The sequence below is a fragment of the Mirounga leonina genome, unplaced genomic scaffold (assembly GCF_011800145.1).
Source record: "Mirounga leonina isolate KUSES-001 unplaced genomic scaffold, KU_Mleo_1.0 Mir_93, whole genome shotgun sequence".
Classification (NCBI taxonomy): domain Eukaryota; kingdom Metazoa; phylum Chordata; class Mammalia; order Carnivora; family Phocidae; genus Mirounga; species Mirounga leonina.
The window spans coordinates 20,223,477-20,287,739 of NW_023270854.1; the positions used below are offsets into that span (position 1 = coordinate 20,223,477).

A 64,263-nucleotide genomic window follows, 5' to 3' on the forward strand; every position below is an offset into this window, starting at 1 on the left:
TACAAAATAGCTTTATAATACAGAGTTGCTTTTGGATTTTCCACATTCATTTTAAGTTTACTTAACAAATTGCATACAGCGATTGGTCATTGATCTTATAATTTTTACTAGTTTGAGCTAACCTCAAAACTAAAATTTGGGAAATAATATCAAAATATTAAATTATCAAATATACTCCCCAAAAAATGTTTTGTAAACTGTCAAGTGATATCAAGATTATTTAACACAGAATCAAAATCAAAGCATTAATTAAATGAGTTTTTCTCTTAGATTTCACAACATAAAACATTCCTTTTAGCACTGTATCATCCCATTATTAAATTAATGTTATCTGCAAATACAACATATCTTAAATATTTATAAAAATTAAAAGCAACATATTTCTATATGGATAAGATAAACCATAACAATTTTGATATTCCTCTAGCCTACTTAAATGTAGATGCTAATTGTATCAAAATGTCTACTTAAGAGATTTTGGATAGAAACCAGGAAGAGTTTCTTAATAATCTAGAATTAGATGATAAAATGGTGAGGACGCTCAAGAAGATTAAGTGCACATAAGCTTCAATAACGGACATCATCCATCTTTGAATATTGGACATTTGCTGGCCTGAAAACCAAAACCAGACTGCAGGACACGTATGGGTCCTTCCAGTTCACATTCTGGTATTTTGGCATTAAATGAGGATAGGTCACAAAACCTATGCACATTTTCAAGTTTGTTTTTTAAAAAATATATAATACTTGAACCAATCACAGAATAATGTATGGCTTATAATTTCTTTGTCAGTTTAAGCAACAGGAATAAAAATACATCTTTGTTCTGTGATGACCATTTATTGGGTGGACCCTTTTTTTTTCCTCTTCACATTTTCGGCGACTGTTTCCCACTGGTATCATCAACCAGGTCTCTCAGGCGGGATAAATGGTGCAAAGCCCTTCATTAAAAAGTATAAAACACATTATAAACCAATATTAAGGACTGAACAGACAATGCAGACAGCAACAAATGGTGATTACATTGTTTATTAACTTCAAAATTAGTATATGAGAAATGAATTTATAGAATAAGTGTCAAATATTTAGAATTTTTCTTTATAAAACCTTGAGATCTGAATAACTGAGGGCTAAAATAATTCATTTAAATTTTATAAACATTTACTTTAAAAAATATATTTTTGACATGCATGGGATTTTTTTTTGAAAGTCTGCCACAAAGTTTAATAATAATAGATTTTGTGTCACACTTAACAAAACACTTTTTTATGTCATTATCACAATAGCTCTGTGAAATTATACCTTTTCTTTTGGAATACTGTTTATATCATTTAAGAAAAAAGTACATTCATTAAGATGTACATTGAGAATAGCTAAAATTTTAAAAATAGCACTGAAGGATCCGTTACAGTTGAGGAAAACTCATTTTTATTGAGGATAAGGGGAAACAAATGACAATTATGTTGTATTAAACAAACAACCTGATTTTTTCTCTAAAATAAAGCTAAGATTATAAGTCAGGTCTCAGTGAAGAAAATTTAATCACCCCTCAAACAAATCAATAAAAAAGAGGCCCTTAACTTTCCAGTCTTCCTCTAAAAATACTCTTCCTTTTTCCTTTCCCCTATTACTCATTCAGATCCTCAAAGACCACCCAGAAAATGTCAGTTAATCAACCATTTTTCAGATCTCTGATAAATAAGAGACCAACAAAAACAAATAATGTAACAATTATGATGCGCAGTAATCTGTTAGTAATTTCTAAATTGAGTTGAAAGGTGGTGACCACAATACCCTATTTTTACGGTCTCTAACACAGGTTTGGTAAATTTATATTAAATAAAATACATTTTCCACTTGACCCAGGATATGAAGATGGAAGAAACTAGTACTGTTAATTACTGCATTATATCTATTTCCCTGTACTCTACTTCTTGGACACTTACTCAAATGTAATAAGAATCTGGATTTTGCCACCCTTTTGGCAACTTCAATTAATTTTTGAGATTCTCATCTTCATTAACTAAATGACAATAAATCACCCAAAGTTACTATGCAATCAGAGGTAAAATTAGACTCTATCATTTCTACATCCTATAGTAATATCTCTTTACCTAAAAAATCACTTTCTTTCTAGAGACACACATTTATGAGAAAGAAGATAATCTATGAATATACTTTGGACCTAGATCTATCTTTTTCTTTTCAGGCTTATTATTTAGCAACCTACATTCAAAAGAGGGGCACCTGGCTGGTTGAGTCAGTGGAGCGTGAGACTCTTGATCTTGGGGTTGTGAGTTCAAGTCCCACACTGGGTATAGAGAGTGCTTAAAAATAAAATCTTAAAAAAAGGAAGGAAGGAAGGAAGCAGGGAAGGAGGGAAGGAGAGAAGAAAGGGAGGGAGGGGCAAGCAGCTAGCGTCTTATCTCGCTGTTTACAATTCTGAGGGACACAGATCCCTTGGATTTAGACAGCTGACTAAATTGGTTGCGGGAAAAAATCCTCATCTTTATTTTCACTAAATGCTACCTGTAAATTAGCATTTCCTTCCATTATGAGTGTAAGCAACAGACCAAAATCGGTGACCTCATATGCCACAGAAATTAGAGATATTTTTCTATCACACTGTAGTCATTGCAGGTATCTCAGAACAGTTTTGATATTCACTGCTACTTAAAAATTACAATAGTTATATATAATAGTTACAAAATTACATTAATTATTAACCCCATTGCTAAAACATATGCATTCTAAGTCTTTCTGCTTACAGTCCAAAAGTTCATATGACATAACTGGTGACCCAGACATTGATGCTTTCCAATATTCCCTTTCTCTGTTTGCTGATCAACATGTGAAAGGTAAATAAAAGACCACAGCATGGTTTAATGCTTTTATTCAAGTTATGTAAAAGGCCTTCATATAATATGTTTTCACAAAATGAATTTTAACTTACCTGTATTTTAAATGTCTTATTTAAATGCATTAATAAAGAAGCATGTATTACTAATTAGAAATTTATTCTAACATTTTCATAACTATAACTCAATATAACTGGCTTCCTTTCTAGTCCTATTTCATGTCTTTAAAAAACAATGTTAGGGGGCGCCTGGGTGGCTCAGTTGGTTGGGCGACTGCCTTCGGCTCAGGTCATGATCCTGGAGTCCCGGGATCGAGTCCCACATTGGGCTCCCTGCTCAGCGGGGAGTCTGCTTCTCCCTCTGGCCCTCCCCCTCTCATGTGCTCGCTCTCTCTCTCAAATAAATGAATGAAATCTTAAAAAAAAAACAAAAAAAACAAAAAAAACAATGTTAGGGAGAAAGGAGAATGATGGGAAGGAAAGGGAGGGGTATAGTATGATGGGAATGAAAAAAAAAGCTAAGCAGAAATGTGAAATCTTCAGTCCCCCTACACAATCAGCTAGCAGTTCCTTTCATTTAACTTTTATCTGCCCAGCTAAGAATAAGACAATCAATCTACTTAGAGAAGAGGCTATCAAAAGTGATTTGCTATTATGTGTAGGGACAAGTGCAGAATAAAATTATAGAAGGAAATTATTCCTGAGTTTCTTCTCCAAAAAGGTGAAAAAGCAAGCTAATGGGGAAAATATCAATTTAAGAGTTATGTTACATACAACACTGAATAGTCAATTCACCTTAAAAATTGAAATAAAAAAGCTCATGTCTTACTATGAAAAAGGATCTATCAGTGAGCATAAATAAATAGAAATCAACCCACAGGGCGCCTGGGTGGCTCAGTTGGTTAAGCAACTGCCCTCGGCTCAGGTCATGATTCTGGGGTCCCAGGATCGAGTCCCACAACGGGCTCCCTGCTCAGCGGGGAGTCTGCTTCCCCCTATGACCCTTCCCGTCTCATGCTCTCTGTCTCCCATTCTCTCTCTCAGATAAATAAATAAAATCTTAAAAAAAAAAAAAAAAGAAATCAACCCACAGAAACTCAGTAACAGACTGATTATATGAAGGCAATTTAACTATATTTTTAACTTACTGATATCTTGCATCTGGTTTCCTATTAGTACTGCTATATTGGCTGTTCTTAAATACTGTTTACCGGCCTATATTCAGCCTAGTATCCAGCAACAACTAAACAAACTGCCGACCACTCCCTAGGTTTTAGTAGAGTACATTAGAATAAAAGAAAAATCCTTGCTCTAGGATCATGTTTTGCAAATCTGAGAGGTAATTCTGTCTATTTCTAGTATAGAATGAAGACCAGAAAATTGAGCAAGAAAAGAGAACTGAGAAACAGTACAACTTTCTAGCTATCATTAAGTCTTCACAGCATGGCCTTTAGTACTGAGAACTATAAAATCTTACACATCCATTTCCAAATTGTATATAAAACAACAAATTCCAAAGCCAATACAAATTATTTTTGGATGACTGATGATTTTGCAATCATCTCCTACTGCTCACCTTTATAGCATATGAGCAACATACTATTGCTCATTCTTCACAGCCATCCTGGGCAGAGTAGCTGGTGGCTTACATGACATACAAGATTCTAGAAAAGGCCCCTGCTCAAAAAACTACAACTTTTTCATTTGCTAAGATGACAAATTTCTCTTATGGACGTTTTAGTTAATAAGTTTTTATTGAGTTCCTATTATGTAAATACATAAGACAAAGCTAAAGCATTATAGGGATACAAAACAATTACAATTTAGATTCCTACTAAAAGCAAAATCCCTCTGAAAAAAATAACATTTTAAGCTACTCAATCATTTATACTTCAGGTCTAATGAGTCTTCCCAGAGAGCAGTTATTTCTAATGGAAGAATATAAGAAAACTGAGTGTCCCAACAGAGTAAACAGAACCATACTAAGACCTTGGCATTTCCTAAGGCTAATGAAAGACATTTTAAAACTGGTTAGCAATCAAACTGTTAAAAACAAAAACTGTTATTTGAGGGGTGGGGAAAGACATAATAGGACTTTTCATCCCAGGAAAGGTCATTAAAGCACCCAAGGTACAATCCGCAACTTTTGAAGAAGCTGAGTCTGTTTATTTTGAATTATGAAAAGATGACTATAAACCTAACCAGAACAATTTGAATTTCAAATTGTCCTTAAAATAATCTACAGATTAAAAATAATGAAAACATGTACTTACACACTTTTAAAAGTTTAAACTTACTTCATAACAGTACAAATGCCTTACTGATAATACCTTTGAAATGTAAGTAAAAGCCAAATTAAGACTGCCCCAGATAATCCAACAGAACCAACAGCTAAAAGCCATCTAACAGAACATGAATCTTACTCTCTGAAAATGGCATTCTACATGTAGGCAAGATTATTGGTTGTCCAAGCTAGAAAAAAGTTACTACTATGAAAAAAAATTCTTTTAGCTAATAGTAAAAGCACCTATAATATCAATTTTTGTGGTCATTTAATTACTTACAGCCCAGTGTTCATCTTCACCAAGAAAAACATCTTCCAGGCTATGTACTTTAACTCAGAAAACACATTTAAGTCTGTGACACAAGTTCAATATAAATGCTTTTAAGAAGGGCGCCTGGGAAAAATGGACAGGGCAAGAAACAACAAATGTTGGAGAGGTTGTGGAGAAAGGGGAACCCTCTTACATTGTTGGTGGGAATGCAAGTTGGTACAGCCACTTTGGAAAACAGTGTGGAGGTTCCTCAAAAATTTAAAAATAGAGCTACCCTATAACCCAGCGATTGCACTCCTGGGTATTTACCCCAAAGACACAGATGTCGTGAAAAGAAGGGCCATATGCACCCCAATGTTCATAGCAGCAATGTCCGCAATAGCCAAACTGTGGAAAGAGCCGAGATGCCCTTCAACAGATGAATGGATAAAGAAGATGGGGTCATATATACAATGGAATATTACTCAGCCATCAGAAAAGATGAATACCCAACTTTTACATCAACATGGATGGGACTGGAGGAGATTATACTAAGCGAAATAAGTCAAGCAGAGAAAGTCAATTATCATATGGTTTCACTTATTTGTGGAACTTAAGGAATAGCATGGAGGACATTAGGAGAAGGAAGGGAAAAATGGGGGGGGGCGGAATTGGAGGGAGAGATGAACCATGAGAGACTTGGACTCTGAGAAACAAACAGGGTTTTAGAGGGGAGGAGGAGGGGGATTGGTTAGCCCAGTGATGGGTATTAAGGAGGGCACATACTGCATGGAGCACTGGGTGTTATACGAAAACAATGGATCGTGGATCACCACATCAAAAACCAATGATGTATTGTATGGTGACTAACATAACATAATAAAATTTAAAAAAAAAAAGAAGAGTGCCTGGGTGGCTCAGTCAGTTAAGCATCTGCCTTCGGCTGAGATCATGATCCCAGGGTCCTGGGATCAAGGCCCAAGTTGGGCTCCCTGCTCAGCAGGGAGTCTGCTTCTCCCTCTCCCTCTGACCCTCCCCCCGCTTGTGCTTTCTCATGGTTTCTCCTGCTCTCTCTCTCTCAGATAAATAAAATCTTTTTAAAAAATTTGTTTAAATAAATAAATAAATGCTTTTAAGAAACATGAAAAGCTTGAGGTCATCTACTTTAAATTTTAAAGCAGAATGAGGTCTTTATTCCTAGACAACCAATTGAGGCCCTGCACTAGCCTAAATGGATAATGTACCACTATCATTAATAAGAGGAGTGTTAGGAACACAGGCTATAGAATCAGACTATCTGGTTTGAATCCCACTGCTACCTCTCACTAGCTATGTGACCTTGGACAAGTTACCTTATTACTTGATCTTTATTACCTGATCTGAATTATGAAAATAATGACAGTACTTAACCTCATAGGGTTATAAAGATCACATGAATTACATTCAAAAGCACTAAGAACACGGACATTTGGTAAGTGTTCAATAAATGTTAGTTATTATCATTATTCACTGACTCCTACTGGATAGGAACATTATCCCCAAGTACTATGGCAGGCTATAAAGAAAGAGGCATTATTTGTACCCAGGACATTATAAGTAGAGGGGGAAAAATCATACATACATATATTTTTAAACCATGGAAACAAAAAAATATGTGTGTGTGTATACACACACATACACATACATATCATGGCAATTAGAGTCCTAAGTTTACATGTCTAGTGTTTCACTTTTCCACCACTTCCTTAGAAAACCAAATCCTCAGCAAATTCTGAAAGGACAAAAGGTAGACAATATTTGTTTAGCCCCACTTATAGCCAAGTGAAATGATGTCAGTAAAGTAAAAAATTTCAATCTTAGCATGTCCTAAAGTTCAGTATTCCATCTTCTGAGGGTACTTCATATTCACACAACAAAACCCATAAATAAAGACGATTCCCTCTGCCAATACCATGACCATAGGAAACATTTGTATTCATCTCCACATTTTTACTTAAGATAATGTAACTAAGGAAATAGCAGATTAACACCTTTATGGCATTTAGACCTATTTTTATATCCAGGACATTATGTCCACTTTAGGTTTCTGTGGAGATACGTCAAATAATGACACATTTATGATTATTATATTTATTCTAGAGGGAATACATAAAAACACATTTCATGAACAAGTTGTTCTTCCATGATATCCATACCAATACTATCTCAAATTGTTGCTATTAGTCGGAAATGAAAAGAGAATCTCTTTAAGCCACTCACATCCATTATACTTAGGTGTCTAAGGTTATCTCGTTAGGTCCTAAGAACATTTTAATAGAAAATAACACAAGTTTAAGAGAAAATTTCAGGATTAAACATTGTTCCATGAAGCTTAAATATACCAAGTATATCTATTCTTAGAACTACTTAATTCCTCCTATAATCTTCTGATTTCAAAGGAAAGGCTAAAATGGATTTGTATCCATAATATATTCAGAAATTAGTAGGGAATACTTACTTTTGAAGTGACCTAGTAATAGGAACCATACTTTCCTTCAACTGTAATTTAGAGAAATTATCTTCTGAAACCTATTAAAAACACCAAATATAACAAGTTATTGAAAATATTATGTAACTATAAACTTAAATACTATTTAATATGTGAATAATAAGAACAATAAAAAATATTGTCTGCATTTCCAAGGAAATAATTCTAGCAAATAATTTTCAGTGAAGCATTACATATTTTCTCTTTATTCTAGGGGTGCCTGGGTGGCTCAGTCAGTTAAGCATCCACCTTCGGCTCAGGCCATGATCCCAGGGTCCTGGGATCAAGCCCTATGTTGGGCTCCCTGCTCAGTGGGGAGCCTGCTTCTCCCTCTCCCACTGCCCTCCTCCCTGCTTGTGCTCTCTCTCTCTCTCTGTCAAATAAATAAATAAATAAAATCTTTTTAAAAATAAATATTTTCTCTTTATTCTAAAAATATAACTACTTAGATTCATCTTTCATGTACACTTTTTTTTTTTAAAGATTTTTTTATTTATTCATCTGAGACACAGAGATACAGAGAGAGAGAGCATGAGCAGGGGGAGAAGCAGAGGGAGGCGGAGAAGCAGACTCCCCGCGGAGCAGGGAGCCCAATGCAGGGCTCAATCCCAGGCCCCTGGGATCATGACCTGAGCTGAAGGCAGATGCCCAACCATCTGAGCCACCCAGGCACCCTTTCATGTACACTTCTAAATGTATGTCCAATAAAAATAAAACCTTGACTTGAAATTATAACTGTAAGAACAAGGTTATGTCTCAATGATGTCTAAAAAAGGATGGAATACACTCTATATGTTAATGTAATAATCATTAAAATGTATAGACAAGAATTAAGTAATACAGTTCCTAAGAGCTGATCCATTCATATGTAATTAAAACTGAATTTCATAAAGCTCTACTGAATAAGAATTAAAAAACCCAATGACAATAAAAATATTTAAGTATTTACTAGCTATTTTTTATCAGGTGTCAAGTACTATATAATAAGTACTTCACAGAGTTTATCTCAATTTATCTTCTCAACCTCATTTTACAGAAGAGGAAGCTGAAACTAAAGAGGTTAAGTGATTTGTACAAATATTGCACTTGCTAGTTAAGTGGCAGAATTAGAATTCAAAATTGGATTTAGGAGAACATAAACTCTCTATAAACACTATACTACTGTGAAGAAAATTCAATTCCTACAGAACAGTAGCCCAAAGCACTAAGAAATTTCCAAATTCCTAGGAAATACACAAAAACATAATGGTTTTAAAATAAAATTTTACATCAGCTATAAGAAGAGCCAAACTCATGGTAACCAAACAAAATTTCAGAAGACAAAGGTTATGTGGAGAAGTCTAAGGTTGAAAAGGTTTTCCAGGCCTCCCCAAATATAAATACAAAAAGTTGGATTATACCGATAATTTTATAGGGCATTAAAAAACAACTCCTCGGAGGGGTAGACGAACCATGAGAGACGATGGACTCTGAAAAACAAACAGGGTTCTAGAGGGGGAGGAGGGTGGGAGGATGGGTTAGCCTGGTGGTAGGTATTGAGGAGGGCACATTCTGCATGGAGCACTGGGTGTTATGCACAAACAATGAATCATGGAACACTACATCTAAAACTAATGATGTAATGTATGGGGATTAACATAAGAATAAAAAAAATTAAAAAAATTAAAAAAAACCAACTCCTATGGGCGCCTGGGTGGCTCATTCGTTAAGCGTCTGCCTTCAGCTCAGGTCACGATCCTGGGGTCCTGGGATCGAGTCCCACATCGGGCTCCCTGCTCGGCAGGAAGCCTGCCTCTCCCTCTCCCACTCCCCCTGCTTGCGTTCCTGCTCTAGCTATCTCTCTCTCTGTCAGATAAATAAAAAATAAATAAATAAATAAAAATCTTAAAAAAAAAAAAACAACTCCTACAATCCTTCCATATTACAGTTGTAATGCTGGTAGATCTAAATAAGATGTTGTATTTACAACCATAAACTAAATAGAGCAACCCATTCAGGGGTACACACAACTACAGAAATCTAATAGTATTATAATTAAGTTAATTTCTGAAAAAAATAACAATTAGCACAACTCTACAACATGTGTTATGTGGCATGCTTATTAACATATAACTATAGTGGTCAAGCTGAAAAAGATCTAGGAAGAAATCATATCTTCAGAGATCTCAATTCACATTCGTAGATCTCAATTCATAAATCAAGTCTGTGCTTACTTGCTTAATCTCTTCTTTCAGTTCTGCTGTTTTATTCTGATTAAAGCTTTCTTGTACTGCTTGAAGATTAAATAACATTTGTTTCAGTGCTTCAACAGGACCATGATGTTTCCCTCCAGAAAGGGTACAGCTCTGAGGTTAAAACAGATGAAACCAAGCAATTCAGGGAGGAAAAAGTTACATTTTTTATTATTTTCCCCCAATATAAAATTAGTGCAAAAATTCAAACCGTACAATCAATAATGTGTTTTGAAAAATCAAAATTGTAACTCAACACCTCCCTTTACCCAGTCCCCCGATAAAGTTACTTACAGACAACCATTATTAAAGTTAGGCAATATTCTTTCTAGTCTCTGCTCTTTTCAAATGAACAGTACACCTTCACATTTGCCAATACATTCATTTATACATTTAAAATCATAGATTTTTTAGAACTGACAAGCTCAGGTAGGCCAACATGCTCTCTTTGGGTATGTAAATGAAGCTGGTTATCAGCGGAACAGTGACTAGAATTTCAAATATGGCATTCTCTAAACACTTTTAAGTATGTTTTCACACAGAGAATGCTAGTTTTTCACTTATTCATTGGCCACACATTCCTTGCTACCTAAAAAACACGCATACCTCAATTATCACTGATCTTACTTGCATTCAAGGAGGGCAATAGCACTAGATAAGGTGGTCAGGATTCTTTTAAGAGAATCTATAAGGGATATTTTTAAACTTCTTTTTTAAAGTCTTCTTACCAAACTCTTATTTTTACATCTTCCATATTACATACATCTTCAATATTATGTTATACATATTTCACCAGAATTTTAAAAATAAAGAAAAATAAACAGGGCTTAAGGATCCAATTAGCCTTGGGGCACTTGGATGGCTCAGTTGGTTGAGCATCCAACTCTTGTTTTTGGCTCAGGTCATGATCTCTGCGTCATGGGATGGAGCCCTGCGTCAGGGAGTTAGCTTGGGATTCTCTTCCTTCCCTCTCCCTCTGCCCTTCCCTTCCTCCCTCCCCCTCTCTCTCTCAAATAAAAATAAATAAATCTTTAAAAAAAAAAAAAAAAAAAGGATCCAATTAGCCTTATACTCCTGACTCTTGACTCTTGTGGACAGCACCTGAAGCATTATCTCTATCCAGCTACTGACTTAGAAGAATTTCTGGCTGCCTGATGCCAACCATAAGGGTTACAAAAGCCTGCCTCTGGAGTGAATTTTTCATGCAAACTAGTGATCAGAGTTCCAAAAAGAAAACTACGAGAAACAGATTATATGAACTGTTTGTGCCATTCACTAATGAATATTTAATAAATGTTGGTATGTCTGATAGAATTTGTCCTGAGACTCATCATTAAAACCTGGTAGTGAGGGCACCTGGGTGGCTCAGTTGGTTAAGCGACTGCCTTCAGCTCAGGTCATGATCCTGGAGTCCGGGGATCGAATCCCGCATCAGGCTCCCTGCTCAGTGGGGAGTCTGCTTCTTCCTCTGACCCTACCCCCTCTTGTGCTCTCTCTCTCTCACTCTCTCTCTCAAATAAATTTAAAAAAATAAAAATAAAACCTGGTAGTGAATGTTTTGGAGTATATCTTTTTATATAGCTCTCTCAGAACTATAGTAATGTTTCACATATTAAAAAAACAAATAATTTAAACCAAATAGGATGTGGTTTAAACTCAATATATACAATAAAAGTGAACCACCTAACAGAATTACAATTGAACAATATGACCACAATGAAAGGTGTTGGGAAGAAATAATTAACCAAGGTAACTTTGGAAAGCAGTACTCTGACTGGATATTGTAAGGCTAAGATAAAAGAACTATACATAAATAATGTGATCTAGTTAGTAAATTTGTTTCTTACAAGCATATGGATTAACAATTGCCAAATGTGTATGCTAAGAATGCACGAATAGTTAAGGGATTACGGATAATAGACGCGATTCTCACCAGTGGAAAGTTGTTACAAATAAGGAACAGGAAAGGCTAAAACAAACCCTGAAGGACTGGACTGGAGTCAGAGGTATCAGTATGAACTCATGATTTTATACATACATATAAAATATACAGATATAGAAATATAGATGTGCATGTGTGGATTAGTAAACATACATATTTCGTAGATCTGCCTGCTGAGAAAGTCTAGAATGAATAACATCCCAGTAGCAATAAGCACAACTAGTGCCCAGATCTTCATTTCTAAATGCCATTTTCCAGTTAAAAAGACATGGCCCCACAGAGAAGTGCTCCAAAAAAGGATGAGGACATGTCGAAAGGACACAGGCCCAACCTGAAGGAACTCCTTATGGCCAAAACCGGAACAATTTGAGCAACAAAGTAACAACACTGTATTAAAAACTTAGAATATCTATTTAGGAGTCCCTATCGATATAAATAATTTAATTAATATATGGGGAGGAGAAGGAACAGTTCTTCATTCCACAAGATTTCAATTAAAAGAAAAGAAGATCCACCAATGGATGCTAAAATTAGTGAAATTTTGAGACTATCTGCACAGTGTCAAAGTATCTCCCCTTATTTATTAATTACAAGGGGAAACTGTAATTTTACTAAAGGGAGAGACAGTAGACACTGTAGTGTTCAAGGTTAACATCACAAGTATTAACATATTATAATTTCATATATTATTATATTAACACATTGTTATGGACTGAATGTTTGTGTCCCCCTAAAATTCTTATGTTGAAGCCTAATCCCAATGTGATGGTATCTGGAGAAAGGACTTTTGTGAGGTAATTAGGTCACAAGGGTGGAGCCCTCATGAATGGGATTAGTGCCCTCCTAAGAAGAGACACAAGAGAGCTTGCTTCTTCCCTGTTCTCTGGCATGGGAGCTCTTATAGAGAAGATGGCCATCTGCAAACTAGGAAGCAGGACCTCACTAGAACCTTGATCTTGGACTTCTCACCCTCCATAACTGTAAGAAATAAATGTTTGTTGTTTAAGCCACCAGGTCTATGGCATATTTATTACAGTAGCCCAACTAAGACACATATCAGTAAATCAATGATATCAATATATCGTGAACCCTCTGGTATGATGCACTGAGAAGGGCATAGCATGATTTCTGTCACATTCTTGCCAAAAGCATAACCTCATTCTAATCATGAGATAACTTCAGACAAACCCAAATTAAGGAACTACCTACAAAATAACCAACCGACCAGTACTCTTTAAAAAGTGTCAAGGTCATGACAGACAAGGATAGACTGAGGAATTGTCACAGACTGAAGTAGATTAAAGAGACATGACAACTAAACACAATGTTGGACCCTGGAACAGGACATCGGTAGAAAAACTAGTGAAATCAGAGTAAGGTCTGTAGTTTAGGTAACAGAATTGTACCTATCTTAATTCCTTGTTTGTGATCATTATAGTATGGTATGTGAGATGATAACATTAGGGAAGCTGAAAGAAGGGTGATAAGAACCTTCTTTACATCTAAAATTATTAAAAACAAAACAGGGGTGCCTGGGTGGCTCAGTCGTTAAGCATCTGCCTTCGGCTCAGGTCATGATCCCAGGGTCCTGGGATCGAGCCTCACATTGGGCTCCCTGCTCGGCGGGGAGTCTGCTTCTCCTTCTCCCACTCCCCCTGCTTGTGTTCCCTCTCTCATTGACTCTCTCTCTCTGCCAAATAAATAAATAAAAATCTTTAAAAAACAAAAACAAAAAAATAAAACAAAACAACCTGGTAGTGTAGTGAGATTGCGTGTGTACTGGCAGGGGAAAAGGGACCAGTTGGTTAGTATTTAACACTCATCCATCTCAAACTTAAAAGAACCTCTGCAAATTTATTCCTCTACCAGTGCTCTTTACCTAAGTAAATGCCACCACCCAATCTTTTAGCTGCTTGACTCAAACATCTTGGATTCATTCTCTGAATTGTATCTCCATCCTACTAGGTCTACCTTCAAAATACATGCCAAAGTCTACCCATTTCTGACTACCTCCAATGTACCCACCCTATGCCAATCCTATCCAGAAAGACTACAGAAGTTTCCTAACTGGGTTCCCTGCTCCTTCACCAGCTCCTTCTAAGTCTGTGCTCCACACAGCTGCCATTTTTTATTTTAAAATGTAGATCTGATCACTTCATTCCTCCACTCAAAACCCTCCAGTGACTTCTCATCTCACCTAAATAAAACAAAATCTTCATTCCATCACTTATAAGACCCTACATGATCTGGTTCCTGGTTACCTCTCCATCTTACCTCTTACCATCCTTTTCCTTGTTCATTCTGATCAAGCTACCCTAATGGACTCTAATATTCTTTGAATGTGCCAAATACAATTCTGCCTTGCGGTTTCTGCACTTAGTATCACCTCTACATGTAAAGTTATTTCCCCATGTATATTTGGCTTATTCACTCATTTTAGATTTTTGCTCAAATATCAGCTCATTAAAGGTCATTCTTAACTACCCTAGCTAAAACTATACCCTTATTTTTCTATCCCAACTAATTTTTCTTCACAACATTTACAGTATTCCCTTATATATCACATACAATATTTTTGTTTAATTTTCTCTCTAATTGGAATAAAAAATACAAGACAAGGATTTCTTCTCTCTTATTCACTACTAGGGATACAGTTCCTAAAAAAAGTGCTTACTATTGATATATTTGCCAAAAAAATATTTGATTTCGTCGTTAAGCATCTGCCTTCGGCTCAGGTCATGATCCCAGGGTCCTGGGACTGAGCCCCGCATCTGGCTCCCTGCTCTGCAGGAAGCCTGCTTCTCCCTCTCCCACTCCCCCTGCTTGTGTTCCCTCTCTCACTGTTTCTGTCAAATAAATAAAATCTTTAAAAAAAATTTTTTTTTTGATAATTAAGCTTCACTTACCCAATATCTGCTACAGTATCTTACACAAAGTTCTAAGGTCAAACATACTCTGACAGCTTCTACTTTCTCTAGTAAATTTCACAGGAGTTCATTTTATTAAATTTTCAGCTAATCTTTGAGTGTTTAACCTCTCAAATCTTCCATATTTCAGGACCCCAAAAGTATTTCTTTTTTTTTTTTTAATTTTTATTTATTTATTTATTCATGAGAGAGAGGGAGAGAGAGAGGCAGAGGGAGAAGCAGGCTCCCAAGGAGCAGGGAGCCCGATGTGGGGCTCGATCCCAGGACCCTGGGATCATGACCTGAGCTGAAGGCAGACGCTTAACCATCTGAGCCACCCAGGCGCCCCTGTATGATTTCAATATTTAACAGCAATGGCTATATTTCTATGTCAAATGATATATAATTTCTTATGTGCACATATACATATTTATACTTTATTTTAGGGTTACTTGCAAGATGCACATATGCTGATTTTGTAAAATTGGATAATAATTTTCCTATTTTCCTAAATTATAGAGATTTATCATTTTCTCTTAGAAACACAACTCTGAATAATCAACCATTGTATGGGAAAATATAACCTACTCTATAATGATATGCTTTATATACTGCCCCAAAAAACAAAACAAAAAAACCATGATAATTTAAGCTCTCTGTAGAGTTCAATCCCAGGTCCCTCTACTTTAGAATACTAAAACAAAATTATCAATAATTCTAGGAGCGATGGTTTAATGCACTTGTGTTGAAAAAGCAGGAATTTGGGTGCCTAGGTGGCTCAGATGGTTAAGCATCTGCCTTCGGCTGAGGTCATGATCTTCAGATCCTGGGATCAAGCCCCATGTCGGGCCCCCAGCTCAGCAGGGAGTCTGCTTCTCCCTCTCCCTCTGCCTCTGCCTTTCCCCCGCTTGTATTCTCTGTCTCTCTCTCTTCCTCAAATAAATAAATCTTTAAAAAAGAAAAAAGAAAAAAAGAAAAAGAGGGAATTCGAATGAGTTTTTGTTTTTTAACATCTTAGAAATTAAAATCTGTGTATTAGTCATAAATCCTCTTTTAGTAAGTTAAAAAATCCTCTTTTAGTAAGTTAAAAAGACTTAACTTCACCCACCTGATTATCATTATTTAAAAAATCTTCAAGGAACCCTTTAGCACACTTTGCCCTTGAAGTTTGTTGAGGACTATCATCAGAATTAACAGGAACAGGAGATTTGCTAAATAGGATTTAAGGATACAAAATAGTAATTAAGTTCCCAATTCATAAAACTTAGTGTATAACTGAATGGTTATCATTTAAACAAAAATAGTCACCAAGAAACAACCATTATAGATAGGATTCATATTGATTTTGCTTTGTAATTCCCTCATCCTCTCTCTAAACTGATACCAGAATCTAACCTTCCCTATCTCCTTGTTTCTCCTTTAAAGCTTTAAGGAAAAACTATGAAGAAAGTAAAAACATTAGTCTTTAACTAAATAAATAAGCCTTCAACTACAGGCTATACTCCAAAATCTTGTTTGTTTGAAATAAGCAGTACATTTTTCCAAACAGACATGGTTTGTCACCCAGTGATAGTTAAAACCCCCCACAAATACATGAGTTTCTACTGGAATGGCAGTTACATGCTCTTCCATGTCAAAGCAATAGGACCTGCCCTCCAGAACTGGCATCAACAAAGAGGACAGGGGCGCCTGGGTGGCTCAGTCGTGAAGCGTCTGCCTTTGGCTCAGGTCACGATTCCAGGGTCCTGGGATTGAGTCCCGCATTGGGGTCCCTGCTCCTTGGGAGCCTGCTTCTCCCTCTCCCACTCCCCCTGTTTGTGTTCCCCTCTCTCGCTGTGTCTTTCTCTGTCAAATAAATAAAATCTTAAAAAAAAAAAACAAAAACAAAAAACAAAGAGGACAGATTACAGTGGGGAAAAGATGAATTTTAAAATTAAAATTCCGGAGTTCCAATCCCAATCCCACTCACTATGTGATTATATGTAATTTATTTATCTAAATTTCAGTTTTACATTTGTAGTCCCACTTATCTTACAGAAGTACTGCATAAATTAACTCTATGTACCTGGAACATGTAATAGATGCTCAATAAATATTAGTTTATTTCTCGATGTTGCTTTTTTTTTTTTTTTTTAAAGATTTTATTTGACAGAAAGAGACACAGCGAGAGAAGGGAACACAAGCAGGGGGAGTGGAAGAGGGAGAAGGAGGCTTCCCGCGGAGCAGGGAGCCCAAAGCGGGGCTCAATCCCAGGACCCTGGGATCAGGACCTGAGCTGAAGGCAGATGCTTAATGACTGAGCCACTCAGGCGCCCCTATTTCTTGATGTTTCAGGGTATAGTAGAGCAAAGGGCAACCCAAGCAAGTCAGAATTTTCCCAAAACAAATTCTATTAGTCACAGAGAATAAATAAAATCATTCTCTCTCTTATTCATATGTCAATATAAAATATGTTTCTAGGGACGCCTGGGTGGCTCAGTCAGTTAAACGTCTGCCTTTGGCTCAGGTCATGATCCCAGGGTCCTGGGATGGAGTCTCACATAGGGCTCCTTGCTCAGCAGGGAGCCTGCTCTCTCTCTGCTTGCCGCTCCCCCTGCTTGTGTGTGCTCACTCTCTCTCTGACAAATAAATAAATAATCTTTTAAAAAAATAAAAAATAAAAATAAATAAAATGTTTCTAACTCAAGTGCTCAGATACCTAAGAATCTTTCTCTAACATTTAAATGTCACAATTCTAATTTTTCTTAGTAATTAACAATACTTCATTATTGACTCATTTGATTTGTAACTTACTATGAGCTTTTCTTGCTCCCAAGTAGTCTTTTTGCCCATTCTTTACCAAAAGAGTTTGCACATCCATCCTCTACCATCAAAAAGCATTTACCAGATTACTGAAGATAAGTGTGGGGTACATAGGGATTCATTATACTATTTTTCTACTTTTGTATTTCTTTGAAATTTTCCATTATAAAAATGTTAAATAAACAAACAAAAAAAGTAATTATCTGACTGTGATTGTGTTCTACCTTCTAGTACACTACCTTGAGTACTTCCTAGTCAATTTTTGTTTTGATGATAGATTGACAATAAGTTGTCAACATCACACTGAGGTCAGGTCTAATTCCTTCTCCTCACAGTCCATCATTCATTTTATGTACAAACATACCCATCATAATATGAATGCAATCTTCCAGAAGCCAACTTCTATACACAAGGTACTGGGCCAAACCAATGATTGTAATAATCATACAAGTGTAAATTATATTATCTAATCACATAATACACTACATGCATTCAAAAATTTTAGTCTTAAATACCTCTTATACTATCTGCTCACCCATTTTGGTTGCAAGTGAAAGCAAAGTATTATAGTTATGGTACTTCACAAAGACCAACTGACAAGAAAATAATTAGAAAATAAGTTTAAGAATTAAGTGAGCTAGTTATTAACCCAAGTTTTAAAAAATAAAGATACTATTGAACCAACAATTGAGAAATGAAGCTAAATATGGAAAAAAATATTCTGGATAATCATCACCACTATTAACAATTACAACAGAGCTCATCAAAAGTCAGAAATTGTTCTAAGTACTTTGTATATATTTTCTAATCAAACGAATTCTCACAGCAACCCCAAGTAGAAGAAGAACTTATATAAGGTCTTATACAAGGCAGAAGTAACTTGTACATAGTAGAATTTGTACAAAGCAGTAGTAATTTGTAAAAAGCAGAAGTATAACTTGTACAAGGTGTCAGCAAAGAAGTCACAGGGCTGGGATTCCTAACCAGAATTATATTCAGTGTCCATATTCAAAAAAATAAGATGTTCAACTGAGAAGTGATAAAAAAAAAAATGGATACAGGAATTAACAGACTCTGTCTATAACAGACTACAACAGAATGAAAGTTTAGACAACAGAAGATGATAAATTTTCAGAGCCTAAGGCAGGATATAGTGTTACCAAGAATGCATTTCTGATGAGTTCAGATGTAATAATATCCCTAAGGAAAAAAGCTTTCCTACCTAAGCTTAATTCTTACTCCACACTCACATTCATAGGTTTCTAGGTAAACACTATTTAAATTATTCTGAGAAGCTATGTCATAGGAAGGTTAAACACACAAATGAAAATAATCTTAGAAACTACAAAAATTTATACCACAGACCATACAAAAATTGCACCACTGTTTAAGGAAAATAACTAAGAGAAAGTAAAATGTAAATGAAAAGAAATGGATAACTGCATAGCTCCATATATGGAGAGAATATAGAAGGAGAAAAAACTTAAAGTAAAAAGAAAATAACAAGAATTTTATATCCTCAAACTGCAAAATAGTTGCTTTGGGCTATGATTCTTCATATTAAACATAAATCAGTATTTTACAGTGCAACACAAGAAACATGTAACAAAGGCGAAAGTTATAGAATGTGCCTAAGGTTATGAAACATTACACCATCTTGTAACAACTGAAAAATGCAATTTAAAGAAACAACACAAAGCAATGCTCTATACAACTAATGTCATTATTATTGTTAATTATCATTGAATTACTTAAAAAATAAATCAGCTGTTCACATGACATTTTTTATTTGGAAAACTAGGAAATTTTTCCATCGTAACTTACGTACAAAGTAACAGGAATATTTTCCCATGATCTTTCTGCTTCAAGTTTATCTAATGAACAAGGACTATCATCCTTCTTTGTAGACTTCGGTAACTCTTTAGTACAATGCTCTAGATTTCTCTTGGCCTTCAGGATAAGCAATTCAATTTTGTCACCTAATTTAAAAGATTAAATTAATTCAAGAGAAAAAATAAATAAAAAGCACAGCAAAATCAAAAAGGCAACAAATAAGAATTCAGATAATTTGGAATATACACATAACTGCAACAATAAACTTTTTTAATATGACATTTCAAAGAAGAAAAGGGGAGAAAAGACATTTCCTAGGCACAAAATGATACGTAAATGAAGACCATAAGTGTTCAAAAGATTTGGGGCGCCTGGGTGGCTCAGTCGGTTAAGCGACTGCCTTCGGCTCAGGTCATGATCCTGGAGTCCCTGGATCGAGTCCCGCATCGGGCTCCCTGCTCGGCAGGGAGTCTGCTTCTCCCTCTGACCCTCCTCCCTCTCATGCTCTCTGTCTCTCATTCTCTCTCTCTCAAATAAATACATCTTTAAAAAAAAAAAAAAATTCTCTAAAAACAAAACAATTACCACTGAATGGCTTTTTGGTTTGTCCTGGGAGAACTGGATTCTCACATTGACACTGGCTATGTTCAGAATCACATTTATATTCATTAACTAATCCTTTATCATCACTCAAGGAGTCTGAAATGTTTGAGGGTTCAAAAGAATATTCAAAACTATCCAATTTATTCATAAGTCGAGAAGTTCTTTGTGCCTGGTAACTATGTCTAGGGGAACAATGATCTTCTTTAAATATTTTAGAAATCCTTTGACTATTTGTATCAGGTAGCAAGTCTTGATGGTGGAGCCAGACTGGGTATGTGAAATCAGGTAGACTAGTTATTCCTGAAACATTAAGGTCAGATTTCTGGCTAGTGAGCCATCTTGGATAATTCTTTTCAAGTTTGTGTTCTGAACTGTCTTTGAAAGACAACTTCTTGGAAAATGATAAAGATGGTTCAGAAACCCACTTATTAGTCTTATTCATAAGTTTTGTTTTTTTTAGCCTACCACGTTGCTTTCCATTTATATTTGTGTATACAACAGGAGTAACTAAGTTATCTTTGCACATGGGAGTGGAAGGTTCTCGAAAATTTTGATTCTTTTCAGTATCCGAGGAACTCAGTCTTCGAATGCATTTCTTGTTTTTCTTGCTAATTTGGTGACTTGATCCAATGCAAGTTAAAGAAAATGATCCATCTGCTGGAAGTTTTAATAGATCATCAGTTGTTAGGCTAATGGAGTCTATGTCATTAACAGTCTTTCTTCTACAGGATGAAGAGGAGCATTTTTGGGGACCAAGATTTTCAAAAGCTGAAAAACAAAGCATAGTTCTATTTTCCTATTACATATAACAATACTTCATAATAGTCAACAGTAAACAGAATTAAGAATTTAAGAATCATTCTTGCTGCTTTCCTTTATCTTCACTAAAACTTTGATTGAAAGTATAAAAGGTATAGGTTGATGAAATACAATGTGCTTTTTCCTCCCATCTCTCCAATTTACTTTAACTAAGTTCTACACTTTTCTCTCAAACTCTTAAATTTTCCCTTTTCTTTAATTTACTGTTTCTTCAACTTTTTTCATCTAGACATACCTGATGCACTAATACACTCACATTAATATTGGTCACTCAACACTGGCTGCAATTTAGGAGAAAAATATGCTATTAAACTAGGTGGAAAAATAGTTTGCTTTCTGCCTACTAAACCTGCAACAGCATTAACACAAAGAGAACATCTGTTCTAATACTCTTCTGGAATACAATGCCCACATACTTCTAAGAGTTGAATGCAAATTTTTTCCATACTAGGGCCATTCCATAAGTACTTAGTAAAGTGTTACCTGGGTTATCAACAGATGCATTTTCCAAACTTGTCTTTGTGGAAGCCTTATCAAGGAAAAACTCTTAACATCTTATATTATTACCCCACAGAATACAGATCAGGAAGACTAATAGAGTCTTACTCTGTCAATTGGGATTAATCAAGTATAAATTCAGAAAGACAAGTTTGTTTAGTCATTAAGCTAGTTAATGAAACCTAGAACCACCAAGTCAATGCTGTTTCCATTATGCTATAATAAAATGGCTTAAGGGTTTAGGATCAACCACCTGCTGTTATTAGTTACATTCATCACCTTCCCTCCAAGGTCACAAGAAGCTTTTAGCTGAAAATTCCTGAGATCCAGAGAATTACAGAATCATTTAAGAAAAATATCAAGACCTCAATATTATAAAGTCATTTTTACCCCAAAGGAACAACAAAAAAAAGTGTCTAGTTTTTCAAGGCTACATCTCTCAAATGCTTTAAATCAGTAGACTAAATAAATAAATAAATAAATAAATAAAAATAAAAAATAAAAGCATACCATTCTTTGGTTTATAAATACAGTTGGAGAATTCTGGTATATTAGCGGAACATCTTTCAATGTTAATCTTTCCAGTGCTTGCACCAGGATACATTTGGCTTAAATCAAAATCATCAATATAGGCCTGTAGAGCCTGAGATGCAGAACTATACAGTTTATCCTTATACTGAAAAGAGCCATCAGAGTTAGAGGAATTACTACCACTCAGGCTGCAGCTTGCTAACAGAGAAGATACTGAAGATTGCCGAGAACAAACTCTGTGTTTTGTAATTGATTTTGCCATGGCTTCCTCAAAATGGTTTATTTCTATTCACTTCTCTTAAAAACTGTAATACAAAAACAACAGGTTACAGTTCCATTAAAAGGAATAACAGCCATACAGAGAGAAATTACTAAACATGTAAACTTTTTATAATCTTCTTTAAAGAATAAAATCCATTTCTATCATCCTTTTAAGGCAATGCACATTATAGATTTTCTATTACTGTAATTACCTTGAATTCCTTCATCATTGATTTAGAAACATTTATTGAGTACCTACTATGTTCCTGAAATTTTGTATACATAATTATCTGAGAGTAGTCCTTGGGGAAGAGTCCTCACTATTTTTAAGCCCTAAAAACTACTGAGGTACGGTCTTTCTTATGGGGACAGAGTCTATGACATCACAATACCTAACATTCTCCTATACAGAATATTTTTCATTTCATAAGCCTACTATCATGCATCACAGATAGTAGGTGCTCAATAAATTTAAAGGCATCAAATGAGGTATTAGAAACAAGAAGAAACAACAGAAAAGAATATCCACTTTCAATGTTGTAAATGCCAATATGTAACTTTAGCCAACCCTTTCCCCCAGGAAAACTCAAGAACAAAATAATTTACAATATTTAGTATAAAGAAATAAACTACCAAGTTTACTGAGCTAGCAAAATGCTCTTTTCCTAAAACAACACTGCTAATCATTTTCTCACCATTTATGGCAGGATCCTTACCATTTCCACTTATGTTAAACAGATTCACCCTCTCTTTTAAAAGAGACTTAGATAATTGACAACATACTCATCTTACTGATCTTCCATTACTAAAATTGAGAGAATTCCTGTCTACCTTAAGGTAGTAATAGGATCTACATTTGAAAAACTAAAAAATAACAAGACTTCAGTACATGATGTGACATTCTTTTAAAAAATTCAATCAGTGGAAATGGATCTTCCGTATTAAAAATGAAAAATTAATGTTAATGTCTAGGACTTAATACACCCTATAATGTTATAAAGTTAATACGTTTAACTTTGGGCTGTAATTTTGGGAATGTTTAAGTTGTAACAACTTTTAATGTAATCTTAATAACTATCAAATTTGACTTTAAAATACGGAAAGTTTCCCATTTCAAGACAGAGTAAAACATCTTCCTGCCTCAGCTTTAGAGCATGCGCTGCCTTGGCAAGAGAGCGGACAGCAGTCAGTGGAAGCAGCGGCGGAACACAGGATAACGGCTATTGAGCCCCTCTGATTTCCCTGAATGCTGTGATGTTTGTTGGTCAATCTCCGAAGAATGGCTAGACGACGTCAGCTTTGCTCTTTCTTTACCCCTTTCACTAATGAGGTCTAAACTTTCTCAAGTGAATAACTGCTTGACCAAACATTTTCTCCCTTATTCCAACACAGTACAGGTCACCAATCTTATTTTAAAAACAAAAACGAACCTCTAAAAGATAAAGCTGTTGGATCACAGTTCTCAGGAAGTGGGTAATAACATCTATTTTAATTCACAGGAGGCAGAAAGAAAATCCACAGTGAATTTTTACTGTGGAAAGCTTCCAAAAGTACACAAAAGTAGAACGAATGGTTTAATAAAACCCTATGCACCCATCATCCCTCTTCAAACCATTACCAACATACCCCAACTTTTATCCACCCACTTCTCTCCACTTCCTCCATAGGATTATTTGGAAACAAATCCAATGCATCTTACCATTTCTTCCGTAAACACTTCCGTTCCTATAGCCAAAAGGAAGTCCATCATTCCGAAGAATAAAATGTTAAACGATCGGCAAAAAATGTCAACTACCTTTGATTCAAAAACAGAATGTTCAGTGTTAAATAAACAATGGGCACAGCTTACAGGAAAGGAACAACTTCCTAGAAACAACAGCTCTGTGATTTATGTTTTGAAACCGAACATCGACTTGCTTATTCTACAACTGGAAGAGAATAATTAATGAAGCCGGAAAGCGAAGATCGCTGGGCCCCTGCGCGAGAGCATCCTTTCCCCACCCCACGCGTCGGGGTTCAACCCTTCCGCCCTTACCTGGGAAACACCCCCTTCGGGATTGCAGCAGCCCCGGCGGTAACAGACCCAGGCTTCAGTGAGGTACGTCCACCCAGAAACCATTTATTAGGCAGCAAGCGTGGGCTCCCCCGTGGGCGGACGGACTTCTTCCGAGGTGACGGCCCCTAAAGCCCGAGCCCCCTCCCGCCCCGCCCTCTGCAATCGACGCCTCGCGGCTCAAAAGGCCCTCCCGCCTCGTCCGGGACCCTCCCCCTCTCGGGAGCCTCCCGATAAGGATGTTCTCTTCCTACGGGAATGTCCGCTCGCGCCTTCCCTCAGGAGACATCTTGCTCTTCCCTCCACGCCACTCTTTGTCTAGCCTTTCCCTCGGGCTGTCAAAGGATGGGGCGCCGCTTGAAAATACACCACCTTTTCCTGCCGAACTCACCGACCAAGCCTCCAAAAGAGATAAAAACGCACACGTCCACAACCCTCCACCACAAGCCCGCGCCTGTTACCGGACGGAAGACGCGACAAAGCATCCCCGACCCGGACACGGCCCCGCCTCAGGCTCCGCTTGCTCGAAGCCTGCTCCGCCGTCACAGCGGAGCGCGACGCCCGCGCTCGCTTTCAAACTGATCCAACATGGCGCTGGCTTGCGGTGCGCATGCGTGGCGCTCGGCCCCCTGGGCAGCGGGGCGAGGGGCGGGGGCCGCCGGGAAAGGGGGTGCCGCGGGGCGTTTGGCAGCACTCCATGCTGGGAAATGTAGTTTCCCCCTCCTCATCTCTCTGGGGTGGAGGTTGGGAGGGTGTCTCGGGACTGCATCTGCGTCGCTGCCCCGCACGCCCTCCCCACCTCCGTCACCGCTCCTTGGGGCCCCTCGGCGCTGACGACAGGCTGAGCTTCCCTCTGCGGGCTCCCCGGGAGTGTGTGAGGGGGTGAGGTGGGGAAGGAGACTCGGGGGCGCTGACGGCTGCCGTTTTGACTTCGGCCTCTCGGCTTTCAGAGCACCCCCTCCCAGGATGAGACGCCACCTCCACCCGGGGTTGGAGCTCCCCAGACCACATCCTTCGCTCTCTTCTCAGTGCCTTCCACGTCCCATCCCTGCGCCCGGCCCTTCTGGTCTGGCTGCCGGCCCCTCACACTCCGTCCGAGCAGATGCGGGATTGGAGGAGGGAGTTTGGCCAGGGATGGGATTTAACAAATTCCTTGGGGACCTTGATTCCCAGGGAAGAATGGCAGCGACCCAGCACGGATCTGGGGACCCAGTCAGGCAGCCCAGAAAGAGGGAGATTATCCAAACCGATGTAAAGACCCACTAACAACATGTGTGACTCTGTCTACGAGGCTGGGACGGGATATGAGGTGCGAAGAATCCAGTTGCAACCAAGTGGTGTATCAAAAAAAGATGCCATCTCAATATTGGTTTATGTTTATTTTCCACTGACCCTCTGGGTGAAGATATCCTAGACCATTACTCTACCTGATATGTTCCAGGTCATCCGATGTTACATCACCAGGTAATGCGACTGTGGGCTTGCTCTTTGTTCTCTTTTCACCCTCCCTGGCCCACTAAACTAGCCTTTCCTTTTTTCTTAGCAAACGAAAAAGTCCACAAGCTATAAAATTCAGTTAAGTGGCTCAATTAAACACATGTGTTGTGGCAGTGAGTGCTAGTGATTTGAAAATGAGTAGAAGTCCCCGCAGGCATTTATACTCTAGTGCTATGTTCCAATAATTGGTGCCTTTTCTAGATCACTCTATCAAGTATGTTGCTGATTGGAAATAAAGAACTGAGTTGTATGTGCTGGGACAAGCACAGGTCAGGGACTAGCCAAGGACTGTTAATGGCATGAGCTAAAAAAGTTAGACATCTTTATTTGCATTCCACTGAATGTTTTTTTAACCTGTCCTTCTTTAAGATAATTTCTTAAAGGTTCTTTTCATAAACACAATTATTAACATTTCTCTTACTGCCTTTTTCTTTCATCCTGGGCATATATACCAAATGTTTCCTAATGAGGACATAAAGTAAAAACAAAGGACACAGAGAAAATGTAAAGGAAGTGATCAAATATATTGACTTAATTCATGGATCAAAATAATTCTACTTTGTTCCCTCACAGGTTAAGAGATATGGAGATCTCCACAAGGATTTGGAGAAGAGTCCCAATAATTATTAAAATTCTGGACTAGATCTATTAGGAAAGGTAAGGAAACCAAAAGTCTACTAGGAAAAAGGAGTTGTAATGGTTTTCTAAAGCTTTTCAAATATAGATGTCAACTAGGTGTTATGCCTTGCTGGAGAACTAAACAAGAGAAAGTGGATTTATGGGGCGCCTGGGTGGCTCAGTCGGTTAAGCGTCTGCCTTCGGCTCAGGTCATGATCCCAGGGTCCTGGGATCAGCCCCACATCGGGCTCCCTGCTTGGCGGGAAGCCTGCTTCTCCCTCTCCCACTCCCCTGCTGTGTGCCCTCTCTTACTGTGTCTCTCTCTGTCAAATAAATAAATAAAATCTTTAAAAAAAAAAAAAAAAGAAAGTGGATTTATGATCCAACCCAGAGCTTTAAGTGAGCTAATTAAGACATGGTTCTGGTAATTAAACTTTAAGAAGTTTTATTGAGGCAGCTCTTTGGAGAGTTTTTTAAAAGGTAGATTTAAATGTGTCATTTCAAGAAAAGAAACTAATGTTTCTGATCATCAAGAAGGGGTCCCACACTGTTTCAATCACTTTTGCATTTATTAACTCACTTAATCCTTATAATGACCCCATGAGATAGGTATTAACATCCCCAATCTATACATGTAAAAATTGAAGTTCAAAGGTTGAGCAATTTATTCAAAATAATATAGTATGTGGTGAGTGGCAAAGTTAGGATTTGAATCCAGCTGTGTGTTGTCATATTCTTTCCATCATACAGCCACCCTAACTGAAAACTAGATAATGAACCAAAGGACCAATGAGACTCCAGTTTCTTGAACCCATTCAGAACGGAAATAGTATCTTACTCAACTGTTTTTGCCATACCTACCACAGTACCTAATCACTAGTAAGGTTCCATAAATATGTTCATATTGAATTGATTTGAACTTGATCCTGTCTCAAGAGGAAACATCTAAACAAAGACACCAATGAAGAGGAATCTGTCATTCACATTTGGAAAGAATGTTACAAGCAGAGTATGAATAGCAAGTACAAAGATCCTGAGGTAGGAAGATGCTCGGTTGTATTTGAGGAACAGCCAGGTCAATATGATTGGAGCTGAGGTGGAAGAGAAGACAGGTAGGAGTTGCCTTTGGAGAGGAAGTCAAATGTCAGATCATTTAGTGCCATTGCCCTCACTTTAAAAAGACTAATTCCCAAGAACACATGATCAACAGATTATGATGCTTTACAAGAGAAAGGAAGCATGATTAAGCTATTGGAAATATTAATGATTTACTGAATAACTATTATGTCCCAGGCAACAGGCGAGAACATTTAAATGCATTATCTCATTTAATCCTCACATTAATTCTACAGAGTTAGTTATTATCCCAGAAAATGGAAAAATGGAAATATTAAATAATGTGGTTCACAACTAGTGGCAGAGACAGGATTTGACCCAGGTCTCTTTGAGTCCAAAGCCTGCTCTTTGTACCGTACACATTTTCTCATTTGAAAGATTATGAAGAAGGAAGAAGGAATTCATGCATTCACACACTTAGCAATTATTAAGTAAAAACTTAACAAAAAATAAGTAGCTATTGTTCATTACTATGTAACAGATACTGTAGAAATAGTATTAAAATGTAATACAGCATTTAAAAATTGTTTTGTATAGTTATATTCTTACCAGTTGTCTGTTTTTACAACTTTGCAGGTAGATGGACTATAAGGCACTTGCCCAAGAAACTGCTCAAGAAGTTTTAGAATACAGTCAAGACACATCAGGCTGGAAAGTGGTTAAGACTTCAGTAAGAAAACAAGTTAAATATGTTTCAAGAGTTTATTTTTTAATGAGAAGTGATTCAAAAAGACTTCTAAAAATATTTTTATAACCAAAAAATATATTTTTACTTTTTGTTTGTTTGTATTTATTTTTATTTTTTTTTCTGTATCTGACAGCTAATTTATTTCTGGATTTTTATTCCCCTTTGAGAAAAAGATAACTGTTTCCAGCAAGGCTTCTAAAAAATTCCATGGAAATCTGTGAATACAATTTCCTTTTGATAGTTGTTTTGAATTCAGTGGCATTGATGTATCTAGAATTCAGTGCTGCTTCATTAGCTATAACATTGCTTGTTAGTGATCAGGAAATAGAAATTAATTATAAAGTCACTGGGTTGAAATGTGATATTAATAAATTAGAGCAGTTATGTACCACCTAATCATTTTCAAACAAAGACAATCAGGAAAAAAAGTCTTTCAAGTGAATAATTCATTAAGATAGGAAATTTCTACCTCAAGAAATAATTACTATAAAAGCAGATTGGTATTTTCTTGATCACAGTAGTATTTTGTGGCCTTTCAAACATTTCACCTTTCCATTAAATGAACCACTAAAAAATAAAGTTTATTTCCCCAATTTACTTCTCTTGCTGATATATGTAATGTTTTCTGAAAGCTGCTTTTGAGGATACTTTTGAGGATCCTGTTATTTCAAATATAACTACACTGAGAAATTGTGCTAACATTTTTAATCTTATTCTTAAGAGTTGTTCATTCATTGCTCATGATATCACATTAATGCAAATAGATCATCATATGTTATCAAAATCACTTTTTTCCTTGTTTTGATCTTTTAACCTATAGGAGGGGTCAACATAAGCTGTTTATTGATCACAAGTTGTGCTTAAGACCCCCAAACTAGTAAAATTTTTACCCTTTACAGTTAGATCTGTGTATGGCTTACAGACTATTTTCACAATTCAGCAGTTTTATGATTTTGTCCTGCACTGAGCCAGGGACAGCTAGCTTGGAAGTTCTGTAACCAATCACTCCTCAGAGGGAACAGTCGTGGGCATACAGACATTCTTCCAGAACAGCAGCAAAGAGTATGATTTTATTTTAAGGTGGTCAGAATATATTATGTGCCAGATGTTATATTTCAGTCTCTTAAGCCAGTAAGACTTCAGCTCTTTGTTGAAGTTTTCAGTTTGGAAAATGCTTGTAAGTCACCAACCCTTATCTTGCATTGAATGCTTCTGTGAGGGGCAGCCTAGTACATCCAATATGATTGTTCTGAGTAGGGGCAGCCTAGTACATCTAGTATGATTATTCCTGAATAGGAGCAGTCTGGTACATCCAGTATACTTATTCTGAGTGGGCAGTCTTTCACATTAACTCTGATTACTCCATAGTAGTGGCAGCCTGATACATCCAATCAGAATGCTCTGAGTAGGGACATCCTAGTGTATACACTCTGACTGTTCTGCATAGAGGCAGCCTAGTACATCTAATCTGATTGCTCTGAGTAGGGGCAGCCAAGTACACCCCCTCTTCTCTAGGTAGGAGCAGCCTAGTACGTGCACTCTGATTGCTCTAAATAGGGGCAGCCCATACATCCACTCTGATTGCTCTGAGTAGGGGTATCCTAGTACATCCATTCTAATTATTCTAATAGGGGCAGCCTAGTGTATCTGCTCTGATGGCTCTGAGTAAAAGCATCCTTATACCTCCATTCTAATATCTTGAATAGGTGCAACATAAGATATCCACTCTACTTGCTCTGAGCCAGGGCAGTCTACTGCATATACACAGCCTTCCACACCCGAACCCCCCTGCCAGAGATGAGCGTGATCTTATGTTGTTCATCTAACTGTATCTCTCCCTATTTCTGGCTGGTCTTCTTGTGCTTTTGCATTAGTTCCACATAATTCTTCTAATTGTTCACTAACAAAGTATTTTTTTTCAAAAATTTCTCCACATTTTGTTCCAAATGAAATCCATTTTCTTTCTTTTTTTTTTTTTTTTAAGATTTTATTTCTTTGACAGAGAGAGACCCACAGCAAGAGAGGGAACACAAGCGGGGGAGTGGGAGAGGGAGAAGCAGGCTTCCGCAGAGCAGAGAGCCCGATGCGGGGCTCGATCCCAGGACCCTGAGATCATGACCTGAGCCGAAGGCAGACGCTTAACGACTGAGCCACCCAGGCGCCCATGAAATCCATTTTCTCAGCCACAGCTGAGATGCTGCCAGCTCATTTCGTCTTGCCTTTGCCCCTGAGCAGAACCTATGCACTATTACTGGAGCTGAGTGACACCTCCATCCATGAGGAGGAAGGGGATGTGAGGGTGGCATTGGGGAGAAATGGTACCATGACTTCAGCTTGCCCCTCTTGTAGGGGGGAGGGGAAATAAGCCCCAGTATTTACTGCATTGGACAGAGTTCACCCTATCAGTAAACTCTGGGTGGGGATAATGAAACCCCAGTCTTCTCAGCAGTGCCTGCTGGGCATAGAGTATGCAGCATGAGCTGGGGGGTGCAAGAATGAGAGATGTCAGTATCCCACCCCTCCTAGGATGAAACCATAGCGCAGACTGGGAATTAGTGGGGAGAGGGAGGTCCTCTTTGGCTTTCAGGGGTGAGGAGGTGTTGCCTAGAAGCTGATTGTGGCTCAATCGGTACAGATAAGGGTTGGTGACTTACAGACTCTTTTCTTACCTAGATTTAGTAGGTTTTTTTGAATGAATGTGTCTCCATTTCCTGAATGTCCTTAGGTCATTTTCTAGGGAATTTAAATTGTTGTTTCTTAAAGTAATTTCATCAGTTATTTCACTATGGAGGAGGGTTTACTAAAATCCTCACACAGCTACTCTGGAAGTCCCACCCCCAACTCTAATATCACATAGGATATGACAAAAATATGATCACTAAAAGCCTGTGACTATTTTATCATCTTACAGATGCTTCCCCAAGTTTGCCATTCTAGTGTGCCAAAATAGACATTCCCCCCCTCATCCTTCTAGTTACTCTTTTGGCATTCATTCACAAAAATCATAAAAGGCTATAAAGTGATTTGGAAACATTAAAATTAGTGTGTTGATACAAATCCACACATATTAAAGGGTTTCCATTGCAGCCTGAAAGCTTCATGAAATGTATGGTCTGTAAAAAGTGTAACAATGTATTCCAATCTATCAGTTATTCCATATACCAGCTAAAGTTTGTCAGAAACTGTAAAAGACAAGAGAAAATAGTTAAAATATTTTTAATTTGACCTGAGATCACTTCACGTATAATGAGAACAAAGCTTTATTATAGATCATAGTAAAATATCTAGTGAACTGTTCATCTTAACGATCAATAGATATAAGAATATAGTTCTTAGATTCAAGTATGACAAAATTGATCTCTCTGAAGAGCCTCTGAAGAGTGATAGGCTCAAGTACTCAAGACACATAAATGTTTTGTGTTTTCAGAGAGGCTTGATGTTTACATATTTTTAAAAGCCACTAACTCTAATAGACCTCCAGTTAGTGAATTAAGATAAGGTAATTTCTGACTAGTAGCCTACCCTCTGCCCAAGACACCACTTTAACTATGTTTTATAATCTTCCAAAAAGCAAAATAAATAATTTCTGCCTTGTAGTCATATAATACCTGTAACTTATACTTTTCTCACCTTTACAAATGACTGGAAAATAAACAAATCAGCCACTGAGTAGACAGCCTAAACCAGGGGTAGAGAGTAAGTAAATATTTTAGGCTTTGTAGCTGCTGTGGTCTCTGTTACAACTACTTAGCTCTGTCATTATAGCATAGAAACACAGTACATAAATAGACAATAAATGTTCATGCTATTACAGCACAAGGGCACTAACATTAGTAGACAGACAATACATTGATGAATAAGTATGGCTGTGTTTCAGTAAAACTAATTACAAAAACAGGAAGTAGGCTAGATTGACCTATAGACCATAGGTTGCCAAACCCTGTCCTAAATAGTAGATAGGGAAAAATCACAAATCCTCAAATATTGATAAACTTATATGTATATTAGGGACCTTTGCCTAAATCACATGAGATAGTCAACACTTTCTTATAAAATAGGCTTTGTGTCAGATTACCGCAGGCGAGGCTAAGCTATGATGTTAGTTCGGTGTATTAAATGCGTTTTCAATTTAAGATACTCTTGACTTATGATGGTTTATCTCAGTGTAACCTCATCATAAATCAAGGAAGATCTGTATATATTAGTTAGAAATACAAAAAGGTTTTATCCACGGGGCGCCTGGGTGGCTCAGACGGTTAAGCGTCTGCCTTCGGCTCAGGTCATGATCCCAGAGTCCTGGGATTGAGTCCCGCATCCGGCTCCCTGCTGAGGGAGCCTGCTTCTCCCTCTCCCTCTGCCTGCCACTCCCCCTGCTTGTACTCTCTCTTTCTCTCTGTCAAAATAAATAAAATCTTTAAAAAAAAAAGTTTTATCCTCAAAGTTTATAGTATAATTAAAGAGAGAGAACAGATTAATAAAAAAAATCCATGGTAGCATATACAAATCCCTTCATAGTTTTGTACTTAAATTTTAACTGTATTGGGGCGCGTGGGTGGCTCAGTCGGTTAAGCATCTGCCTTCGGCTCAGGTCATGATCCCAGGGTCCTGGGATCAAGCCCCGCATCGGGCTCCCTGCTCGGTGGAGAGCCTGCTTCTCCCTCTCCCTCTGTCTGCCGCTCTGCCTACTTACGCTATCTCTGTTAAACTAAAAAAAAAAAAAAAAAATCTTAAAAAAAAAAAATTTTAACTGTATTATATCTGACTTCTTTTTCACAGGACCTGATAATTATCCCAGGTTGTTTTCTCACTATCTTATTCAGAGCTTAATAATGAACTCTTAAAAACTTTGTAGATCTGAAGGAAGGAAACATTACATAGTAAGGAAATTTGAGGGTATCTCATAAAGAAAATTAAGGACTAACTGAGCTTTTAAAGAGAAATTAACGTACAAAGAAATAGTCTAATGAATTCCTTATTTATTTGCCAAATCATAAAAACAAAGTTTTAGAGGAAGAACCATTCATAAATATGACAATTATTTAGACTAATAATAGTATTTGGTTTTTATCTCACTTCTCCCAGGACTTTTAACTTTTTAGAGTTTTTTTTTTTTTTTTTTTAATTTTGATTTTACTTAAAACTATCCCCTCAGTTTGGAAAGAATCATTAACAGGGAGAAGAGTACAGCCAATATTATTCAGACTTCGTTTTTATTCAACAACCTTCTCCTAAATAGTGAGTTTTAATCCAGTTTACTCATCTTGTCTTAATTCCATTGATGGATAACCACATCTAATTTAAGTGATGGACAAACACAAAGGTTAGTTACTTGCCCAAATCCTGACATGTTAAAAATAAATGAAATTCAGGGGCGCCTGGGTGGCTCAGTTGGTTGAGCGACTGCCTTCAGCTCAGGTCATGATCCTGGAGTCTGGGGATCGAGTCCCACATCGGGCTCCCTGCTCAGCAGGGAGTCTGCTTCTCCCTCTGACCCTCCTCCCTCTCATGCTCTCTGTCTCTCATTCTCTCTCTCAATAAATAAATAAAATCTTAAAAAAAAAATTTTAAAAATAAAATAAAATAAAAAAATAAATGAAATTCAAAAGTCACTGTCTATGAATAAGGTTCAATTATAACACAGACATGCTCATTCATTATATATTGTCTATGGCTACTTTACTGCTACCCTAGCGAAGTTGAATAGTTGCAACATAGATCATGTGGCCTGCAAAGCCTGAATTATTTACCATCTGGCCTGAAAAATTTGCTGACCACTGCTTTAGAAACATTACATCCTTAAATTAAGAATTGGGGCTACGGGGCGCCTGGGTGGCTCAGTCGTTAAGCGTCTGCCTTCGGGTCAGGTCATGATCCCAGGGTCCTGGGATCGAGCCCCGCATCAGGCTCCCTGTTCAGCAGGAAGCCTGCTTCTCCTTCTCCCACTCCCCCTGCTTATGTTCCCTCTCTCACTGTGTCTCTCTCTCCGTCAAATAAAATCTTTAAAAAAAAAAAAAAAAAGATAATGTGTAACCACACAAACTTCTCATCAATTACATTTGGCTTAGGATAAATATGGCAGGTAAATATTTATGAAAAAGATTTTAGAAAAATCCTAAAAGAAAGTAGCCCCCTCTAAAAAGACAACTATAGAACAGTATAAACAAGATTTGTAGAAAAATACATTTTGAAATAACTTAGTTATTGCAGTGCTTATTTAAATAAACCTGGCTACTTCCAATTGAAATTAGTGTTTTGAATTGCTGATATTACTTTCAAATGTTCTTTCCTGTTATTTGCTAAATTAACCTACTTTATACTATAATAGCATCATATTTTGAGCTTAGACGAAACTTGTTAAATTTTGATTTTTTTCTGTTTTGTTAACTGCAGATATCGTGTTGAAGGAATAATTCCAGAATCAATAACTAAACTGTCTGATTTCCTCTACAAACCTGAAAACAGAGTTGCATGGGATAAATCATTGAAAGTGTATAATATGGTACACAAGATTGATTTGGTAATTTGCTGTATGATATTGGACTTTTACTGTATCAATATATTTTTAGTTTTATTAGTGATTTAAGTATATTAAACCTGTGTGATGTAGACAGTATGATATAGACACTTCATATTTTATAGGCTAGAATTGAAATCTTCATAAAAATCTTAAAACTTCCCTCTTAATTAGTCAAAAGTTTAATTCCGATTAGCTTGATTCTATTGTAAAGACTTAGCACATTCTGAATCTAGCTAGCTCTTGCAGGTGTGTGTCTTTTGTCTTGAGGGGTTTGAACTTTATGTATTCACCTCCTCCATTAGGTGGAGAAAAAGATTAGGCATGCCTTGTTGCTAGGAAGTCAGTAGATTTATCTTAGTTATAATACATTAAATAACAGGAATAATGCAAACACATACTGTAGGGACTTAAGAGCAAACAGCATGTAACTTTTTTTAAGAGTAAGGATACAGTATGGAATAACGTTATATAGATGGTTGTAGTTTTAGACTTGCTTTCAAATATATTATCTCAATTAAATAGATGAAGGGGGAGAATAAAAACAAAGAGAAAAGAAAAATACAAGTAATTAGAGTAGAAAGTTTAAGAAGTCGTAGAGGTGAGAGAAAAGACCGAATTTAAGAGAGAATTAGGGCAGCGCACTATAGACCTCTTATTTATTAAGACTGCTATACTTTGGGGCACCTGGGTGACTCAGTTGGTTAAGCAACTGCCTTCAGCTCAGGTCATGATCCTGGAGTCCCAGGATCGAGTCCCACATCAGGCTCCCTGCTCAACGGGGAGTCTGCTTCTCCTTCTGAACCTCCCTCCTCTCATGTGCTCTCTCTCTTATTCTCTGTCTCTCAAATAAATAAATAAAATCTTTAAAAAAAAAAAAAAGACTGCTATACTTTGTGGTATGTACATTATACCTCAATAAGATGTTCTTTTTTTTTTTTTTAAGATTTTATTTATTTATTTGAGCCAGAGAAAGAGAGCACGAGTGGTGGGGAGGAGCAGAGGGAGAGGGAGAAGCAGAGTCCCCACTGAGCAAGGAGCCCAACATGGGGCTCGATCCCAGGAACCCAAGATCATGATCTGAGCCAAAGGCAGATGCTTAACCAACTGAGCCACCCAGGTGCCCCTCAATAAGCTGTTTTGAAAAATTGAGTCATAAAGCAAACTTTTATGATTTTCACAAACAATTGCTTTTGTAAAATTCCAGGTCTTTGGTCCTTAGTGTCTCCAAGCTACATTCCACACATCAAAACAAATGTCCCACGTATCTGCCATCACCTTATCATTTGCTTAGAATTCTGTAGGTTACCTTTGCCTCCATTTATTAAATTGAATTTAAGGCTTAGGAGTGAGGAGAGGTTGTAGAAAAGCCCAGGAAAGTAAATGTTTCATTTTGTAGAAAGGTCCTGAAGTTCCTATCCACAAAAAACACCTTTCCATTACCCTCTTGGGATTTAAACATTCAGTTTGAGAAACATAGTCCATCAGAAATAAAAATTCAAACATTGGACTGTTTCTTTCATGACTGATTATACAGTTCCATTCATACTTCATATATTTCTGCTATTACTGCAAGTCAGCTGTAATAATGGAAAGAATACTATATTTGGCATCAAAAAAACCTAGCAACAGATTCAGAGCAATTATGTGATTTGCCCAGGGACGCCACAGCCAATATGTGGTAGAACCATCACTTAACACTTGATTTCCTAATTCCAAATTCTATGCCCTTTCCAATATACTACATATCTCTGAGTAGCATTACATGTAAGAATTATTTTACCTTCCTATGAATGTTTATAGTATGCATCTCCAGGGATGTGTTTTAACTGATTCATTCACCCCCATTAATGAGGGAGGGATTCCTGCTTTAGGGTTATAGGGGGTGATCAAACACATGACATCCGACACTAGACAAATGAGATCAACAGCAGTTCGTTAATCCTTAGTCACAGCCTGGGAGAGGAGGACTATTCCAACTTTGTTAAATTGGCATTTGTTAAATGGAGCACAGAGTGCCAGATGGTGAGCCACATTTCAACAAAAGACCACAAGAGAAATTGAAATAGAGAAGTTTATTACTCACAAGTCCTGGAAAAAGTACACGGCACACCTCCAGGAGCCACATGGGGAGGTCAAGACAGGGTGCAGGCAGAGGCAGGACCTGAGGCACCAGGGTGCTAAATCACTGTATTTTTCAGAGTATATTACCTAGCCAGTGTGAACAGGTAGAAATAGTACTGTCCTGGGAATCAGGAACATGGGTTCTAGTTCTGTACTTATCTCTAGTTTCGCATGTGATTTAATCTCTTAGGCTTCAATGTCTTCATCTAAAAATTCAAAGAGTAGGGGCACCTGGGTGGCTCAGTCATTAAGCGTCTGCCTTCGGGTCAGGTCATGATCCCAGGGTCCTGGGATCGAACCCCGCATCGGGCTCCCTGCTTGGCGGGAAGCCTGCTTCTCCCTCTCCCACTCCCCCTGCTTGTGTTCCCTCTCTTGCTGTGTCTCTCTCTGTCAAATGAATAAATAAAATCTTTGAAAAAAATAATAAAAAAATAAAATAAAAATTCAAAGAATAGATGACAACAAGATTCCATTCTGAATTTTCTGCACTTACATTAATTCCTTACCAGATATATGATTTGCAAATTACTTTCTCCCATTCTATACATTGCCTTTTCATTTTATTTATGGTTTCCTTTGCTGTGAAGAGCTTTTTAGTTTGATGTAGTCCCACTTGTTTAATTTTGCTTTTGTTACCTTGCACTTATAGATCTAATGTTCCTTTAACACTGAAAATGCAAGATGATAACTTCTTTTAACTTCGAAGCCCTGCTTTTTCCAAATAGTAGCTAACCTTATGCAGTGAAATTCTTTGGGAAGTGATACAAAGAATAGATATCAAATAACTTTTGCAATCTTTATGGTTTGATTTGTTCCAGGACACATTCATATGTCATACCATTACACAAAGTTTTGCCATGGGCTCAATTTCCCCCTGAGACTTTATCGACTTAGTGTACCTCAAGCACTACGAAGGGAATATGGATATTATCAGTTGTAAGTTGAAACATTTTGCCCACATTTTGGAATTAATATGAGACATTAATGAATGTGTTTTCCTTTAACCCACAGTTTGGAAGATACTGTGTTTTCAATTCATTTTTATTTTTTCATTTACTTAGTGAGACCAATAAACATATGTATCATATAGACAAAGAATCCTGACCTTTTACCCAACACTGGAGGTGCCATTTACATCAGTCAATAATGATGGCATCTCTTGCTTGCCTTTTTGCAGTTTATACCATGTACCCCTGGGTATGGACAGATACTTGCAGGCAAAAACCTCACAGCATGTATTTTAAAACTACTAAGACACAAAGTTAATCTTTGGATATATAATGTTATATTTGAATTGTGTAGAATGGGCATATCCAGTAACTGATAAAATTCTGGAAGAAATTTTCATTAGATTAGTCTTTATATAAATGTGCTTATATTTCTTTTAGAAATTGGAGGTTTTGATATATCCTTAGCCCTCCTGAAAATGTATCACTATGTAAAATGCAAATGTGTAATTATTTCCTAACTTGCTTTATTCACTTAAAACATACCAGTTCATACCACAAAGATCTTTGGACTCAGATAAATGCAGTAACTCCTGGTGAAGGGACTTTGGTAGGACAGTGGCCTAGAGCCCTATTTTTCTCCAGATTTCAATTTAATCTCACCATTCCTATCTGAATAGCCTTCTCTATCGTAAACTTCTTGGGGATAGGACAGTTAAGTGCTGTTAATTATTATTTTCCAACAAGGTTTCAGTTGCTCTGCTCTGTCTAGGACTCAAGTTTCAGAGTCCAGATTGCGTCATCATTCTGCTAACTGCACTCACTTAAACACAGTTCTATTGCAGCAGGCCCCTAAGGCCTGAGATCCAGCGCTTCTCTGTAGGTGTCTCTTATAGTTTCATACAGTTGTCACTGAGTTGTCTCCTTAAATGAGAGTACATAAAATTTTATTCACCGCTACAGCACAAAATACTGCATGTCTGAATTATAGATCTGTTATTTTCTGTATTTTGAAGCAGACCACTTCAATCTCATTTTTAGTGGTCAGAGGGAAGGTAAAAAGAATTATGGAAGTTAAAATCAACAAATAGTAGTAGTACTCAATCACCCAGTGATCAATACTAAATCTGCTCTAAGCAGTTTTCTTTAAATGAATTTTTGATGAATACTGAGTTTTCTTCTTAATGTTCCATTTGTTGTTGTTTAACTTACTATGCAGCTTGCTTTGAGCTAAATATTTTGTGTGCATTATTTCACCAATGAGGAAACTAAAGTTCACAGAAATTAAGTTACATAGCTAATAAGCACCTGAACCAGAATTAAAACTCAAGTCTTCTGAGTTTCCAAAATCTGTGCTATCATACCATATGCCTCACAAAAGACCCATACTTGTTTGTGGAATATAACAACAACAAAATATTTTAAAGAAAGGCAAGGATAATCTCCATATTTTACCAGAGAAAAAATATGTTAAAATCACCTCTGGCAGTACCGCTATGCCAACACAATGGGCTCTGTTGCACAGAAAAAAATATATATTTTAAAAAATATTTTTAGAGTCTATATAATTATCATGAACAATCATAATCAAATCACCTCCCTTTTACATTCACATACAATGTAGTTATGCTGCATAATTCCTAAAACAAACGCTACTGATTTTTAATTATGCTTTGAATTAGGTACAGGGAATTGGCAGAAAAGAGCATTTTTTTTTAAAGATGTATTTATTTATATTACAGAGAGAGGGCAGGGGGAGGGGAGAGAAAAATCCCAAGCTGACTCCATGCTGGACATGGAGCCCGACCCAGGGCTCGATCCCAGGACCCTGAGATCACGACCTGAGCTGGATGCTTAACCAACTAGGCCACCAGGTGCTCCGGCAGAAAAGAGCATTTAAACTCTCTTTATTGGTAGACAAAATAACCATGTCAAATATTTTATTTAGAAAATGATGAACATGGGGGCGCCTGGGTGGCTCAGTCGTTAAGCATCTGCCTTCGGCTCAGGTCATGATCTCGGGGTCCTGGGATCGAGCCCCACATTGGGCTCCCTGCTCCATGGGAAGTCTGCTTCTTGCTCTCCCACTCCCCCTGCTTGTGTTCCCTCTCTCACTGCCTCTCTCTGTCAAATAAATAAATAAAATCTTTTAAATCAATCAATCAATCAATAAAAATAGAAAATGATGAACATGTTGTACATAAATGTTGAATCACATATATTGTACACCCGAAACTAATATTCCACTGTATGTTAACTAACTGGAATTCAAATAAAAACTTAAAAAATAAGTAGATTAAAAAGGATCTAATCTTTAAAAAATAATAAATAAAAAAATAATGATCACCCAAAAAAAAAAAATCTATAAACCCACTACCCTCATGGAATAGTCTTTTCCTTTGTGATTTCTTCTTTTGCTTCAACTCTCAGAAAGTAATTAAATGATATTTTTAATACTTTTTCTTGTATGTAAAAGGTAACAGCATCTTTAGCGATAATGGCATGAGAAAATTTGAGAGGACGGTAGTGCTCATACTGGTATTTTCTCAGTTTTGGTCTGTGTACACATGCATGTGTACAAACATGTATATATACATGTATAAAACTAATATCAGTGCTGATGATAACTAAATTAAATTAAATGCTATATCATACATTTTTAAAAATATGCTACTTGAAACATAATTTTTCATCTTTGTGTGGAATAGGCTTCATTTTATTTTTTTTAAAATCCCTTAGCTAACAGTGTGGATTTTCCAGCATATCCTGCATCTTCAAATTATATCCGTGGTTATAACCATGCTTATGGCTGTATATGTTCTCCTCTGCAAGAGTAAGTGTTACTTGCATGTATTTATTCTATTTTAACAAGTTTTTTAGTTCAATTTGTCATTTCTACTAAAGGTTTCCTAACTCACTGGCAGGAGTGTGTGCTACCATATTCTGTTAGGGGAAAAAAAATTGCCCCTAAATGCAATTAATTTTTGTAAGTATTTTCATCATCAGAATGGATCATTCCCTATAAAGTATGGTTTGAGGTCTCTGTGGCTAGTCATACATACACATTCCCCTCTATCCCCTCATCTCCAGTGAATCTTAACCTGATGATTTATATTTCTGTTTGAGTTACTTCTGTGAATTATTAAGGACTTTTTGTAAATTAAAAATACATTTCCCTAGAATTATAATACGCTCACATTTATCAGCAATGAATGCTTTACCTTAAATGAATTCTTTCCAGTGGACTACCTACAAATACCTGCAGAATGAGACCTACAATAGGTAAATTTGGAAAGAGCTAGGAGAAATCAGAGGAGTCACTGCCTATAGGTAACCAGCCTAGGAATAAATGGTAACATAAAATACACGTATTTTGTAAATGTATGTACATTAATTCAATGTATATCATTTCACAAATTCCTTAAGTTTTAGCTTTTGCTAAATGATTTCATACAAGTAAAAGATATTGGTACATAAAAACATGTAAAATTTTGGGCGCCTGGGTGGCTCAGTTGGTTGGGCTACTGCCTTTGGCTCAGGTCATGATCCCGGAGTCCCTGGATCGAGTCCCGCGTTGGGCTCCCTGCTCGGCAGGGAGTCTGCTTCTCCCTCTGGCCCTCCCCCCTCTCATGTGCTCTCTCTCATTCTCTCTCTCACAAATAAATAAATAAAATCTTAAAAAAAAAAAAAACATGTAAAATTTTATATTGGCCAGATATAAACCTCTCAATCAGAGGAGAAAAAAAAAAAAACATGAAGAAAGTCAAAATAAAATTACATTTTAGACTGTATTCCTTAATATTTTCTCTACTGAATTAGAGAACTGAAATTCACAGTTACGCATATTAATGGACAGGATCATTGGTGCAGATGGTGACAATGGTGGTCTTTCCAGCCACCTGTCAATTTTGAATCTATGGTCAAACTTTATTCTCCACAGCAGGAGAAATCAAAACAAGGGAAGGATTACTGCTTCAGATCAGTTGGATAAATCAACGGTTGGCAGGGACTGTAGTTGGGAAGCTACACATTCTGATGTGTGTTTCACAGGCTAAGTCTCCTTCTTGCATCTTGTCAATTTTCCCTTTCCACTGCAAAAAACATGGGACAAAAGCTCTGATCTAGACATCCCATCTAGGGTGGGAGCTCTGCCTAGCATCCTGTTAGAGGAAAAGATACAGTCTCATCCATAGTCTCAGAGAAAGGTACTCACAAAAAAGTGACTCTTTTGTATCTCTCTTTCCACGCAGCACAACATTTTGGGCAGGCAACATTTGTAAACAAGTCATGTAGTAAACTTATAAAACTTACTATCAGTAGTAAAGGTACTGTTTAGTAAATACTGGAAAGGTTTTCTGAAGCATGTAAAGCCCTAACAAACTCAAATAGAGATTTAAAACCTTTTCAACAGCTGGTGAATGTTCTCAATCTAGCTGCCTGAGGCACTGTGAAAATAGTCTAAACTCCATAGACAAGAGTATAAGAAAATGGACACAGGGTTTGTTGGAGGAGTGGTCTTCATACCCCCCAAAAGAATTTTGTAAAACTGTACTTTGCCTTGCACAGTTTTAAATTGATATTAAATTTTTTCATAAGATTAAGAGGGTGCAAATTTCAGCACTCTAAATATTGACACTTAAAAAACGTGTTATATCATTCTTGTAAACATACCCAATAAACTCTGAATACCATAATAACTGGAAACCTACCATAACTATCAATTTCAAAATACATACAACCTCTAACAGTCAGAAATTTACATCATTGATTTTCTCCTTGCTCCCACATTCTTACTTTTTTCCCCTCATATAATTTAGTCCTAATAGAATATATTTTATGGTTTGAATTCTTTTATTCTTTTATTAATCACCCTGTCATTCTTCTTTGAAAAAATACATGCTTAATTTTAAAAATCCATTTTATTTCCTGTGACCTTAAGTATCTAAATGTTACAAAATATATGTGTGTACAGATTAAATTATTATTACATGATCAAAGTAAAAAATATATTTATGTTATATAACTACTAAATATAAAAGAAAACTTATTGAAAACACACCTTTTATTATTAGCAAAAATTAGATAGCACTTATTTTGTGCCAGGAACTTTATAAACAACTTACATATATCGGTTCATTTGATCCTCCCAATAACCTCGTGAAGTAGGTAGTACTACTATCTCCATTTTGCAGAAAGAAAATGGAAGTCCAGAGAGATGAAGTAATTTTCTCGAGGTTAAACATAGGTAATAGCAAAGCTCAGCTTCAAACCAGTGCAAACTGGTTCCAGAGTCCATGCTTCTAACAATTACAACTCATTTAACTGTGTATTGGTAATACTAATAAATTGAGATAGCACTTACTATTGTCTACTCCTACTTGGCATTTTTATGAATGTAAGCACTGAGAAAATGTTTGCATAAATAAATGGGTTAAAATGAAAAGAGTGTAATTCCAGGACTTTCATTAAATGCCTTGAATTCTTTTGTGTTATATACCACAAATTACATAGTGACCTATAATCAAAAACTATTTTTAATGACCTATCAGCTGACAACTAAATTTTATTGAAAGCAAAGAATTGACGACATGACTTGGTAAGGATTTATTACCCAATCACTAGTCATTCACTTTCTGTCATTCACTTTTTTATATGCCAAAGTAAAGTACCATAGTATTCAGGGAAGATGACAGTACCTTTGTTCTGTAAAGCAACAGAAGAAGGATGATATGAACAGGCTAGTGGAAAAGGAGAAGCCTACATTTCCATCAGAGATGGACTCAGATCAGTCTAGGGAAAAGGTACATATGGAAGTTAGAGATTTGTAAATTTATTCATTTAAATGTTATTCATTCTCTCATACCCTTTGGAAAGTCTTCACATTTTCCAGTTTGAAGATTACTGGATTAGAATATAAAATACTACAGTCCTCCTAATGTCATTTGGAAAGAATATTTCAAAATGTTAAATGCACAAAACCTTTGACCTAGAAATTCCATGTATTTGTAGAAAGTGCAAATGGGGGCGCCTGGGTGGCTCAGTTGGTTAAGCGACTGCCTTCAGCTCAGGTCATGATCCTGGAGTCCCGGGATCGAGTCCCACATCGGGTTCCCTGCTTAGCAGGGAGTCTGCTTCTCCCTCTGACCCTCCCCCCTCTCATGCTCTCTCTATCTCATTCTCTCTCTCAAATAAATAAATAAAATCTTAAAAAAAAAAAAGTGCAAATGGATACATTACAAAGATGTTTTATTGCAGCTTTATTTATAGTAGCAAAAAGTGAAGGAAAAACCCAACTGATAATCAATAAAGGATTGATTACATAGAGAATGAAATACTATAATTATATTATAATACAGTTATGAAAAACAAGTGGATATGTATGTATTAGCAGAAAGAAGTGCATGATATCCTACTAAGAGGGAAAATAAAGCTAGTTGCAGAAAAAAATTATCTTATTTTTGAAAAAAAAATGTGTGGGGTAGGTATACATATATGTATGCTATCTTTGTATATACATAGACAATAGTCTGAAAAGATACAGACAAAAGTATAAATAGTGATTAGTTCTGGGGAACGGGATAATTATGAAAATTCTGTATTGTTTAAATTTTTATAAGCATACATTACTTTTGTAATTTTTTTAAAAAGTTAACAAAATGACAAAAAGGAAAAGCTGACTGAAGACTGTAACGTATAGTCTGACTACTTAATATTTTTATGTAAAATGTTTATGAGTGCAAATCACTCTGCCCTTTTTTTGTATCCTTCCTTCCCCCCTTCCTTCAGTAACTGTCCTATCATCAGCACTTTGGAGGGAATCCATGGTGAATGAGACAATAATCCTGCTTTCTATCAGTTATAAATTCAATAGATAAATCTAAAAATCTTTATATTTTTTAACTCTTCCTTTGTTTACAGGAACCCAGCACATTCCAAACTAGTGATGTTTATCCAGACAGAAATGAGAGGAAAATTGTCCCCATCAGTAATTGAAGAACCATGCCTTCCAACTTAGTAAGCTTCGTCCTCAGTGCCAAGGATGGAATAAAGACACTCAGAGCTCCAGTAGGATGTGGGTACCATTCATAGCAGCCACTCATCATTCCTAAAGAAGTGAGCCGTAGAAAAGCATGTGTGGCAGTTACTGCAGTTTACTTCCAAGTCAGTATGCATAAACACTGTTAAACTATTCTAGACCGTATCCTTGTACAAATTACTGAAGGCATTCTGTGGAAATAAGAACTCCTAGTTGTACAAGAGAACAGCATTAAATATAGTTTTTAATCATATAAGAATGATGTTAATAACAAGTGTTCTTAATGCACTTTTATCTGTTGCTTTTTTTCCCCTGGAAAATACTCTGCAAAAGGATCAGTAAGAAAACATACACAGTCAGAGGTCAGCACTAATTAAAAATTAAAATATATTTTAAATTGTTTTTTCTTTGCTTACTGCTTAAATTGATCATTTACAAATAAAAAGATCATTTTATGATCTTCTCATAAAAATTGAGAAGAATTCCAATAGAATGTATGAAGAATGGTATCTAAAATTTAAAATTGAATGAATCATGAATCAGTTTCTGGTTCTGGCCAAGCTGTAGTAACCCATTCCTCCCAAATCCTTCCTCTTAAAACTAAAAGACTCTGCATAGAAGCATATGAAGATTCAAGCATATGTAAAAAGAAGGCGGCAAACTGCCTAGTGACCTTAGGACTTGAGGAATGACATAGCAGTCATTGTCGGGGTCTCCTTGTTGCCTTCCATATATTCCAAACAGGAACCTGGAACCACCACCTGGCAGGAACAACAACAAAAGCTTCTTCCTCATAGCTCTAGAAGTAGCTATGAACAAAAGGGTGGCCTAATGGAACAAAATCTACAGCAGCCAAACATCAACCTAAAAACTGTGCCCACTCACTCTTTGGTTTCAGTGGGGCAAAGTAGAGAGATGATCTTACACTCCACCTTGCTTCCATCCCACAGAAGCAGGTGGTGGTGCTCTGACAGAGTTGAGCAGAAGTAGCACTATGACTGCCCTTCCAGGTGGTATAGGCTGACTAACCTGGGGGCTGATTTTCCATCTTCCACCCAGCAAAAGCAGGTAGTGGTCCTCTGATATCCCTCCTGGGGTAGTGTCAGTTGGGGTCCTGTGTCCCCCACTTAGCAACAACAAGACTTAGCCAGCTAGTGCAAAGAAGTGTGGGTCACTATTCACTGCCCTGCCCCGAACCCCAGTGTCACCAAGGCCCAGCAGGATGCTGCACCTCCATGCCCACCCAATGCATTCCAGTGGTTTCCCCTCTGTAGTGTGTTGAACGATGACCTCCAAAAGATATGTCCTTGTCAAATCCCTGGAACCTTAAATGTGACCTTCTTTGGAAAAATGATCTTTTCAGGTATAATTAAGGACCTCAGAATGAGATCATCCTGGATTATTTGAGTGGGTCCTAAATCAAACCTAATCATTAAGTGTTCTTATGAGAGATGTACAAAAGGGAGACACAGTGGAGGAGGCAGAAGAGAGTCAAAGATTGGAGCTTTGCGGCCACAAGCCAATGAACACTTAGAGCCACCAGAAGCTGGAAGAGGCAAGGAAGATTCTCCCCAAAGCCTTCAGAGTAGGCTGCTGACACTTTGATTTTAGACTTCTGGTCCCAGACTATGAGAGAATAAATTTCTGGGTTTTTTAAGCCACCAAATTTATGGTAATTTGTTACAGTAGCCAATGACTTTAGTCAAAATTAAAAATGTATACTCTAGGAAGGACCCTGTGAAGAAAATAAAAAGATAGGCCACAGCCTGGAACAAAATATTTGCAAGATATTTCTGTCAAGGACTTGTATCTAGAATATGTAAAGAACTTTGAAAACTCAAACTCAACAGTATTAAAAAATCCTATTAGAGGGGCACCTGGGTGGCTTAGTCGGTTAAGTGCTTGACTCTTGATTTCAGCTTAGGTCATGATCTCAGGATCATGAGTTCGAGCCCCCCATTGGGCTCCATGCTCAGCAGGGAGTTGGCTTGAGATTCTCTCTTTCCCCCTCTCTGGCCTCCTCTATCTCTAAAATAAATACATCTTTTAAAAAAAATCCTATTAGAAAATGGACAAAAGACATTTCAGTGAAGAGTATATGTAGACGGCAAGTTCACAAAATGACATTCAACATCACTGGCCACTAGGTAAATGCAAATAATAACCACATTGAGTTATCAGTACACACTTGTCAGAATGGATAAAATTTAAAAAAACATAGGGATTATGTCAAGTGTTATTAGTGAGGATGTAGAGAAACTGGATCACTAATACATTGCAGGTGGAAATGTAAAATGGTACAGCTACGCTGAAAAAGACTATGGCAGTGTCTTACAAAATGAAACATTGCATTTACTATGCAACCCAACAATTGTACACTTTATCCCAAGAAATGCAAATGTTCATATAAACACCTGTACACGGGGCGCCTGGGTGGCTCAGTCGTTAAGCGTCTGCCTTCTGCTCAGGTCATGATTCCAGGTCCTGGGATCGAGCCCCGCATCGGGCTCCCTGCTCCGCAGGAGGTCTGCTTCTCCGTCTCCCACTCCCCCTGCTTGTGTTCCCTCTCTCGCTGTGTCTCTCTCTCTGTCAAATAAATAAAATCTTAAAAAACAAAAAAACAAAAAAACCTGTACACAAGGGCACCTGGTGGCTCAGTCGGTTAAGTGTCTGATTCTTGACTTCGGATCAGGTCATGGTCTCGGGGCTCTGAGATTGAGCCCCGTGTTGGGCTCCGTGTTGGGCATGGAACCTGCTTGAGATTCTCTCTCCCTCTCCCTCTGCCCCTCCCCCATCAGCTCTCGCTCTCTCTCAAAACAACAACAACAAAAAACCTGTACACAAAGATTCACAGCAGTTTTATTATAAATAGCCCCAAACAGGCAAAAACTCACATATCCTTTAACGGGTAAACAAACTGTACTAATCCATACATGAAATACTACTAAGCAATACAAAGGAACAATCTATTGATACAATTTAGATGGTCTCAAGGGAATATTGCTGAGTGAAAAATGCCAATCTCAAAAGGTTAAATAGTATATTATTCCATTTATGGCATTCTTGAACTGACAAAATGATGGATATGGACAACAGAACTAGAGGTTTGCTGGGATCAAGGAGGTGGGGCCAAATAGGGAGGTGATTGTGGTTTTGGAAGGGTAGCAGGAGGGATCCTTGTGATAAACCTGTGTGACTGTGATGATGGTCATATGAATCTACATATGATAAAACTCAGAATTGAACACACACACACATGCACATACACATAAATGCGTGCATGTAAAACTGGAGATATCTGATTAAAATCAGTGGATTGTTCCAATGTGGATTTCCTGATTGTGATATTATACTACATTTATGCAAGATACTACCATTGGGGGAAACTGGGTGAAGGAAATATGGCATCTCTCTGCATTAATTTTTTTACAACTACATGCAAAAACACAATTATCTCAAAAAAAGATAGAAAAAAATTTAAAAACCTATCCAACCCTCCCAAATTGAATGAATCATAAAATTATAAACTATAAGGCTATCTCAGAGTCAATATCATGTGTTTTTAAAAATTTTATTTTTAACCTATCACAGATCTCATTTTTTTACCAATATAGTTGATGTGTTTACATTAGAAGTACTTGTTTAACAGTCTTTACAAGCAATTCCTCCACTCAAGAGTTTCTAATCTGGTTGTATGGAATGATTGTTAAGGAGATACCTAACCCCATCAAAAAGTCTGCTTTTGTTTATAAATATTATATACCAAATCTCAAATATATAGAGAGGTACACACCTTTTTGGGAGTTGTCGCTTGAACAGCTTCTGATGTTTCACAGAAAATTATGTCAAAATTCAAGTGTAAGAAGATGCAGAAGTACCATTCTCATGAAGAATGATTAAATTTTTCATAGCAAAGTAACCAGCTCCTCTAATAATCACCTTCTAGATGCAGAAGTTCCTCTACTAGCCTCCTTTGTGTGAGAAAGGATGCACGGAAACCTGGTCGGGAGGGGGACGGGAGGGCATAGTGGGAAAGATGCTGGGAAGTATGGAGAAAACCACTGTGATGTTGAAGAGCAGCTTGACTAAAGGAAGTCTCTGACTTCTGTCCCCAACTCCTTGGATGCTGGTCTCCCTAAAACTCTGCAAATTCTGAGTATTTTTCCTTTTCTAACAAAATTTTCAAAAGACATAATGAAAGATGCAATTATACTATGATTTAGAATGTACCTTATTTTGTGAATATGCCACTTCTACTATTTTCCAATTTAGACTGTACTTTCAGAAGAATGTGAGCCTTTTAGCCACAAACACACAAATCACAAAATTACACATTTTAATACAGTACATTTTTCCAAGAAAGACAAATGATTTTTGAAACTGTTTTCCCCATTACACAAATAGGAAAATGATATATTTAATGAACTTGTATCCTATTTAAGGTAAAATGTAAATAATACCAAAGAAATAATACTAAGTACTGTATCTTTGATTCCTTTTCCTTGTCCTGTCATTATCCCTACATATTATGGTGTTTTACCATTTTGATTACCCCTAAATAGCTAGGAATTTTAGAAGGTACCATCTATAATAACAAAAATTCCATATAAAAGTTTGGTGATAACACTGTCATCCAAATAATATGAAAAATAAAAATAGTTTAGCAATTCTGCACTAATAAGTGTTGGTGAGGATGTGGAGAAAAGGGAAACCTTGTGCACTGTTAGTGGGAATGCCCACTGCTATCGGCACTATGGAAAACAGTATGGAGCATCCTCAAAAAATTAAAAATAAAATTATCATAAAATCCAGCAACTCCACTTCTAGGTATTTTTCCCAAAGAAAATGAAAACACTAACTTGAAAAGACATATGCACCCCTATATTTGATTGCAGCATTATTTATAATAGCCAAGACATGGAAGCAACCTAAATGTCCTTCGAGAGACAAATGGATAAAGAAGATGTGGTATGTATATACACAATGGAATATTACTCAGCCAAAAAAAAAGGCGGGGGCATGAAATCCTGACTTTTGTAACAACATGGATGGACCTAGAGGGTATTATGCTAAGTGAAATAAGTCAGACAAAGACAAATGCCATATGATTTCACTTACATGTGGAATCTAAGAAAAAAAAAATGAATGAACAAACAAAACAGAAATAGACGCATAGATACAGAGAACAAATTGATGCTTGCCAGAGCAGGGGGCGTGGAGGAATGGACAAAATACGTGAAGGGAATTAAGAGGTATAATCTCCCAATTATAAAATAAGACATAGAGATGTAATGTACAGCATAGGGAATATAGTCAATAATATTGTAACAACTTTGGTGACAGGTAGTAACTAGACTTATTGTGGTGAGTATTTCATAATGTATATAAATGTCAAGCCACTGTTACCCATCTGAAACTAACACAATATTATATGTCAATTATTCTTCAATAAAAAAATAAGTTTTTGACCAGTTTCTATTATCACCATCATAAAATGAACCGGGATATAAGGATAAATCTGAGGTTTTATCCAAAAATATTACAATTTTGTTTCAAGAATTTAGACGTCAACACTTTAAAGTTTGACAGAGTGCAGGGACAAATAATTTCTCAGTGTTGTCAGCTACTGGACTAAACCTGCAGAAACTATACATATTTGATATTATAAAACACACAAGTTCAAGTGGAGTCTATAATAATCATTTTAATAAGTTGTTTTAAGTTTTATCCTCCATTTAAAGGTTGTTTTGGGATTTAATGGGTCAGAAGAAAGTATGTTTTCACCACCACTTTTTTTCCCTAACACTTTCTTTGTATACTTTGTGATGAAGAGGATTCATCAAGTATATTGTAATAAATTATTATGACTACCAATTACCACAATAATAATATATAATAGACAATCACAAAACCTCAGGGGCATATAACTGCTACCTTTATTTATCTGTTAAGTCTGTGGGTAATTTAGGCCGGGATCAGCTGGGCTCCCTCACAGGCCCAGCAATTGACTTTGAGTCATGTGAAAAAGGATGGACAACTGGAAAGCTGGGCTGTGCTTCGCCTCATCCTCCAGCCGCCTAGCCCAGGCATGTTCTAATGATGAAGGCAAAGGGAGGAAGTGGAAACATTGTGTTTTTTCAAGTCTAACATCCCATTGGCAAAGCAAGTCACATGGCCAAACTTGTAATCAATAAGCAAAGAAATCAAATCTGACCTTTTAGTGAAACTGTAGAGTCAGATGGTAACAGAGTATGAATACAAGAGGTGGAGAAGTGAGACCATTAATGCAACTGTTCTAGGACAGTTCACTCACTCTCTGGCCATAATCACATCCCTTCCACATGCAAAATACATTCACTCATCCCAGGACCCCCAAAGTTCTCATACAATCACAGCATCAGCCCTCAAGTCTAGGATTTCGTGATATACGTCAGGTCCAGATGCAGCTCCTCTTGATCCAGAGATCTATGAAATAAAATGACAAGATGACAATGCCCCTCTGCCTACACACACACACACACACACTATATAATAATTAAAAGAGAATAGAATAACCACAATAAATAGTTCGCTGGAAGGGGGGAAGAAATGGAAGCATATAGTCGCTGGTTCCTAACAATTCTGATCACCTACTGGGCCTACCTCTCTGGCAACGGGGAAATGGTTCCTGATTGGAGCCCAATCTCTAATTGTATTCTGGGAGTTGCTCCCTGACTCACTGCTCCCCATAGCTTTTTGTTATACTATCTGAGATGTCATGTCCTTCTTTTCCCATCCTTGTTAGCAGCTGAGTGACTTTCTCAAGCTGCTTCCTGCCAAAGACAGTCAAGGCCCAAGAGACATTTTTATAGCAGGATCATCTTTTAGTTTAGCCCAAGCAGTTGCTGTTTTTGCTAGTACCACTTTCTTTAAAATTTTTGAGCTTCCTTGTCTGGTTCTGGTCCATCACACACCCAAAAGCCGTACCTATAATTGGTAGCAATATATGCTTCTTTAGATTGTCTTACTGCTACTTTTGGATCTGGATTCTCTGGGACCACCCCCTTGGCTTTTGTCCACCTGAGAAGATCTACTCAGTACCCACCTTAACTCAGAGGTCTTATCAAAATATCTGATGGTTACAATCTTGATTTGATGTTTGATGTGTGCCCATGTCTTACTTTGAGACTTTGCTAGTGGAGCTGGCTAGAAATAAGACAACAGTTTCCTCCCTTTCTTCTTCCTTCTTAGTTCAACTCTTTCTTGTAGGAGTACTTTAGCCTACACAGCTAAAAACCACCAGGTGGCACTTTCTTCGTTTTGCCTGGAGACGTCCTTGCCCAAAGCCAAAAGTTCATTAGGTTTATTTCCTGTTTTCTAAGATAGCACAAACAGCTGTTTTATCAAATGCGTCATAACAGCTTCTTTTTTAAAAAAAAAAATTTATTGTTATGTTAATCACCATACATTACATCATTAGTTTTTGATGTAGTGTTCCATGATTCATTGTGCATAACACCCAGTGCTCCATGCAGAATGTGCCCTCTTTAATACCCATCACCAGGCTAACCCATCCTCCCACCCCCCTCCCCCACAACAGCTTCTTAATAAAGCAGTTTCCTCACCATTACTCCAGCTTCAGTGAACAGTTTTCTCACCTTGCTACCGTCCAAAAGCCAACAGCATATACTTCAGGTTTTTGTTGTACAGCTCCCCACCTTCAGTACCAACTTGGGTAGCTGTAATCTATTACTCAAATAATGCCACAACGCAAATAACCACATTTTTTAAAAAAGATTTTATTTATTTGACAGAGAGAGACAGCGAGAGCAGGAACACAAGCAGGGGGAGTGGGAGAGGGAGAAGCAGGCTTCCCACGGAGCAAGGAGCCCGATGCAGGGCTCGATCCCAGGACCCCAGGATCATGAACTGAGCTGAAGGCAGACGCTTAACGACTCAGCCACCCAGGCACCCTTAACCACACCCAGGCGCCTCTAACCACACATTTTTTTGTTGACTCAAAAAGAATGTATGTTCGGGCGCCTGGGTGGCTCAGTCGTTAAGCGTCTGCCTTCAGCTCAGGTCATGATCCTGGGGTCCTGGGATGGAGTGCCGCATCGGGCTCCTTGCTCCGTGGGAAGCCTGCTTCTCCCTCTTCCACTCCCCCGGCTTGTGTTCCTGCTCTTGCTGTCTCTATCAAATAAATAAAATCTTTTTAAAAAAAGAATATATGTTCATCATAAAGTTATTGAATAATTGCACCCTTTCAATATCCACAGTAATTCAATCTTTTAAAATATTTATTATTGAAGTACAGTTGACATATGAGGTTATATAAGTTTCAGGTGTGCAATATAGTGATTCAACAATTCTATACATTACTCAGTGCCCACCATAAGTGTAGTCACCATCTATCACCTTAAATTATTACAATATTATTGACTATATTCCCTATGCTGTACTTCTCTGTGACTTATTTTGTAACTGGAAGTTTGTATCTCTTAATCCCCTTCACCTATTTCATTCATTCCCCAACTCCCTCCCCTTTGGCAACCACCAGTTTGTTCTCTATAATCTATGAGTCTGTTTTCTTCGTTTTATTTTTCAGTTTCCACTATAAATGAAATCATATGGTACTAGTCTTTCTCTGCCTGACTTATTTCACTTAGCATAATACCCTTTAGGTCTGTCCATGTTTTCACAAATGGCAAGATGTAGTGCTTTTTTTATGGCTAAGTAATAATCCAGTGTGTATACTGTATACATACACCCCCCCCCCACATCTTCTAATTATCAATCTCTTTCCCTATTCAATAATTTGAAAATTGTTTTCTATGTAAAAGTAGCAGTTTTCACACTCATCATTTACTGCAACATTTTACTTTGCAATAACAATTACAAATTTATACTCTGATGGAATTGCAAGAGAAAGCTCATGAGATTTTTTTGGTTATATCTGGAAAGCTTACTTTATATTTAAACTGAATACTTAGATGCTAATAATAAATTTAAATATGACTTATTTTTGTGACTAGAATCATTAACAATGATTAGATATGATGGCAACCTATATAATCATATGGTAATTTCATGCATAATTTCAGTAAAGCCACAAATGATGCTAAAGTAGTTGATTATTCAACTGCCCAAAAACCAAATAACTGAATTTGGCTGAATACCAAGACTAAAGCTAAACTTTGGTATCCCTAAGTTAAATAATACAGATACTGGAAGTGTATGGCTCCCCATTCTTTTTACTGCTAGAGTGTTATATCAAAAAAGCTGATGACACTTAATTAGAATACTATAATCTGGCTAAATCTAAATATTCTATCAACTTCTCAGGTTTTTCTACTTCAATATATCTGTATCCCCATAAGTTTGGTTCAGATAAATCAACTGCAGGATGAATTTTATCACAGTTCAGGTTTGTAATATGATATAAAAAATTGCCACTATGATACAAACATATTGTAGTAACCACTTTTTAAAAATTCAATAGTAATTTATATAATATATAATTATTTTATAATATATATTATATACACATAATTATTACATGTATATTTATACATTTACATGTATAATTACATGTACATAAAATATACATATAATTATACATGTAATTTATATAATTATATATAAAATTATAATTTATATTATATATAAAATTATATATAAAATTATATATAAAATTATATATAAAATTATAATTATATATTATAATTAAAATTATAATTTATATATAATTTTTACATATGTATATATAATTATATAATTATATATTCAAATATATATATAAATTACTATTCTGTACATATATATTATATACATATATATGCACATGAACACACAGACACACACACACATAACTGACATTCTGTATATTGGCTCACTCACCTTCATTCTACCTTGCTCCTAATTAAAGAGGATGGAAAGCTAAAAAAAAACAGGCATCCCAGGAGCTGACTGCACCTAGTCTTTGGTCGCAAATTAGGTTACACCCATTGGATGAAGTCTTGTGAGAGCTGAGTGAGGCAGAGGCCATTTTTCCTATTTTGTTGTTGTGGTTGTGGTTGTTGTTGTGGTTGTGGTTGTTGTTTCTGCTGGCCAGCAAGGACAACTGACAAGTGAGGGCTTTTCTTCTGTGTTCCAATGTCCACCTGCCAGATTCTTCTGTGCCAAAAGGTGGGTATGTCAGTGACAGAGGCAGCAGCATCTTCTTGATTTCTTGTTCCCGATCACTGGGACACAATTGTAGGTGACTATTCTCCAGCCTTCCAGATGTCAAGCAGTGGCAGTGGTGACAGCCTATTTATTTCAGCTCCTTGAATTCATAGTTTCACCAATGGCTTCAAACGAGACAGCTTACCTGGTGGGCTGGTTCTGTCTAGTTCTCAGATGTGATTCTAGAGGCCAAGCCCAGAACCCCCTCCTTTAGCAATGCAATAATTTTGTAAGCATCTAACTTACTATATTAAATCTTCTTGCCTAAAATATCTACAGAAGTTCCATCTCCCTGACCAAAACATTTGAAAGAAGTTTACAGTTATCCCAAAGTATTGTAGCATATTTTAAAAATATTTTTTCAATATCTTAAATTTTTAATACACCTAATATATAATAAATACAATTTAGGAAAGAAAGCATACCCAAATATCACCAAATTATGAGAGCTTCACCTTTACATATCAAAGGCAGAACTCTTTGTAAGACATTGTTGTTAATGTCAATCAACTTCATAGGAGAACAAGGTTATATATGGAGATTATATCTATTTGTTCCAAAAAAAAAAAAAAGACAGTACAGGTAACGTTGTGAGATAACAAATGAGAGTAAATTCCACACAACTCAATCATTTATTTACAAGTGGAAATAGTATGCAAAAGAGAGAAATGTGGTAAATAAGAAAACAAAATAAATCTAAGTTTATAGACAAAGGACAAAAACTTGGACCCATGCAAGGCAGGTAACTGGGATGAGATGGCCCAGGAACCTCACAGGACTATCCTCTCAGTAAAATAGTGAATTAGAACAAAATAATCCAACCATAAAATAAAAGACAAATGAATGGGTTTAGGGGAAAAGGTAGAAGTATCCCCTGCCTACAAATCATGCCCACAGTCTGTCCAGATCTAGGGTTAAATTGTACAGATGAGAAAGTAAAATGGTCCAAAATTATGGTTTCCCAAAGGGCTGGCAGAAACAAGTGTATATATTTTTTGGAGGGGCACATCGGTATCCAGACCTTATAGGAGTCCCACAAATAAAGTCCAACAAGTATGAGCCCACAATCAAAAATCATAGAATACCTGAGAAAAAAGACCAGCATGAATAAATTGTCAGAAGAAATAATAAATAAGACAAAGAATTAAGAGTCCTCCACCAAAGAACTCAAACATTTGTATTACCTAATACAGAATTAACATGACTATGTTTAAAACAAGTAAAATAAAGACAGGACTAATAAACTGGTTTAATACAGAGTATAAGAAAAGGTTTAAGTAGTTTTTAAGAAAACAAAATAGAGGGGCACCTGGGTGGCTCAGTCGTTAAGCATCTGCCTTCGGCTCAGGTCAGGATCCCAGGGTTCTGGGATTGAGCCCTTCATCAGGCTTCCTGCTCCATGGGAAGCCTGCTTCTCCCTCTTCCACTCCCCCTGTCTGTGTTCCCTCTCTTGCTGTGTCTCTCCCTATCAAATAAATAAATTTTTAAAAATGAAATAGAACTTTATCATTCTAGAAACAATACAGGAAAGAAACAATCTAGGTATTTTAAGTAGAAAGGGATGGATTTAATACAGCTAAATTGCTACCTAGAACATTGTTGGAAAAGTTGGATGGGCAGGTTCTCAGCCAAGGGATGTCTCCCAGAATACTAGGGAGGCATCCTACCAGAAGAGCTACTCCTTCTAAGTCTACATTGGAAATATTACGTGTAAGAACATATATTACAGCTGTAATTCAAACATTAGGAAATCATTACTTTTACTTCTGCAAATACTTCTTGACATCTATGAATTGGTGACTGGGCATTGGAACAAAGAGTCCAGTCACCATCTCCATAACAATTCTATCTCCAGAAAACTGGAGAACAAACTGAGCAATATCACTACAAAAATGACTCATGTTTGCACAGCCTTACTTGTCAGCAGAAAATAAATAGGCAGGACTCCATCTCACCTTCACCGTGTAAATTTTGTTACATTTTTCACCTTTCAAAAATCATGGGATTACATCTAACTGATAAAATCTAATTTTCCCCTGAAGGACTCATGCTACATTAACAATATGATGCTAACATCACTTGGTAAAGAGAAGTGGGTAAAAACTAACTGAAAAACATATCCCTATATTATCCCTACATTGTCCCTAGACTAATTGCTGCTCTGGTTGCATCTAATAAAATAGCCCATTAAAGTGACCAAGAACCAAACTCGTGAATATTTACAGAAAAGCAAAAACACCAATTATGCAACGTGGTAAAATTCACAACTACTACAAAACAATTTATGGGGTACCTGGGTGGCTCAGGTCATGATCTCAGGGTCCTGGGATCAAGCCCCGAATGGGGCTCCCTGCTCAGCAGGGAGTCTGCTTCTCCCTCTCCCTCTGCCCCTCCCCCCCCAGCTTGTGCTCTCTCTCTCAAATAAATTTTTAAAATCTTAAAAAAAGACTTCATTTAAAAAAAATTACCAAGCATACATATAGCAGAAAAATATGAGCCATAATGAGGAGAAAAGCAAATGAACAGAAATAGCTGCAAATATGACACAGGTATCAGTTAGTAGGAAAAGACCTTAAAACAATTAAGTTAATATTAATATTCCACGTATTCAAGAGGGTAGAGGAAAAACTGAGTATATTAAAAGTAGAGACATGGAAGGTACAAAAACAACCCAAATCAGATATCCAAAGAAATAAAATGTCTGACACAAAAACCATAGTGAATAGAAGTAACAGCTGACAAACTATGTGAGAAATAATTAGTGAACTTGACGACAGAGCAATGAAAACTAATCAGAAGTTAAGAGACAGAAAAAATACTGAAAAAAATAATTAACTATCGGTGGGCTATTGAACAACTTGAATGGAAATATCTCATTCAAGTCCCCAAAGAAGAGGGTGGGAGGCATAAAAATATTTGAATAAACAATAGCTGAAATTTTTCCAAATTTGGTGAAAACTATAAATGAACAGATTCCAGAAACTTGACAAATACTTAGCACAACAAACATGAATAAAACTATACCAAAGAATATCATAATCAAATTTCTTAAAACCAGTAATAAAGAGAAAACCTTAAAGGCAACCAGACCCCTCCTTCCCACATTAAAAAACAAACAAACAAACAAAAAACACGTACAACTTAGAATTCTATACCCAGCAAAATTATCTTCAAAAGAATAAAGGTAAAATGAAAACATAAGACATAAGCCATAAGAATGCTGAAAGAATTCATGTCCAGCAAACTTGCACTACAAAAATATGTTAAAGAAAGTCTAACAGGCAGGAAAAAAAAGATACCAGATGGAAATATAGATCTACAAAGAAATGAAGAGCACCAGAAATGTGGGTATATTTAACAGCATTTTCCCCCTATTTTTATTTTATTTTATTTTATTTTTTTAAAGATTTTATTTATTTATTTGAGAGAGAGCGAGTACATGAGAGGGGGGAGGGTCAGAGGGAGAAGCAGACTCCCTGCCGAGCAGGGAGCCCGATGCGGGACTCGATCCTGGGACTCCGGGATCATGACCTGAGCCGAAGGCAGTCGCTTAACCAACTGAGCCACCCAGGCGCCCTTCCCCCTATTTTTAAATCTCTTTTTAAAATTTGATTGTATAAGGATGCCTGGGTGGCTCAGTCAGTTAAGTGTCCAACTCTTGGTTTCAGCTCAGGTCATGAGCTTAGTGTTGTGAGATTGTGCCCCATTTTGCGCTTCAAGCTCAGTGTGGAATCTGCTTCTCTCCCTTTCCTCCTCCCTCCTCCTCTGTCCCCCTTCCCTCTCTCTGCCCACACGCATGCTCTAAGACAAAGAAAAAAAATCTTTAAAATTTGATTATATAAAGCAAAAATAAAAATAAAAAAATATATTATGGGGCTACAATGTATGGAGGAGTAAAATGTATGGTAACAATAGCACAAAGGCCAGTGGGGAGAAATGGAAGTAAGTACATAAGGGGTTTAAGGCCCCTAAACATAAAGTAATAGTTAGAGAATTATAGTATCAACCCTAAAGCAACCATTAAGACGGCAAAGCAAAGAGTTTATAGGTAACAAGCCAATAAAGGAGATAAAAGAACGATAAAAAAAAATACTCAATCCCAGTAAAAGCCTGAAGAGGAAAAAAAAAAAAAACAGAACAAAGAACACATGGGGAAAAATAGAAAATAAATAGCAGACTGGTAGATTTAAATAAAACTATATCGGTCACCATGTTAATATGAATGGCCAAAAACCCCAATTAAAAGGCAAAGATATCAGACTGAATGAAAAAGCAAGACCCAACTATTTGTTGTATAACCCCCCCCCAAAACATCATTTTTTACATAAACATACAAATAGGTTCAAAGGGTGGGGAAACACACTAGTCTAACATTACTTTTTACAAAAGCTATAGTGGCTCTTATGAAGAAACTGGTCTTCAGAGCAGGTCATTTCAGAATGATAAAGGGGCCAATTCCTTAAAACATAATAGCCCTGAATGTGTCTTCAAATAACATGAAGCAAAACTTGATAAAAAACTGCAAGGAGAAAAAGATACATTTATAATTATAGTTGGAGATTTGAATACTCTTCTCTCAATTATTAATATACAAAAATATCAGTAAGGATACAGAAGACTTGAATACTAACTAACTAAAGCTAATTGACATTTATACACTATTCCATCCAACAGCAAAACATACATTCAAGCGCACACATAACATTTACTAAGGTAGGGCACATTTGGGGTCATAAAACATCTCAAGACTTATTTCAAAATATTCTGCAGTAGAATTTATCTGGTCTTTGTCCTGGCATGGAGCTCCTAAAACCCTTAGAATTTCCCAATGTGTCTTTTTTATTCATCATGGTATATGCTAATGAGGTGACTCATGGGGCGGGGGGAAGGGTGGGGGGGGGCTAGTTTATGTCAACAGGAAGGCTTAGGATGGCAAGAGCCCACACCAAAAAGACCACCACATGATTAGAATATTGAGACTTGGAGCCATCCTGACATCCTGGGAGGGTAGGAGCCCTGGGGAATTGGAGACTGAGTTTAACCACAAGGTCAATGATTTACTAAACCCTCCCAACATGATGATACCCTAAGAAAAACTCTGGACTTCCTTAGATCTTTAAAAGTTCTCATCACAAGGAAAAAAAAATTTTGTAACTAAGAATGGGGATAGATGCTAGACTTACTGTGGTGATCATTTTACAACATATACAAACATCGAATGATTATATTGTACCCCTGAGATAGTATGTCAATTATATCTAAATTTAAAAAGAAAACAACTGTTATCTAGGATGGAACAGAAAGTTACTCAAAGAGACCTGAAAGCTCTCAGCAGAAGGGAGGTGGGGGAAGGGACAAAAGCAGGGAAGGAATGTATTTTGTTTTGCAGAACCAACAGTTCCAGCCAAGTAGAAGCTCAACTGGTGTTTCACCTGATAGCCCCTTGCTAGGTGTGTCTCACCTGAGAGCCCCACATCTGAGCTAGTTTGAGCTGGACTGGAGCTGAGGACCAGGGGTTCCAGCTGAGTTGTCCTAAAGTTACATTTAGCTCATTATAATACTACAATCTCCTTCTACGGGTGGAGTTTTCTGCCATTTTTTGAACATATGATGTATGCACTAGCCCCTCAACAGGCTAGGTATGAGCAATTGAACCAAAGTGCCTGTGCAAGTTCCCTGCTCCCACCCTCACACTGAATAAAAGCTTCCCACACTAACCGCATGGTGAGACAGTTCTTGGGGAGCTACCTTCCTGTCTTCTTACTTGTAACAAGCAATAAAAAGTTCTTTGCTTTCAACATTTCCTTGGGTTGTGTTCAATGTGATGTTCAACCCCCAACAGTGAACCCCTTGAGTTAGTTACATAACCAAAAACAAACAAACAAAAAAACCTCTGGACTTTCCTGATCACTTGATATGTTTTATTTCTTGACCTAGTTACATAGTTGTTGCTTATAATTACCCATTAACTTACTTATGCACTTTTCTGCATATAAATTTCACAAAAAAATATTTTTAAATATTGAAATTAATCCAGATTTGATGAAGGCATAAACCTGCAGATTCAGGAAGCACCTAAATCCCAACCATGATAAAAAGAAGTCTGTAGCTAGACATACAATAAAAATTGCAGATCTCCAAAGGTAAAAGGGAATATCTTAAAACAGTCCAAAGAAGTCAGCTCAAAATCCACAGTTTTAAAGACGTAATTTCAGAAAGTGAATTCTACTTTGAAGGAATGAATGTATGAGATGCAAGTAAAAAAGCTAAGCAGAAAAAAAAGATAATGATGTGCATAAATCTAAACATTAACTCTATAAAATACGAGTAATATCCAATTTGGAGGTTAATAAAGAACTAGAGGAATTAAAATTAACATATTTTAGGGTTCCTGGGTGGCTCAGTTGGTTAAGCGACTGCCTTCGGCTCAGGTCATGATCCTGGAGCCCCAGGATCAAGTCCTGCATCGGGCTCCCTGCTCCACGGGCAGTCTGTTTCTCCCTCTGACCCTCCCCCTTCTCATGTGCTCTCTCTCTTTCTCTCTCAAATAAATAAATAAAATCTTTTTTAAAAAATTAACATATTTTAACATCTTTATGTTGTTTGGAAAAAGGTACATATATTTACCATTTTTGGATGTTAGGCATGTTTAATTTTTAAGGGTAATCAAGAATACTTAGAATGTTTACATTTCAAATCAGTCAAGGGAAAATATATTTTAAAAATTCAAGTAATCCAAAAACAAGATGAGAAAAAAGATGGGAAAGAAGTATAGCATAGCGGGGCGCCTGGGTGGCTCAGTAGTTAAGCGTCTGCCTTCGGCTCAGGTCATGATCCCAGGGTCCTGGGATCGAGCTCCCTGCTCGGCGGGAAGCCTGCTTCTCCCTCTCCCACTCCCCCTGCTTGTGTTCCCTCTCTCGCTGTGTCTCTCTGTCAAATAAATGAATAAAATCTTTAAAAAAAAAAAAAGTATAGCATAGCATAGAAAAAGAGAAAAACAGAAAGCATAAATAATATGAAAAAAATAAATCCAAATAGATTTCCACTTCTGCACTATGGAGGGACAAATACTCTTAAGAGTTCCTTCAATACAAAATACTAGATTCCGTAGAAAACAGATTTTTTAATTCATTGTCAGTTGAACTATATAAGGGAAATCTCCAGGCCCGAATCCCCTACAATCACAGGGGGAAAAAACTGAGCTGAAACAAAAGCAGGAAAGGATCAGGAAGCATCAGGCAAAAAGCAAACTTTCTTGAAAGGTGGGGTTCACTCTGACAGCAAATGCCTGCAAACCACCTTTGGAGACAAAACCTTGGGACAGTAGCAAGGTCAGGGAGCTGAAAATAAGACAAACTAAGACAACTGCATTCAGGAAGGACCCTTCAGGGGGCTACAGTGATACCAAATGGGTTCGTACTGACTCACTGGAAGCAAATGCAAATCATATCTGGGGCGCCTGGGTGGCTCAGTTGGTTAAGCGACTGCCTTCGGCTCAGGTCATGATCCTGGAGTCCCGGGATCGAGTCCCGCATCGGGCTCCTTGCTCGGCGGGGAGTCTGCTTCTCCCTCTGACCTTCCCCCCTCTCATGCTCCCTCTCTATCTCATTCTCTCTCTCAAATAAATAAATAAAATCTTAAAAAAAAAAAATGCAAATCATATCTGAAGGGAAGCATGCACAATTTCGGTCCTTTGCCTTCCCACAGACTAAACTCAGCCACACACTCAAGGAAACAGGCTAATCGACAGGTACACGACAATATCCAAAAACTTACTTATAAAGACTTAAAATATTGAAATGACCAAAAATAGAATATAAAATATTTATGAGTTTTTAAAAATTAGAAACGGACTTATAAAAGGCTATAATGAATAAATGGGAAGATCAGAAAAAGAATCAAATGAAAAATATAATTATTAAAATTAAAACCATCATTAGTGTTTTAAACAGATCAATGCTGAAAAACAAATTAATGAACAAGAGACAGAGCTGATGAAATTAACCAAAATGCAGCAGATAAACAAGATGACAAAAATTATGAGATTAAGGGACATGAAGGATGGAATAAGAAAGTCCATAATTTGTGCAGAGTCCTAAAAGAATAGAAAAGCAGTATTTGAAGAACTAGTGGCCAAATGTTTTACAGAACTAACATAAATTGAAAGAACTGGGAAGCCAGCATATATTGAGGATAAAAAGTAAATTCACATCTCCAAACATTATATTAAATCTGTAGAACACCAAAGGAAAAACAAAAATAAGGATTAAAAGGAGATGAAAATAAAAGATAAACTAGAAAGTCAGAATGCAGAAGCACTAAGATGTTAAAAGGCTAACTTAAAGCCACAGAATGAGTAACAATGCTTCGATAATACCCACTGCATTCTCACTTCAGAAAGTGTACTTTAACTACTATTTTATTCTCTTTTTAAACTGGCCAAAACTGTTTCACTCTTAACCTTTTTTTTTTTTTAAACCTTTCTAGTTGCTTAATAATTTCTGGCTGAAATAATACAAGGATTATTAGAAAAAAAATTTAAATGTATTATCTAAAAAAATAATATATCCTTTTTATCAGGTTAACAATCTTACCAGTATATTACGTGTAGAAAATTCCATAGTCCTTGATCCAGAATACTAAATATTTGCATATGAATAACTTTTGAGGTTCTTGCTCTAAGTTTTTTTTTTTTTTTTAAGATTTTATTTATTTATTTGAGACAGAGAGGATGAGAGAGAGCACATGAGAGGGGGGAGGGTCAGAGGGAGAAGCAGACTCCCCGCCGTGCAGGGAGCCCGATGCGGGACTCAATCCCGGGACTCCAGGATCACGACCTGAGCCGAAGGCAGCCGCTTAACCAACTGAGCCACCCAGGCGCCCTAAGTTATTGTTTTTGATATCCCCAAACTCCCTGTTAAAAATCCTTGGTTAGGAAATTTTCAAATTTCAAAAAATCTGAAACTAAGTTAAAACTTCTTACCTAAAAGAAAGTATCTTTCCGTTACTCTTTATTCACATTTGTATACTTTATTATCATTTTTTCTTTAGATTATATCTGCAAAGGTTATGAACTCGAGAAAAGGACTCTTCCGAATCAGTGCTGGAGTATACTTTGAT

The 64,263-nt window shown here is 36.9% G+C and overlaps 2 protein-coding genes across 6 annotated transcripts; one reads left to right on the forward strand and one right to left on the reverse strand.

The window, feature by feature from the left end:
- Positions 1 to 432: 432 nt before the first annotated feature.
- On the reverse strand, positions 433 to 24,949 carry CUNH18orf54 (chromosome unknown C18orf54 homolog). Of its 5 annotated transcripts, none has more exons than XM_034995679.1 (9): positions 24,789 to 24,949; positions 24,044 to 24,139; positions 22,063 to 22,388; positions 20,701 to 21,003; positions 19,628 to 19,778; positions 16,106 to 16,208; positions 10,132 to 10,263; positions 7,889 to 7,959; positions 433 to 941 (listed from the first exon to the last, which is right to left on the reverse strand). In XM_034995679.1, the coding sequence occupies exons 3-9, from the start codon at positions 22,343 to 22,345 to the stop codon at positions 869 to 871; spliced, it is 1,116 nt and encodes a 371-aa protein (XP_034851570.1). In that variant the 5' UTR covers positions 22,346 to 22,388; positions 24,044 to 24,139; positions 24,789 to 24,949; the 3' UTR covers positions 433 to 868. The 5 variants fall into 5 exon arrangements, with proteins under 5 accessions (XP_034851570.1, XP_034851566.1, XP_034851569.1 ...); XM_034995675.1 differs by having other exon boundaries at positions 20,218 to 21,003; XM_034995677.1 differs by lacking the exon at positions 433 to 941 and adding an exon at positions 6,507 to 7,162 and having other exon boundaries at positions 20,218 to 21,003; positions 24,789 to 24,948.
- A 170-nt stretch (positions 24,950 to 25,119) lies between these two features.
- Positions 25,120 to 45,313, forward strand: STARD6 (StAR related lipid transfer domain containing 6). Its single transcript, XM_034995680.1, is given in 10 exon segments — positions 25,120 to 25,861; positions 26,468 to 26,551; positions 28,205 to 28,298; positions 28,484 to 28,533; positions 34,707 to 34,833; positions 37,773 to 37,890; positions 40,641 to 40,734; positions 44,820 to 44,893; positions 44,896 to 44,984; positions 44,986 to 45,313. Coding segments are annotated over 8 exon segments (675 nt in total). The 5' UTR covers positions 25,120 to 25,861; positions 26,468 to 26,551; positions 28,205 to 28,208; the 3' UTR covers positions 45,019 to 45,313.
- The last annotated feature ends 18,950 nt before the right edge of the window (positions 45,314 to 64,263 follow it).

What these genes read in the sequence shown, in the direction of transcription:
- CUNH18orf54 (XM_034995675.1), bottom strand. Translation starts at nt 22,345, where the DNA reads ATGGCAAAATCAATTACAAAACACAGAGTTTGTTCTCGGCAATCTTCA. An exon ending in TATTTATAAACCAAAGAATG is followed by an intron (nt 21,004 to 22,062) that starts GTATGCTTTTAT and finishes TTTGTTTTTCAG; the next exon opens with CTTTTGAAAATCTTGGTCCC. An exon ending in TGAAAGAAGAGATTAAGCAA is followed by an intron (nt 7,960 to 10,131) that starts GTAAGCACAGAC and finishes TGTTTTTAATAG; the next exon opens with GTTTCAGAAGATAATTTCTC.